Source organism: Glycine soja, chromosome 9, assembly GCF_004193775.1.
Source record: "Glycine soja cultivar W05 chromosome 9, ASM419377v2, whole genome shotgun sequence".
Taxonomy (NCBI): domain Eukaryota; kingdom Viridiplantae; phylum Streptophyta; class Magnoliopsida; order Fabales; family Fabaceae; genus Glycine; species Glycine soja.
Genome location: NC_041010.1, coordinates 7,634,033 through 7,706,121, shown reverse-complemented (window position 1 = coordinate 7,706,121; position 72,089 = coordinate 7,634,033). Strand labels below are relative to the sequence as shown.

General features: G+C 34.8%; 1 protein-coding gene and 1 pseudogene across 2 annotated transcripts; one reads left to right on the top strand and one right to left on the bottom strand.

Moving 5' to 3' along the window:
- The first annotated feature begins 33,623 nt into the window (after nucleotides 1-33,623).
- LOC114367734 (sucrose synthase-like) lies at nucleotides 33,624-39,814 on the top strand. Of its 2 annotated transcripts, none has more exons than XM_028324926.1 (14): nucleotides 33,624-33,751; nucleotides 34,592-34,707; nucleotides 34,816-34,942; nucleotides 35,178-35,329; nucleotides 35,526-35,718; nucleotides 36,090-36,425; nucleotides 36,529-36,624; nucleotides 36,748-36,921; nucleotides 37,026-37,142; nucleotides 37,255-37,421; nucleotides 37,527-37,751; nucleotides 37,965-38,528; nucleotides 38,806-38,944; nucleotides 39,461-39,814. In XM_028324926.1, the coding sequence occupies exons 2-14, from the start codon at nucleotides 34,610-34,612 to the stop codon at nucleotides 39,491-39,493; spliced, it is 2,421 nt and encodes an 806-aa protein (XP_028180727.1). In that variant the 5' UTR covers nucleotides 33,624-33,751; nucleotides 34,592-34,609; the 3' UTR covers nucleotides 39,494-39,814. The 2 variants fall into 2 exon arrangements, with proteins under 2 accessions (XP_028180727.1, XP_028180728.1); XM_028324927.1 differs by having other exon boundaries at nucleotides 33,641-33,751; nucleotides 34,569-34,707.
- A 14,500-nt stretch (nucleotides 39,815-54,314) lies between these two features.
- LOC114368108 lies at nucleotides 54,315-56,950 on the bottom strand (annotated as a pseudogene).
- Nucleotides 56,951-72,089: the final 15,139 nt, after the last annotated feature.

Genomic DNA, 72,089 nt, shown 5'->3' with positions numbered 1-72,089 from the left:
ACTAAATCAGTATCGAATTAGTAACATTCTAATACTGTTATATTAGTAGAAAAAGCTCTGACACGATAAAAAAAATGCATTATTTCACTCCATTTGTTGGATTGATAAAATGAGAAATAGATCGAATATAAATGAAAATCATCTAAATTTATTTCAAATTATGCCATTGTTATCTTTATTTATTTAATCCTGCCTAGGTTAGTTTTGTTATTCTTAGCCGGTCCCAAGCCCGGATAAAAGGAGAAGATTGTGTTAGGCTTTCGACAGCCAACGTAAAACTTTGTCGAATCTCTACGACATGGATCAATTACATAATAATGTGAATGCTAGGTCGTTGCCCGGAAGCAACGCGCTGTATAGCTCGAGTACAGTGTCAAAAGAGTAAGGGCCGCTGCATTGCCGCCCGGATGTAGTGAAAAGTAAGCAAGGGTTCCCACATTTTCGTGAACGGGTGTGGGTAAAGAAGCTAGTTCATGACAGGAGGATTCGCTTTGGTACATGGAATATAGGCACACTTACTGGAAAATCTATGGAAATAGTGGATGTTATGGTGAGGAGGAAGATCAATTTTATGTGCCTACAAGAAACTAAGTGGACAGGTGAAAAAGCGAAAGAATTAGACAACTCGGGATTTAAGCTGTGGTATACGGGAAAAATCAGATCAAGAAATGGGGTAGGGATTATTGTGGACAAGGAGTGGAAGAAGGATGTCGTGGATGTAAGAAGAGTAGGAGATCGTATCATAGCCTTAAAATTGGTAGTGGGACAGGACACCTTTAATGTTATTAGTGGGTACGCACCTCAGGTTGGGTTAGCATAACACTTTAAGGTAAAATTTTGGGAGGATCTAGAAGGGTTACTTCAGGATATACCCCAAGGAGAGAAAGTTTTCCTAGGAGGGGATCTCAATGGACATGTAGGTAGCGTGGCTAGAGGTTTTGAGGGGGTGCATGGGGGTTTTGGCCTAGGGGAGATGAATGGGGAGGGTAAATCCATCTTGGAGTTTTCGGAGGCTTTGGATCTTTCTATAGCCAATACATGGTTTAAGAAAAGAGAGGAACATCTTATCACTTACAAAAGTGGAGGGACATGTTCTCAGATAGATTTCTTCCTTATCAGGAAGTCTGATAGGAAGTATTGCTTGAACTGTAAAGTTATCCCGGGAGAGAGCTTGACTACCCAACATAGAGTTTTGGTTATGGATGTAAGAATTAGAGATAGGGCAAAGAGAAGAAGTACTATGGTAGCACCAAGGATCAAATGGTGGCACTTGAAGGGTGAGAAACAAGGAATCTTCCAACAAAAGATATGGGAGGGATGGTGTGGACAATCACAAGGAAGTGCAAATGATATGTGGAACAAGATGTCCCAAGAGATTATTAAAGTGGCTAAAGAGACGTTGGATGAATCTAGAGGTTTTGGACCTAGGGGTAAAGAATCGTGGTGGTGGAATGAAAGTGTTCAGAGCAAAGTTAGAGTAAAAAAGGAGTGTTTCAAGGAGTGGTCTAGGTGTAGAAATTCTGAAACTTGGGATAAGTATAAGATAGCTAGAAATGAAACCAAAAAGGCGGTGAGTGAGGTAAGAGCCCAAGCTTTTGACGGACTATACCAAGCTCTAGGAACCAGGGACGGAGAAAGATCTATATATAGGCTTGCTAAGGGTAGAGAGAGGAAGACTAGAGATTTGGATCAAGTAAAGTGTGTTAAGGATGAAGAAGGCAAAGTCTTAGTGCATGAAAAAGATATCAAGGAAAGGTGGAAGGCGTATTTCCACAACTTATCTAATGATGGATATGGATATGACTCTAGCAGTCTAGACACAAGAGAAGAGGACCGGAACTATAAGTACTATCGTCGAATTCAGAAACAGGAAGTAAAGGAAGCGTTGAAAAGAATGAGTAACGGTAAGGCGGTGGGGCCAGACAACATACCTATTGAAGTGTGGAAAACTCTTGGAGATAGAGGCCTTGAGTGGCTCACCAAACTCTTTAATGAAATTATGAGGTCAAAATGCATGCCGGAGGAATGGAGGAGAAGCACGTTAGTGCCAATCTATAAGAACAAGGGGGATATACAAAATTGTGCAAATTATAGGGGAATCAAGCTCATGAGTCATACCATGAAATTATGGGAAAGAGTGATCGAACGGAGATTAAGGAAGGAGACTCAAGTTACTGAGAATCAATTTGGTTTCATGCCGGGAAGGTCGACCATGGAAGCGATTTATTTATTACGGCGGGTGATGGAGCAATATCGCATGGACCAACAAGACTTGCACTTGATTTTTATTGACTTGGAGAAAGCGTATGATAGAGTGCCTAGAGAGATTTTGTGGAAAGCTCTAGAGAAGAAAGGGGTTAGGGTTGCATATATTCGAGCTATCCAAGATATGTATGATAGGGTATCGACTAGTGTTAGGACACAGGGTGGAGAGTCAGACGATTTTCCCATCACAATTGGTTTGCATCAAGGGTCAAACCTTAGCCCCTACCTTTTTACCTTAATTCTGGATGTCCTCACGGAACAAATCCAAGAGATAGCGTCGAGATGCATGCTTTTTGCAGATGACATAGTCCTCCTTGGAGAGTCGAGGGAGGAGTTGAATGAGAGGTTGGAAACTTGGAGACGAGCTCTAGAAACACATGACTTTCGCCTAAGCACAAGCAAATCGGAGTATATGGAATGTAAGTTCAACAAAAGAAGGAGGGTTTCTAACTCAGAGGTGAAAATAGGAGACCATATTATCCCTCAAGTCACAAGGTTTAAATATCTTGGGTCTGTAATACAGGATGATGGAGAAATTGAAGGGGATGTGAATCATCGCATTCAAGCAGGATGGATAAAATGGAGAAAAGCATCGGGGGTGTTATGTGATGCAAAGGTACCGATCAAGCTAAAGGGAAAGTTTTATCGGACTGCGGTAAGACCGGCGATTTTGTACGGAACAGAATGTTGGGCGGTCAAGAGCCAACATGAGAATAAAGTAGGTGTAGCAGAGATGAGGATGTTGCGGTGGATGTGTGGTAAGACTCGACAGGATAAAATTAAAAACGAAGCTATTAGAGAGAGGGTTGGAGTAGCGCCTATTGTAGAGAAGATGGTGGAAAATAGACTTAGGTGGTTTGGGCATGTAGAGAGAAGACCGGTAGACTCTGTAGTGAGGAGAGTAGACCAGATGGAGCGAAGGCAAACAATTCGAGGCAGAGGAAGACCCAAAAAGACTATAAGAGAGGTTATCAAAAAGGATCTCGAACTTAATGATTTGGATAGAAGTATGGTACTTGATAGAACATTATGGCGGAAGTTGATCCATGTAGCCGACCCCACCTAGTGGGATAAGGCGTTGTTGTTGTTGTTGTTGTTGATAGAATAACAAAATTATAGAACAATTATATCATGATTTTAAAAAATAATTATTTTTTATCAACAATAATTTCATTATAAAGCACACAAGAAGTGCTGGAAAATCAAATACACCACCAGGTTTTGTCTCTACACCTCACAACCCGAGAGTGCATCTGACCAAAAGAAAATCGATCACCAGCAAAGATAACTAGAACTGGACCAATGAATTAGGAAAAGAATCTTACTCTATACAAACTATAAAAAAGAATTATTAAATTATTATTCTGTCATTATCCTAATTATTGATAAATTGTTCAAACCATGCATCTCTTCTTCGTATTCTTAATTTCTTCCTACTACGTTTGTGGCACTTGTCACCTTGCTTGCACCCACTTATACCTGTTTATTTTAAACTTTCAGTCGCACACAAATCTAATTAATCATATATATGATTCGCGTGATGTATCCTTTCTATATTTTGTTAAGAATAGTTCCACATCGGGTAATTCATGAACATGATAAGTGCTTATATAGCTGGGTAGACCACCCCCTTATGAACCGGTTTTTAAGGGGACCTTTCGGATGCCTTGGCTGCACTATAAAATTTAATATGGTATCAGAGCCATATTCTGCTTCTATCCGGTGGGTGCCACCAGCCCTCGCTTTGTGGTGACGAGCCCTGGCTCGAGGAGGCGTGTTAAGAATAGTCCCACATCGGATAATTCATGAACTTCATAAGTGCAGCAAAGGTTCAATTGGTTGTAATACTATAAAATAGATTTTTAACATCAGTTATTAAAAACTTGTAACATCGGTTATTAAAAACTTCTAACATCGGTTATTAATCGATATTGAAATTACTAACATTAACATTGGTTGTTTAAAAATTGATGTTATTGTAGCAAAAAAATATCGATTTAAAAAAAATCGATGTTGTCATAAACAATAATATCAATTTTCCTAAAAATCGATGTTAGTAAGAAGAAAACAACATCAGTTATTCAGAAAAATCGATGTTGTTTTATGATTTATTTTTAAATATCGTATTTATTTTTTAATTAGCAACTTGTAGTAATTAATTCATACCACAACTTATCGTTCAAAGTTGTATAAAAACACATAAAATCAGTTATGCACCAAAAGTTATAAACAAAGTATATCAATATATCATGCACCAAGGGTAGTAATAAACATTTCTAAACAAAATAACATATTATAAACAAAAATTTACAAATTGATAATATATTAGAGTAGTAATGTACTTTAATTACAAACAAAACCAAAATAAATCAAAGTTAGAAGTTGCATCGGGGAATTCAAATATAATTTGAGTTCCAGGAAGTAAATTTTGTGTTTGTGCAAAAGTCCTTCATTCATTTTCAATTTTTGCGGTCTTTCTATGATGATTATAAACTAGTATACACTTCATCCCTTCCAAGTTCAGATGAATGAATCTTGCGGCTTTCATAAATGAGTACATGGTACTCGGCACATCCTAAAATGCAAAAAAATTCATATTAGATAACTATATGATATCAAAATTTGACACACAAAGATGAGTGTTTAATTACTCACCAAACTGTTATAAGTCACTTTGTACTCAATGAGGAGGATTTTAAAAGTGACTGAGTTAGGAACTTGGTGGTACAAAAAGTGTCGTTTAGGGAAAGCTTTTGGTTCAGATCTGCTTTTCAAGATGGTAAGGAGGAAAATAGTATGTTCATAGTGTGTCAAGGTGACCTGATGATTTCTAGTGAGTCCATGGAACTCTTTAAGTTTCGTTCATCCAACAAGTAGAACTGGGCTCACCAAATCTTGGTTATATGTGATAGAATGCATGTTGCCACTAGAATGTAACAGATGTCACGTAGGCTCTAGTTCATCCTTCCATCTTATAGCAAATGACCTACCCACTTCACCATAAAGCTGCATTTAACAAACAAATTAATATAAGTAAAAGTACTATTATATATGAAGCCATGTTTATTTTATAATAGTCTTGAAATAATTTCTAACCTGATCAATAACATGAACAGTGTTGAACATTTCATTTGATTCTTTGTTAATCTTTATCATTATGTTAGTCATTTCCTTCCAGGTTTGTTGATGTTCATCCATGATTTCTAAACTCCATTTACAATATAAACATGACATTAATATGCATGATACATTTGACATACCAATATGATACCAATATAATATTCCTATTTTGGGGGCCTTAGTCTATGGCAGAATTCTCACACCAGCACAAAGTCCCATTAACAAACACATACACATAGAACCATGCAAACCAGAAACAAAATTGTGCAACCAAAACCTATTTTCTAGCTGCGTGTACATGAAGCTACTACCATATACATGACTCAAAAGGCCATAACTATATACAATAGGATGCACTACCATAACTTAAAAACACATGTATAATTTAACTTCCATGATAATAACCGCAAACCAAGCAAAAATAAAAAACAAACAACAACACTACCATAGCTTACGAACACAAGCTTCATTAGAGAAACGCAATAACAACAACACTATCATTTACACCATTATCAATTTTAGAGAGCACATTTTCATACATAAAGCAAAGGCGTTGCAATGTCGTCACCACCTCACCTGTGTTTCGTCTTCTCGAAACCAAATAGGACTTATTTGTCACGAGGTATGGAGAAGACGAAACACGACTAAGATGGTGACGGCAGAATGTTAGAACGCGAGGAAGAGGAGGCACGAGGAGTTACTTGCTCACAGACTTACCTGTTGACGGAGCAAACATGGCGGAGAGGCGGAGAGGCGAAGAGGCACTAGGAGGTGAACAGACAACGATATATATATATATATATACACACACACACACCGTTGTTGCAAAATAAAAATCTAATGAATTTTTTTATCCGTAAAAAACTCCTAAATTAATTAATGAAGCACATAATTAAAGGTTTAAAATGTTTCAAATTTTTTTAAAAAATATCACAATTTTTAATTATTTCCTATAAAAAGAATTAGTCGCTTTTTATTAGTTTCTACATTTACTAAAAGTGATGATGTGATGTTAGCCTCAATCGGAAATGAAAACAAAAACATGTGTTTGAATTTGTTAATATATAAGGAATGAAAATGTATAAAAACTAAAATTCATAATAATTCTATGTACTAACAATTTATTTACTTTTAAGAGAAAAAAATTTAAATATTAATAATGTAAAATTATTTTATACCATCAATACATAAACATTAAATTCTAATTTTAAAATTAATTGTTTTTTAATTTGAAAAGAAGATGAATATTGATTCATGACACTTTCATTTTTTTTCTTAAAAATAATGCACAACAAACCCCGAAATTCGGGTGGATAAAGAAAGTGAGATAGAAGAAAGACTGAATTACCCTTGACATTTCATGAGATTTCTTAATTTTTAGCTGTGTTGTGGGTAAGGGAAATGGTCATCATCTTCTAGTGAAGATATAACCTCATTATCATCTCACAATTTTTATTTTTATTTTACTTTTTAACATTTACAATAATCTTCTTTATACGGGACATGATGTATTTTTAAACAATTATGGAAATAGGATAATTTAGGAGGTGTTAATGTATTTTTTCAAAAAATTAAGAATATTAATGTAGGAGAAGAAAAAAAAAATGAAAAAGTTTATGAAATCTTACGAAAATCTCAATGGGTGCATTGATGAGAGAGGAAAAAAATGTAAAAAAGACTAAATACTATCTTTTTGAAGCTTTACTTTTATTTAAAAACTTTCATAATTATTATAATTTTTTAAAAATGTATTTTAATTGTAAATAATTTAAAATAAATACTCAAACACACGAGCAATTAAACTTCTAATATTACAGGTAAAATTTATTCAGGATCATAATTTATTTCCCTTTTAACTATTAATTGTTGAAAAAATTCAATATATTTTTAGCCTTCAAATTTGAAATAAGTTTGTTTTTTTTCCTTTAAATTTAAAATTAATTTTTTTAGTACTTATAATTTGAAAAAGAAAAAAAAAATCTATTTTAGTTCTCTACCCAAATGTTCTCGATCTGTCTAAACGTTGCCGGGATTAATATTTTGAAAGAAAAACACACATGTAACAAGGTGTTTGATAATAAGAATAAAATTTAAAGTGTGTAATAGTGTAAATGACTTATACCTCTGGTGGTGTCAAATATAAAAAAATACATGTTTATTGGTTTTAAATATAAACAAAACTCAACTAATGTCTCTTATTTAATGATAATATTCCTTAAATATTCTTTATTTAATTGAGGTTATGTTTTTAATAAATCTTTTATTTTTAATATCAAGTTTCAATAAAGGATAATTTTAAAAAATAATATTTTTTAAATGAGAATTATGTTATTAAATTATATTTAACTAATTTTTTTAATAAGTGTAAAATAATTATTTTTTGGATGTTCTTAATCAATGTCCTATTGATTAAGAAACTAAAAAAATATTTAATGTAAAAATAATGGAAAGCATACAAAATTATGAACAATAGAATTTTAAGCATCTCAATAAATAAAATTATTTTTAGTTTCTTAACAATTGTCTTAAGAACACTCCTTAACATTTTTACTTTATTTGTTTGGCTTATATTTGTGGCTGAGGAGTAATTTGTTAGCTAAATATGGGAAATTTCTAATAACGTCTGAGCAAAAGGACTAAAATATTTTTTTTTCAAATTTGGGAGACAAAAAATAAACTTAATCCAAATTTGAGAAACTTAACATTTTAAAGCCTTTTTGAAAATTAGTTCTTGAAATTTTGCAAGAAAAAAATACTTGTAAAGAAAATAACAAGAAAGAGAGTTCCTCTTCATGCTTCAACCGGAAATTACATGCTTCTGTACTAGTGCAGAGAGATTTTTCGTCCATCTCCTTATCCATTAAGATAAGGAAGCTAACCAATGTTAAAACATAAAAGACATATTTTTCAATAATTTATCGGAACTGATCATTGTCGTACATATAATTTAATCAAATTAAGGTTCTTCTTTTGTTTTTACTTTTTATTGAAGAAATAAGGGTTCTTCTTCGAAAAGAGTGTTTATAACAAATTATAATTTATAATTGTTTAGAAAACAAATTATAATAGTTTTTTTCATTGGTTTGTATATACACTGAACTTCATGTACAAAAAGAAAATGAACTGATGTTTTTGACATTAATTAAGTAATTAGTGATTATAATCACTGCAACTAACATAATGTAAAAAAGAAATTGAACTAGTAGCTTCTTTTTATCATGAGCACAATTTCCTTTTTCTATATATATGGCTTGTAAAACCCGCCGCCGAATAATCTGGCATTCGTGAAATGGATTTTAGACTATTATTTTATATATCATATATGAATTGTAGTCAATCCAGAAATTAGCATTGTGACTTTTTTTTCAGAAGTTGTTCTTCATTTTTTTGTCTTCGTCGAACATTGTGTTCGTATTGTTCTCTTGCTTCTAGAATACTGGGTTCGTTGTTCGTTAATCGTTAATCACCTATTTAGTCTAGGTGCTAGTTTAGTATAATCCGTTATATAAATTTAAGAACATTTTTCTAATAGGTGTGAATTTGTCAAGAATCCAGCTTTTGAATTTTTCTTCGACAAGGGTCAATTTCTTAAGGATTTAACTTTTCTTACATATAAGCTTTTACAGATGTTGTATTTTGATCAAATAGATCTTCCTATGATTAAATAGGGAGTTCACATGGTATAAGCTAAACGGATGTGTTAGTAGTCATGACCGAATAATGAATGTCTATGTGGCAAGGGCCTACATAATATGTGTTGGTTAGAACCCTCTCGAGTTATTGTCCTTCATTATTGAAGGATACTCTAGTTGATCGGGGTCCAAAGCCGTTCAAGGTGTTAGATTGTTGGTTGCGGGATCAGAAGTCAAAGAATATGTCAAGAAAGAATGGGGGATATGAAGTGCAAGGATGAGATGCTTATGTACTAAAAATGAAGTTGAAGGGTTTGAAAGAGAAATTGAAGATTTGAAATAGAGATCATTTTTTGTGACTTACAAAAAAGATACAAAAAGACATTGTGGAGAACATGAGTAATCTTGATAAAAGGGACATGGAGGTGGGTAGAGTGTTCCGGATTTTGCTTTGAAAAAAAGAGTTATGAGAGTCTTTATGGATAATTGTAGTGCATATTGAGTCTTTGAATAGACAAAAATCAAGAGTAGGGTGGATTATGGATGGTGATTGTAACACTAAATACTTTCATTTAGTGGTAAAGTGGAGAGGGAGAAAAAAATCTATTAAAGGGCTACCTTTGGAAGGATGATGGGTGAAAGATCCTTGGAGGATTAAAGATGAAGTCAAGAAATTTTTTTCAAAAGAGATTTCAAGAAGAGGGGAGAGAAGTATTTCTTTAGATGGCATGCCTTTTGAAAGAATCACAAATGAGGAAAGCGGGAGATGGAAATGATGTTTGAAGAAAAGGAAGTTAAAGAAGTAGTTTGGGAGTGTGGAAGTGATAAGAGCTCGATCCTGGATTACTTTAATTTTAAATTTATTAAAGATTTTTGGCAAGTGTTTAAAGCAGATATTATGAGGTTTATGAGAGAGTTCAATTTTAATGGAGTTATATCAAGGGGTTACAATCTGTCTTTTATCACTTTAATAGCAAAGGTAGAAAATCCTCAAAGCCTTGGAGAGTTTAGACCTATATCTCTAGTGGGTTGAATGTACAAAATTGTGACCAAGGTGTTAGCAAATAGACTCAAACAAGTGCTACCAAGGATCATTGACAAAAGACAAAGCGCATTTTGGGAGATAGGAATCTTTTTCATAGTGATGTGGTGGCAAATGAGGTGGTGATTGAAGCTAGAAGTAAAAATCCAACCTAGCAAACAAAGAAACCAACAAAAGAAGAAGAAATCGAAGGCAGTTTAGGAGCGAATACGAGTGCACAAAAGATGCTCTGATAGCGGAGCATATGCAACAATGGTGCTAGGATTTCGAAGCGAATGTGACAGTGACACTTTGCTTTAAGAGTGAACACACGTAGCATGCGACGACAACACTCTAATTTAGGAACAAACCTGAGCACACAATGTAAATGTTCAAATATGTGACGACAAAACTTCTTTCCATCTTTGTTTATGAAGTGACGAGGTTAAGATAGAGAACCTTGTCGAAAGTGGAAAGGACATAAGGAGGTTAGGCACAAGGAAAAATCCAGGGCGCAAGCGGGGGGCCTTGGCCCCCTCTCTTAGGATCCTTTGTGTAAATATGAAGAAAAAATATAAAAAATAAAATTAAAAACTATTAATAAAAGAAAATATATAAATAGGTTTTTGAGTTGGTATTTGCCTAAAATTTTGTTGGTAGTAGTTGATCATCTCTAATTTTATCCATAAAATTAATAATGAATATTTTTAAAACTTATTATTTAGAAATAAAATACTAAAATAATTATGTAAAAAAAATTAGACCCTCCTTTAATATACTTCTGGATCCGCCCTTTTTAGGAGGTACTAAGAGAAGATGAGTATTAGGGTTTGAAAGAGAAATTGGAAAAAGACGGGCAAAAAAAATCCAAATTTCTAACTTCTCATTTAAAAACTAAAATATCTAATGGTGGAAAATAGATTTTCTACATTAGGAGACATGAAATCATGCCCCACCTTATCTAGATCAATGTTCAAATTAGGCATGGCAATGAGGCCCGAACCCTTAGGGCCCACCCAGACCCACCCCAATCTTGCTAGGAAAATCCAAGTTGACCAGGGTCGGGGTCGGATTCGAGTTTTTCCCGACATCCAAAGTCAAGTTCAAGGTCAGGGATGTGATTATTAATACCCAACCCGAACCTGCCCCCAAACCCGCCCCACTAATAATTAATTTTCAAAAATATCATTACATATATATAATACACTAAAACATGAAACTATTGAATTAGATTTTATGCTACTGTTGGATTGGATTTCATGTTGTCATGTATAATCTAAAAGTATGTTATGGTTGTTATTTAAAATTCTATTCTACATTCTATGAAAATTATAATTTTTATAAACATGTTGGGGGCGGGACGAGGATGGGGGTAAATCTACACCCCCGTTCAGTTTCGAAGGCGGGGGCGAGGTAAGTAAAACTCAGTTCCGACCCGCCCCGTTGCCATGCCTAATTCAAATATTCAAAATATTTAACCCAATTTCAAGTATATAGGGTGGCTTATAGGGTGGGGGACCGAAACAAATCTCCCGTCATGAGAAAACAAATCTAGTCTATATGATATAGGCTTTTTTTGGAGATACGTGTGAGATTATTGTAGGCATGCTTACACCGAAATAAATTTTAAAAAAAATATATAGAATGCACTAATCCAAAATAATATTAGAATGTCATTTTGTCTTCTCCGTCGTTCTGCTATCGACACCATTCACAGTTAGGTGCGACATCTTGTCTACGACACAAGCCATATTTTTAGGTGAGGCTCTTCCTCTTTGTGGCAGCATTGCTTCATCTGACTTCATATGGCTTTTAATGTTGGATCGAGAACCATTTTGGGCAAGGACTTGGCCAAAAGCCACCTCTCGGGTTTAAACTTTCTTAATTGCTATTCGTGAGCTTTATAAGCATTAAAAATAGGAGAAAAAGTAGCAATGTACCTCTAATTTATGGTTTCTTTTGCGAAATTTGTAAATAATTTATTCTTGTGTGAATTTATACAGTGAAAGCTCTATTTTTAATGACTAATGATGGATTTAATTGAGTTTTTAGGCTAAAGAAGAGAAGATTTTGAAATGCTACTGAAGGGCTCACTAAGTGAAGCTCATCCGCTTAGCGAGTAAGCCTGTCTACTAAGTGAGAACAAAACCCTAGAGAATGTTGAGCCAGAGAGCAGCATGCTTAGCGTGCAGCCAGCCCGCCCAACAAGGACGTTTTCTCTTCTCGCGCTTAGCGCGTACAAGCTCGCTTTGCACACAACCACTTACTCTCGCTCAGTGAGACATGCTCGCTGAGCGCGCCTTCGTAAGCTGAGAAGCCCAAAAGCCTTTAAAAACACTGAGAATAGAGGGAGGTGAGAGATAGACAGTGTGAGAAGGAAGGAAGAAGGCACCAAGGTTGAAGAGAAGACATTTTCTTCATACTTTTACCATTTTATTTCATTCCAACATCATTTCACCTTTGTATTAAGCCTTCCTTGCTAATGGAGGGCTAAACACTTCATTGTTGGGGAGTTTTTCTACTGAGCACTCTTAATGTAAAACTTCTAACTACCTATTTAATGTTATTGCTAGTGTTTTTTGCTTTTATCTGTGTTTATTTTACATATTTGTGGCTTGATCACCCATTTATATGCTTTGTTAGGTTTTAAGTATTGGAAAATGCTTAAAGTTCTTAAAACTTGGTAGAGCAACTAGAAGTCTGCATTTCTAGGAATAGTGTGCAGTAATCTAGTAAATGTTGCATCTTGTGCGTAGTGCAGGCCGCTTAGAATGAGTTTGTTGAGGAATCAAGAACAAAACTAAGAGGGTTAGGCTCTTTCATGTGAGGAATTACAGTTTTATTAATTTGACGGTGCAAGAACATTAGAGTAATATTGAATAGAAAAAAACCTATTTAGTTACAGCAAGAGAAAGTTCAGTAGAATACTCCCCGATGTTTTTATCTTTATATTTGTTCTGTTTGACAGTTTTGCATTTGTTTTGTTATGTGTTTAAGTCTAGAAAAATTAATTAAGTAATTTGAAACATGAATGAGTTTCTCTACTTTATTTTATTGAAATTGAAAATGCTTACAAACTGAATATACAATACCTAAGTACAACAAATTCCCTGTGGACACGATACTCGAACTTACCCTTTTAATTACTACTTGTGCAAATTGGTATACTTGTCCATTAAGCCAACAAGTTTTTGGCGTTGTTGCCAGAGAATTTCTTTTTACTTGGATTGCATATTGTAGTTTGGAAACATTTATTCTTTATTCATTGATTATTTTTCTTGTCAACTATTTTCAATTTGATTTAATCTCTTGTCTTGGTTAATTGCTCTGTAGTAGCTTGCTTCTTGTATGCGAGGTAAAACTTCAGCAGGGGACTTAGCTCCATTGGATTTGGAGATTGAAGTTACTTGTAGAAGAAACAAAGCAGCAAAGAAAAGGAGAGAGCTATAGGACAAGACAGCTAACCTCAGTAGCGAGAGAATTCTATCATCTGAATCTTCTTCATCATTCCCTACTGAGTTGAGAGAAACCAATGTTGGTGCATCTGAAGCAAACATAATGGCAGAGGATCAACCACAAAGGGTGACTCTTGAAGATTATTCCAGCTCTACTATGCCACAGTTTTTCACTAATATAGTGTTGCCAGAAGTTCAAGCGACAAATATTTCATACCCGGATTCCTTGATTCAGCTCATTCAAGGAAATCTCTTTCATGGTTTGCCAATTGAAGACCTCTATGCTCACCTATCCACATACATTGAGATATGCAACACTGTCAATATAGCAAGAGTTCTTGAAGATGCTACCAGACTAAATCTATTCTCATTTTCTCTAGCTGATGAAGCCAATAGGTGGCTGCAGACATTTAAAGGAAATAGTTTGAAGACTTAGGAAGAGGTGGTTGAGAAGTTCTTGAAGAAATATTTTCTTGAGTCGAAGACAGCCGAAGGAAAGGCAGCAATTTCCTCATTTCATTAATTCCCTAATGAATCCTTGAGTGAAGCCTTGGAGCGCTTCCATGGTTTGCTTCGGAAGACTCCAACTCATGGATTCACTGAGCCTATTCAGCTTAACATATTCATTGATGGTATGCGACTCCAATCTAAGCAGTTGTTAGATGCTTCAGCTTGAAGGAAGATAAAATTGAAGACTCCTGAGGAAGCAATGGAACTGATTGAGAACAAGGAAGCCAGTGACCATGCTATCTTGCGTGATAGAATGCACATTCCCACAAAAAGAAGTTTATTAGAGCTCAGCTCACAGGATGCTTTGCTGGCGCAGAATAAGCTGTTAGCTAAATAGCTCAAATCACTCACAGAGACTTTAAGCAAATTGCCAACACGGTTACAAGCAGCTCAACCTACTCATTCACCAGTAATGCAAATTGGAGGTTGCAATATATGTGGGGGAGCTCATGAATCTAGTGGTTGTATGACTCAAGATTATGGATCCAAAGAAGTTAATTATATGGCAAATTAGAATAGGCAGGGATTTCATCTAGGTGGTTTTGTAGGATATCAACATGGAGGAAACTTTCTCATAACCAAGGTCAAGGCTGGAGGTCACATCCTGGAAATCAGTTCAACAAAGACCAAGGAGATCTTTTTAATCGACCTTCCAACCAAGGGCCTAATCTGTACGAGCAGACCACCAAATTAGAAGATACACTGACTCAATTTATGCAGGTCTCAATGTCCAATCGTAAGATCACAGAGTCAGCAATCAAGAATTTGGAAATTCAAGTGGGACAGCTGGCTAAACAATTAGCAGAAAATTCCTCAGGAAGTTTTGGAGCAAATACTGAGAAAAATCCAAAGAAGGAGTGTAAAGTTGTAATCACTAAAAGTAATGAAGGAGAGCTAGGAGCATAGGAAAAACAAGAGGGAGAAGGAGAGCAAATGAGAGAAAAAGAAATAAGTGACAATGGGGAAGCAAAAAATGAAGAAACAAATAAAAAAAAAAAGAGAAATTGAAGGAGTGGAGAAAAGAGAGAATGGAGAAAAGAGGACCAAAATTGAGCTGGTTAGAGAAAGAAAGAGAGAGATAGTTCCCAACTCGGGTAAAGAGGCCCCATACCCTTTGGTACCATCTAAGAAGGACAAGGAGCGATACTTTGCTCGCTTCCTTGATATTTTCAAGAAGTTGGAGATCACAATTCCCTTTGGAGAAGCCTTGCAGAAAATGCCACTTTATACTTAGTTCTTGAAAGATCTCTTGACGAAAAAGGGAAAATATATAAACAATGAAAGTATAGTGGTGGAAGGGAATTGCAGTGTTGTTATTCAAAGAATCCTACCTCCAAAGTTCAAGGATCCAGGAAGTGTGACTATTCCATGTTCAATAGGGGATGTGCCAGTGGGGAAAGCACTGATTGATTTGGGAGCTAGCATTAACTTGATGTCACTCTCTATGTGCAGAAGAATTGGAAATTTGGAGATTGCACCCACAAGAATGACACTTCAGCTTGCTGACCGCTCAATCACTCGACCTTATGGCGTGGTGGAGGATGTGTTAATCAAGGTCTGCCAATTCACATTTCCTATAGATTTTGTCATAATGGACATTGAAGAAGATGCATACATTCCATTGATTTTAGGTCGTCCCTTCATGTTGACAGCCAAGTGCGTAGTTGATATGGGCAATGGTAACTTGGAAATGAGTGTTGATGATCAGAAGGTTACCTTTAACCTATTCAATGCAATCAAGCATCCTAATAACCACAGGGCATGTTTTAAAGTGGTAGCAATTGAGCATGAAGTTGCCATAGTGGTTCAAGGTATGACGTCTCAATCTCCATTAGAAAAAGCACTGACCAATGTCATTGATTGTCTCACAAAAGAGGAAGAGAAAGATCTGAGAAAGTGTCTAGAAGAGTTGGATGGTTTAAAAGTAAGACCATCAAAGGATTGTATATTTGAAGAGCTAAAGAAAGATCCTCCTGCAGAGAAAGCTAAGGTGGATTTGATGGTCCTTCCCGAGCATTTGAAGTATGTATTTTTGGAGGACAATGAAGCAAAACCAGTAGTGATCAGCAACTCACTGTCTTATGAGGAGGAATCTCGATTGGTGGAAGTCCAGAAAAGACATAGGGCTGCTATTGGATGGCATATATCAGACCTCAAGGGAATCAGCCCCTCATATTGTATGCACAAGATCATGATGGAAGCTGAGTACAAGTCAGTACGACAACCACAATGAAGACTCAATCCTTCGATGAAGGAAGAGATATGAAAGGTAGTTCTCAAGTTGCTGGAGGCAGGACTCATTTATCCTATTTTTGACAGTGCTTGGGTAAGCCCAATGCAAGTGGTTCCTAAGAAGGGTGGAATGACTGTGGTGAGAAATGAGAAGAACGATCTTATCCTAACAAGAACAATCACAGGCTGGCGCATGTGCATTAATTATAGGAAGCTAAACGATGCAACAAGGAAAGATCATTTCCCTCTCCCATTTATGGATCAGATGCTTGAACAGTTGGCTAGAAAATCATTCTATTGTTTCTTGGATGGCTATTCAGGGTATAATCAGATTGTTGTTGACCCCAATGATCAAGAAAAGACTTCATTCACTTTCCCATTTGGTGTATTTGCTTATAGAAGAATGCCCTTTAGGTTGTGCAACGCTCTAATTACATTTCAGAGATGCATGATGGTGATATTTGCTGATATGATAGAGAAATGTATTGCAGTATTCATGGATGACTTCTCATTGTTTGGATCATCATTTGATTACTGCCTAACTAACTTGGAGATGGTATTACAACGTTGTGAGGAGACAAATCTAGTGCTCAACTGGGAGAAATGCCATTTTATGGCCCAAGAAGGGATAGTCTTAGGGCACAAGATTTCTGTTAAGGGAATTGAGGTGGACAAGGCCAAAATTGATGTTATTGAGAAATTGCCTCCACCAGTCAATGTAAAAGGAGTAAGGAGCTTTTTAGGACATGCTAGATTCTATAGGCGGTTCATTAAGAACTTTTCAAAGATTGTCAAGCCACTGAGTAACTTACTCAACAAGGATGTTGTGTTTGTATTTGATGAAGAGTGCTTAAGGGCATTCGACACTCAAAAGGCCAAACTAGTATTCACTCTTGTGATTACAACACCAGACTGGAGTCAGGAATTTGAGCTAATGTGTGATGCAAGTGATTATGCAATTGGTGCAGTGCTGGGACAGAGGAAAGGCAGGGTATTTCATTCCATTTACTATGCGACCAAGGTCCTGAATGACACTCATTTGAATTATGCTACCACTAAGAAAGAAATGCTTGATATTGTTTATGCATTGGAGAAATTTTGATCATACTTGGTGGGATCAAAAGTCATTGTGTATATAGATCATGCAGCTATCAAGTATCTGCTAACAAAGGCAGACTCTAAGCCAAGACTAATCAGATGGATCTTGTTGCTTACAGAATTTGATCTGGTCAATAAAGATAAGAGGGGATCAAAAAATTTGGTAGCTGACCACCTATCAAGACTGGTTAATGAAGAAGTCACCCTGAAGAAGCTGGAAATCCGCGATGAGTTCCCGGATGAATCATTCAGGAATCCTTCCTAAGGATCTTAATTGGCAGTAGAGAAAGAAATTCTTGCATGATGCTTGTTTCTATGTTTGGGATGATCCGCATTTATTCATAATTGGAGCTGATAATTTGTTGAGAAGATGTGTGACCAAAGAGGAATCCAGAAGCATACTGTGGCATTGCCATAACTCTCCGTGTGGGGGTCACTACAGTGGCGACAAAACAACAGCAAAGGTGTTGTAATCTGGGTTTTTTGGCCTTCAATTTTCAAGGATGCACATGAGCACGTGACTCAGTGTGACCAATTCCAGAGGACAGGAAGCATATCAAGGAGAAATGAGATGCCCCTGCAGAATATCATCGAGGTAGAAGTTTTTTATTGCTGGAGTATTGATTTTGTTGGTCCACTTCCCTCTTTATATAGGAATGAGTACATCTTGGTGGTAGTTGATTATGTTTCTAAATGGGTTAAGGCCATGGCTACTCCAAAGAATGATGCAAAGACGGTTGTTAAATTTTTGAAGAAGAACATATTCTCGCGTTTTGGGGTACCGAGAGTCCTAATTAATGATGGTGGCTCTCATTTCTACAATATTCAACTTCAAAAGGTGTTGGCGCACTCCAGTGTAACACATAAGGTGGCCTCACCTTATCACCCATAAACAAATGGTCAAGTTGAGGTCTCTAACAGGGAGTTGAAGAAGATACTGGAGAAGACTGTGGCATCTACAAGGAAAGACTGGGCTATCAAGCTAGATGATACTTTATAGGCTTATCGGACTGCTTTCAAAACTCCCATAGGACTATCCCCATTCCAAATGGTCTATGGGAAAGTCTGTCATTTTCCAGTGGAAATGGAGTATAAGGCATACTGGGCCTTAAAGTTTCTGAATTTTGATGAAGTTCTGTTAGGGGAGAAGAGGAAGTTGTAGCTCTTGGAGCTAGAGGAGATAAGGTTGAATGCCTATGAGTCATCCAAGTTATACAAGCAGAAGGTAAAGGCCTATTATGATATAAAGCTATTGAAGAATAATTTTCAGTCAGGCCAGCAAGTCTTGCTCTTCAATTCAAGACTCAAGCTATTTCCAGAAAAATTGAAGTCCAAGTGGTCAGGGCCCTTTACCATCAAAGAAGTGAAGCCTTATGGAGCAGTGGAATTAATGGATCTTCAATCAAATACTCCAGAGAGAAGCTAGGTAGTGAATGGTCAAAGGTTGAAACTGTATCATGGTGGAAGCATTGAGAGGTTAACCACCATCCTGCATTTGCAAGACCCCTAGAGGTGGTATACGTCAAGCTAGTGACATTAAAGAAGCGCTTACTGGGAGGCAACCCAGCTTTCTTACCTTTCAACTTCTTTATTTTTGTGTTTTAATGTTCATCAGTTTAGATTTTGTTATAGTTGATACTGCTAGGAGAGAAGAGTGGAAGAGAGTGAACTTGAGGAATGGGGTTGACCATAAGTTGGCTTGAAATCTCATGGATAAGTTAAGTCTTAAAAAAAAAAAAATCATCCAACTTGCTCAGCATGACACCCACGCTAAGCAAGACATATGTTATCCGCTGGGCGAGTGATACCCTCGCTATGCTCACCAACCCCTCATCCAGTGGCAGAGGGTTCCTCACTGAGCAAGCCTACACGCTAAGCCTAAAACCTTCTTGGGTTGTGCATTTCATGAAATTGGGCTAAGCGAGTCATTCTCACTAAGCGCTCCACATGTCTCGCTAAGCGCACCAATGTGCTAAGCCCAAAACATTCTCTGTGTGAGCCTTAATGTCAATTGGGCTTAGCGAGGCACTCTTGCTAAGCCCAAAAACCTCTCTGTCAAGGCAATTGCACTAAGCGAGACCATCTCGCTAAGTGCCCCAACACCACTGCACCCACACTTAATCCGCTAAGTGCGCCATGGCTCGCTTAGCGAATGTTGCAAACCAATCACAGCTGCAAAACTTGCTAAGCGCGCACCTACACGTTAAGCCCAAAAACCTCACGGGTTAAAAATTTGGATAATTGGGCTGAGCGAGCATGTCTCGCTAAGCGCGTGGTTTTAAATTTTGAAAATTCAAACATCACAGAGCGCTCGCTTAGCGCGACACTCGCGCTTAGCGAGCAAATCGTAACTGCAAAAAGAAGACATAACTGCCTTAGGGCAGTTACTTCCTACTCTCACTATAACTGTGCTTCTTCTTCTTCTCTGCCTTCATCGTTTTCATTCCATTAGCATTGAATTTTTTTTCCTCCAGTGTCTACATTGCAAGTAAGTCCCTTCTCTTTTATTAATTTTTGTTTATGCAAAACCCTAGGGTAGAAGACACAGGTACTTTATTTTCTTACTTCAGTGTGTATGCTTTGATTACTGTTAGATTCATGTTTATTTTCTAATTTGTTAGGGGTATTTGCATTGTGTTATTAGGTTGTTTAGGCTTAGCCTCAAGCTTCTAAGCCTGTATAGTGACTTAAGGAGTTGAGGCTGTCAAGCCTTAATTTATGGGTTTGCGATGAACTCGCTAAGCGAGACTGTTCCACTAAGCAAGTTCATACATTTTTTTTTATGAATTTATGGGTTTTAGGATGCACTCACTAAGCGCTCCATGTTCTGCTAAGCAAGTTCATCAAGTTTGTTTGAGTTTCTGCAATTTGGGGATGAACTCACTAAGCCAGAGTCTTATGGCTTAGCGAGTCTATGATGATTAGTTACATTTTTATGGGATTGTAGGAACTCGCTAAGCCAACCATCCGCACTTAGTGAGCACACTTAGTTTAGTCTGAATCTTTGAGGCCTTTTTCATTCCATCAGTGGCTTAGCACGTCATACGCGCTAAGCCCAATTTCGCCTCTATAATAAAATTGGGCTAAGCGAGCCTGCCTCGCTAAGCCTAAAGCAATTTTAATTTCTGAATGTTTATTGATGCACTGAGCGAGCCATGCACGCTAAGTGCAAATACCTCTCTGTCAAAAATAAGGCTTAGCGAAGCGCAAATACCTCTCTGTCAAAAATAAGGCTTAGCGAGTCTCCCTCGCTAAGCCCATGTGTTATCTGTAGTTAGTCTCGCTAAGCGCCCACTAGCGTTAAGCCTAGTGTGGAAGCAATGTCTTTCAAGGTTATTTTGATGATGCCAAAGAATCAAGAGTCAAGAAAAATCCAAAGATTCAAGAATCAAGTTTCAAGAATCAAGATTCAAGATTCAAGAATCAAGTTTCAAGAATTAAGATTCAAGAATAATCAAGATCAAGGTTCAAGACTCAAGATTCAAGAAACAAGGGAAGACTCAATTAAGATAAGTACTAAAAAAGTTTTCCAAAACATTGAGTAGCACAAGAAGTTTTCACAAAATCATTACCAAAGAGTTTTACTCTCTGGTAATCGATTACCAGAAGGTAGTAATCGATTACCAGTGTTTTAAAACGTTAAGATTTCAAATTTCAAGAGTTACAACTTGTGTTTAACAGTTTTAAATCATTTTAAACTTGTGTAATCGATTACACAACACTTGTAATCGATTACCAGAGCTTCTAAACGTTTTCATTTTCAAAATTCAAAAATGAAGAGTCACATCTGTTGATGTGTAATCGATTACACCTTAATGGTAATCGATTACACCTTAATGGTAATCGATTATCAGCGACTGATTTCGAAAAATACATTTCCAAAAGTCATAATTCTTCAAGTGACTTTTTTCTGAAGATTTTTTCAAAAGTCCCAACTTTTTAAGTGACTATTTTTAAAGAAATTGCCAAGAGTCACAAGCTTTGACTTGAGTCATCAAGAGATTATAAATATGTGACCATGACATGAGTTTCATCAATTATTATCATCATCAATCATCTTTGAATCATCTATCTTTCAATCTTCTCTCAACATCTTTCAACAATATATCTTTCAACTCTTTCTACATAATTTTTTTATTCATTTCTCTTCATCTTTCTAAAAGTTTTTTTATCAACACTTTCTCTTCCAAGAAAAGTTCTTTGTTCAAAAACTTGTGCTATTCATCTTTTTCATTCTCTTCTCCCTTTACCAAAAGAACGAAGGACTAACCGCCTGAATTCTTTTGTGTCTCTCTTCTCCCTTACAAAAGATTCAAAGGACTAACCGCCTGAGAATTCTTTTGATTCTTCCCTTCCCCTTAAGTAAAAGATTTCAAAGGACTAATCGTCTGAGATATCTTTTGTTTCCCCTTACAAAGATTCAAAGGACTAACCGCCTGAGAATTCTTTGTCCCAACACATTGGAGGGTACATCCTTTGTGGTACAAGTAGAAGGTACATCTACTTGGGGATTGTTATACTGAGAACAAGAGAGGGTACATCTCTTGTGGATTAGTTCAAGTGGAGGGTACATCCAATTGGTTTTTCAAAGAGAACAAGGGAGGGTACATCCCTTGTGGATCTTTGGCTTGTAAAGGATTTTACAAGGTCGAAAGAAATCTCAAGAACCGTAGGTTGCTTGGGGACTGGATGTAGGCATGGTTTGTGGCCGAACCAATATAAATCTAGTGTTTGTCTTCTTCTTCCCTACACTCTTTAATTTCCGCTGTGTACTTTTAATTATCGCTTTTACTTTTGGTTAAGTTTCTATTTCTGTTCTTTACTTTCTTAACTTAGTAGTAAAAGCCTATTTGAATCTAGTAACATTAAGAAGGATAGATTTTTAATTAGTCAAGACACGTTCATAATTAATTCAACCCCCCCTCCCCCGCTTCTTAATTATTCCAAGGTCACTTGATCCAACACCTAGGTCTTTTCCAGTTCATTATCGTGCTAAGCGCGCCCTGCGCGCTAAGCGCAATTCCTTCTCTGTTTAGAATAAGGCTTAGGGAGTTACACTCGCTTAACCATTGATGTCTTCCGACTAAGCACTCTCATGGCGCTAAGCCACTGTTGCTGTTATTCTGTTGTCGTGCTAAGCGCACCATGCATGTGCCTCTTAGTTATTTCTGTAAGGTGCGCTAAGCGAGGTCATCTCGCTTAGCGCCCACCCTATGTTCCCAGTTATTTTGTTAAGTTAATTTTCAATAAAATTCCTGACTAACTTCAAACCTTATGATACATCTAGATTTGTGTTTAAAATCGCTTGGGAGCGATATAAGACCAACGTTCATCACAGGAACATCTTCCCTGAGCAGAATGTGGAATTGGCTTATTCACATTATGACGAATTCCTTTGGGAATTAGAATGCCGCCAGTGGCATAAGAACCTTACAAGGCAGATGGAGATTCATATTGACCTAGCTTTGGTCAAGGAGTTCTACTCCAACTTGTATGACCCAGAAGACCGTTCCTCTAGGAAGTGCAAGGTGCGGGGGAAGACTATTAAGTTTAATGCCACCATGCTAAACACCTTTCTAGAGACCCCAGTGGTACTTGAGCCAGGGGAGAGATACTCAGCATACTCCCGCTACTGCCACACTCACCCTGACCATCAGGCTATTGCAGCCAAATTATGTTTACCAGGGCGGGGGTTTGTACTTAATGCTGAGGGAGCTCCGTGGAAGCTGCTGAGCAAGGACCTGACCACTCTCGCTCAGACCTGGAGTGTCCTTTCTTACTCCAACCTTGCTCTTACTTCTCATACCTTTGACCTTAACATGGACAGAGCAAGGTTGGTATATGGCTTGGTCATGCAGATGGGCATGGACGTGGGCTCCATCATTTCAGGCCAGATTTCCCAGATCGCCCAGTCCAACTCCTCTAGGTTGGGCTTTCCAACCCTTATCATCGCATTATGTTTAGCCAGGGGAGTTATATTTGATTCTCTAACCTTTGAGTCTCTAAGCCTGGCCATTAATTTGGCATATATTAGGAAAAACTACTGGAACCCTGAGGATCCTTCTATTACATTTCTAGGGTCCCGCAAGGCCAAGGCCCAGGCTCCTTCTGATGCACCAGTTCCAGCTCCTACACCTGTAGCACCCATTCCAGCTCGTGCCTATGGTGTGGAGTATTCATCATGGCATTTGCCTGGTGATGCAGAGTATGCAGAATCTATCTCAACAACAGCTGATTATGAGCATGAAGGAGTATCTGGCACTGGTAGCTTGGCCCGGAGTCCAACCTTCCTTTTTGGGGGGAGGTGAGGCTCCTGAGGCCCAGGATACACATGCCTAGGCTGCTGAGGGCACTCCGGAGGTTGAGGAGGCTATTGAGGACACTCCAAAGGCTAAGGAAGCTTCAGGCGCAACTGAGGCAGACGTGGATGATGATTATGTAGCAGACATCACTGCAGCATTGGGGACTTGGGATCCATGGCCCACACCAGCTCAGGATTGAGGATTGACAGGATTCCATCTAATTATCTTGCTTTTCAGACGACTTTATTTATTTATTTAGTTATTTGACTGCCTTTTGGATTTCGGCAGTGGTTTAATCTAGCATTTTCATTATTTTCTTCAGTAAATGGTGTTTGTCTTGATATCTTGTTTGAACTTAATTGATTACATGACATGAGTGACTTGTGCTGTGAAATCATAAACCTCGAACAAGCTTGCTTAATGTAGAAGAGATAAGAGTGTGGAAATTAGGGGCGTGAGTGAAAATGTTAGCTTGCATGATAGGGAAATAGTGAAGGTGAAACTAATTGTTGTAACCCGGTGAGTTGTGTGAACCTTAACTGTGAGAGAACGACTAGCATCAAGTACTGATTTTTGCATGAATCTTTGAATACTGAATGAATGCATGATTTGGAAATGATGAAGGCCATGTTGAATTGATTTCAGCCACTTAGCCAAACAACTTCCCTATGTTAATGAATGATTGAATCCCTTGCACCCTTTTTGAGCCTAAATGTGAATGAATGAGTCATTGAACCTTGAGCCAAATGCAAATGCTATCCTTGTACACCCTATCTTAGGTTATAGGAGAGCATTGTTATGGATAAAGACAAATTTGTTCCAAATTTGGGGGAGTGTTTTGGGTAAATTATGTTTCAGGGATATAAGTAACAAATACACAGAGAATCAGAATTACATTCTTTTGCAATGCCTATTATTTGTTTTGCTAAAAAAAAAAGAAGAGAAGAGAGAAAAACAATAAGAATGAAAAAAAAAAACTATGTGTTGTTAATTTTGGCATGTCAATAAAGGTTGGGATGTCAAAGAAAATGTGGTTAATGGGGTGAATGCTCTCCTAGAACCTAAGTTTTGCATCCTAGAAAAACCATGAATTGTTCTTAGCCTAGCCTCAATACAAGCCAAATAAAGTTCTTCAGATCCACATTGTGTGTACATAGGTGTATGAAATGAGATGAAATGCAAAAGTTGGGAATTGTGTTAGTTGTTTATATAAAGAAATTACTTGAAACACTTGTGCAGTAATCTAGTAAATGCTTAAAATGAGTAGAGCAGCTTAAAGTCCTTAGAATTTGGTAGAGCAGCTAGAAGTATGCATTTCTAGGAATAGTGTGCAGTAATCTAGTAAATGTTGCATATTGTGCGTAGTGCAGCCCGCTTATAATGAGTTTGTTGAGGAATCAAGAATAAAAATAAAAGGGTTAGGCTCTTTCATATGAGGAATTACAGTTTGAGTAATTTGACGGTGCAAGAACATTAGAGTAATATTGAATAGAGAAAAACCTATTTAGTTATAGCAAGAGAAAGTTCAATAGAATACTCCCTGACATTTTTATCTTTATATTTGTTATGTTTGACAATTTTGCGTTTGTTTTGTTATGCATTTAAGTCTAGAAAAATTAACTAAAGAATTTGAAATATGAATGAGTTTTTCTACTTTTACTAAAATTGAAAATGCTTACAAACTAAATATACAATACATAAGTATAACAAATTCCTTCTGGACACAATACTCGAACTTACCATTTTAATTATTACTTATGCAAATTGGTATACTTGCCAATTAAACCAACAAACTTCATGCAATCTATTCCCCGTATCGTTTTCAACTCTCCAATATATCGAATACCTGACCATCCACCTCGTCGGAACATCTTAGATTTTAACCCATATTGTTAAAATAGAGTCCACAGCAAGGTTCTTACTCTTTGCGGCAACTTTGTTGCTACTATCACACGCCCCCCACATGTCTTCCGCGATGTCATGTCCTCCTTGCTGCAAGAAGTGATTATGAACTTGAAAAGGGAGCTTGGGTTCAAAAGTATTTTTGATCCCAACATCAACATGAACTTGAATGGGTTTTGGGTTCCAAGCTTGGGATGAAAAAATGAATGCTTATGAATTTGAAAGAGTTGTTGTGCTCGGACATGAGGCACTCACCCACGCAGGAAGAAAGCATTTTTTTTTTGGATTGATATGTTTTATTTTTTTTATAATTTTTTCTGATGTATGCATGTCTACTATAATCCCACACATATCTCCAAAAAAAAATACCATATCCTACGGACCAGATTTATTTCTCATGGTAGGGGATTTGCTTCGATTTCCCACCCTAGAAGCCGCTCAAGTCATATATGTAACTCGTTTATTTTGGTGTTAATATAAGGGGACCAGGCAGAACAACAGAAGTTGGCCAACACAGTTCCAAAAGAACACGTGGGAGTGAGAAATCAAAAACCGTAGCCGTGCGAAACAGACACAATTGAGCGTTGGGAGAGACAGGTTGGACTGGACCCTGCTCGTTCGTATATTTCAATGTCGTAAACTACTAAACTAAACTAGGGACTTCATCTTCAACGGCTTATCCAAAACCACTGACCACATCATTCACTGTCGCATCTCGTACACGTTTTCCTTGTTTCACATGTAAATGTACTACTACTCCCACCCTTCTAGTTCTTGGTCAAGCAAAATTGTCCTAACTCCTAATAACTTTTTTTAAATTATTTAACCTAACCCACATCAAATTAAATTATCAGTTCATTCACTTTTTTATTGCTTGAAAACGTTAGAGCCATATATTTTGCCCTCTTTTTTCCAACCCTTTCCACAGCGAAGAAACGCATGCTTTGTGACCTTGTGTGCTAACGTGATTAACCGGAAAATTCTGATCAAATACCGCGTTCCCCTTCACTATGTTGTCACAAACTCACAATATTCCATTTTCTCCCTATACCAACCCCATATTCTGTTCTGTCAAAAAGAAAAAACCCATATTCTGGTTTACAAAAATTAGGGAATCCTAATAGAACAAATGAGACTTTGACCATAATTTTTTTAGAGGTTGACCATGATTTATTGTTACATATTGACATATATTGTTACGTGTATAAAAACTTCTAGAGGCGAAAATAGAATAGACTAAAAAAAGAAGTTTCCATAGGGAAAATTCAATTTACTTTTTCAATGATATTTTGATGATTTTATTTTGTACATGCCATTGTTTACGTCTTTTAATGAATTTATTAATAGGTATATTGTATTGTTTCATTTTAATTCTCACTTTTGAATAAGGTTTTATTTTTATTTATCTGTTATTTTAAAATTTTAAAATAATATTAATTATTATTTTTAATTGAACCCTTATTTTAGAAAAAGATAAGATTAATTATTATTTAATTAAGAAAGGAGATAATTATGAGGAGAATAAATAAAATTATTATGGACATACTATAAAATTAAGAAATAATTCTTACATATTAATTATATTTTCAATCTTTGAACAAAAAATTAAAGTAATGGAGATATCATCATTTATTTTATGGAAGAGATAGCATCATTTATTGATTATATTTTACATATTTTAAAAAATTAAATACTGTAACTCCACCAGTATACTTGATTTGCACATAAGATTTTGTTGGTGAATATATAAAACGTGCGATTGATTTGTACAAAAACAAAATGATTGTTTCATTTATGTGATACTTGGTAAATGTCTAACTAATAATTACAAATAATGTTTTTCGTTTTTATACGTTACTTAAGATGTATGAGTGATTACCTAAACCATTATTTCTAGAGAATTGAACTTCTTATGCCATCAACACCTTTCATTTCTTTCGTGACTAATTTTTTTTAACATATATTGGAATGAAGTAGTCATGTCAGTATGAATGGTAAAAAAATTTACATCCACGGGTAAAATTTGCAATGAATTAATATGGATGTGGATATCTCGGTTGCCTGTTAGTTAGCAGGGGTGGGGACAAATACACTAGTGTCTACACCTGTAGGTACCCGTTACCCATAAAATAATCAAAGTGTTATCCAAAAGTAATTCTTTTAAATTAGAGGTATTTTTTATCCTTATCATTTATTTTTTTAAAATATAATGATTAAGATGAATTACTTGTTACAGCATTAATCTTAAGAAAATAAATATTGAGAATGAAGAATAATTCTAAAAAAGTTATTCTTAAAGTAAATAGACCTTTTCATATATATATATATATATATATATATGCACCAAACATGTTTTAAATAGTCTAATTCTCATTGAGTTGTTGAGCATTATATGTTTTTCTTTCTTTTGTTATTTTTTTTCATTTTTCTTTTAGCTTTTTAATATTCATGGATACCCATGGGTATTCATAAGTTTACAAAAAATTGTGGGTAATTGTATATGCAGATACCCGCAGGTTCACATGACAGACAGAAGCAAATATTTTAGCTCGTGAGATCGGTAGCAATTAAGCAATACTTGCGCTTGTTATCATTCTCACCTATAAGAAACAGTAAATAATTTTTATTGGGGACCATAAGAGCATATTAGATGAATATTTTTCTCGGACAAAATTTATTATATATTCAAGTGTCAATTAGGATTTGAATCTTAGACTATTTAATTATGAAACTCAAGTTATTAACATTTGTGTCAACGGTTAATTATGAGTAATGTTAATTATAGAGATTTTTTTCTCTTACGAATTTCATTTATTTTATTATTATTATATTGATTTTACCTAATAATCAATTAAAGTTGATCGTTATTGAAGAGATAGGAGTAGGATGTTTTAGTGAGAGATATGAGTAATTAATTAGATATTTATCAAATTATATTTAATTAATATAATATAGCTGATAAATAAAATCAATTAATTTGAGTAAAAGTAAAAGAAACAGTAGTGATTGTGATTTCAAAACATGATTAATTATAGTTAAGTAATAAAAAAAATTAACAATAAATTAGTTGTCATGTCTGTGTTTGTAAGAAAAATTCTTTCAAATATTATAGCAGAAAAGAAAATGTAATAAAAATACATTTACATAGTTCAAGTGACAAATAATTGACATATAAATGAAACATAATTGTTTGTGTCTCTCACTTTTTTTATACAATAACTCATTCTTTAATAAATTTTTTCTTCGAATCAGATTCCTAATAGTAGAAATTTTTTATTCAAAATTTGTTATCTGCTTATGTGATCGTTAACCGGTCACACTGACATGTCACGTGTGGTATCATGTGTAATCTTTGTTTGAATATAATTAAACGTAGGATTTTTTTTATAAAAAAGTTAAAAATGATGTCGTGTGGTTCCTCCAACCCCTTTCTTCCACTTTTCCTCTTCTTCACTAACCAACAATCATGTCTCAACTCCTCCTCCTTGTGCTTCTCTTCAAGGTAACCTCCCCCATTTTTTTCTAATGCAAAACATTTCCCTCTCTCTCTTTCTCTCTTTCTCTTCTTCTTTCAGATTTAGTCCCCTTTTCTCCTCGTTCGCATAAATAAATATAAACACCACGAGCGCTCCTCCACCGTTTGTGGCGGCAATGTGGACCCCATTCATGACATCGCAGTGATACGAGTTGGAGCACCAAGCCCTCATCTTCATGTACCTCAAGGCGAGTCTCTCGGTTCTCCTTGACCTCCTTCTCCCCATTTGCAAGAGCTTCCAATTGATGTCATTTCACCCATCGAGTAAGGAATTTAAAAATAACATTCTTTTTGCTCTATTTTGTGAAAGTTTGAGTTTTTGAGTTATGGGTATTTTTTTCAGTGGGGTATTATGGGAAGAAGATAAACCTTGAACCGGGTCGATGCAAGAGAACCGATGGGAAAAAGTGGAGGTGTTCGAGGGATGCACACCCTGACTTCAAGAATTGCAACCGCTATATGATACGACGTCGCTACTGTACAAGAAAGCCTACAGAATTATCTAAACTCACTCTTCTTCTTCTTCTAGTGGTGTGGTTATGTTGCTAATGTTTCTGCATTTGGTGCAAAAACCCTTCACACACTTCCTTTGCACACTAATGGTGTAAGGGAGGGCAAGTGAGGGTGGGGGAACTCGTGGAAGAGAGTGTGGTAGTGGTGGAGGATGGGGACAGTTAGGCCGAGGAAGAAGGAAGAAGGAAGAAGGAAGAAGGAGGTAGAGAGAAAAACCAAGGTTTTTCGAGGGAAGGGAAACAACGCTCAAACGACGCCGTTTTGAATTTTAACAATTTTTTAAAAAAATTCTTACATATAATCTCACTTAACAACGAGTACATGGGACAACACATGTTACATGTCAACGTGTCCAGTTAACGGTCACGTAAACAGTTAACGAATCCCAACTAATGACAGAGACCTCGAATCAAACTTTTAAAATATTAAACATCCAATTTAAAAGAAAAATTTATTAGGGATCAAATTCTAAAAACGAGTATATATCATATATAAAAATATATTTAAGTCTTTATTTATTTATTACATATTACTTTCTATTATAGTACACCTCATTTTATAGTGTGTAGGTTAAATGTTCCTTTTCTAACGTATGTTTCAAAAGCATTTTTTTACCACCAAATCTAGTATTTAATCAATTAGCGTAAGATTGAATAGGAGGAATGAGCTACGATAAATCTTTTAGTATTTTTTTGCAATTCTTATCAATAAAAAATAATTTAATAATAATTTATTTTTATAATGAGGTGATTAGAAATCAAATGTCATGTTGGTACTTGCTAGTTATCCACGTCAGATAGACAGGGACGCCTCGGCCACTTCGATTACACGTTTACGGGAGCAAATGGGTTTATCAGTATGTGGGACCCGTCTATGACATGTCAAATGTTAGGACCAACAAAATATGTACCATTTGCACCCAAACAAATGGATCTTGTTTGCTCCTCAGCAGTCAGCACCATTTTTGCATTAATTATAATAATTAATTATTTAATTTCATCTGAACTTTCATGCATTTAGCCATTTACGTTTAAATATTATTGCTTATTATGCAGGGAATTAGTAAATAAATATGAGCAAAAATAGGTGCACTGTGTATTGCTTTAAGAAAAATAACTTCAATGGAATCCTACAAACATGAGAATGAAAGAAATGTCTTAAACCTGTCTTGGTTTGGTAATATGAGTAATTGTTGAAGAATAATATTTTTTTCAGAATTTTCCTCAAATTAGTTAAGTATATTTTTTTATTCATAAAATTTAAATTTTAAAACTTTAATTAAAAACATCAATTTGAGTGATACTCAGTTTGATATGCTTAAGTACATCTAGTATTAGTACTACATTATCGTACTCCAATATTATTATTTTGTTTGCCACGTCAATGTTTGTTTTATTCCAGTGGAGGATCATTTAATTTAATTGTAAGAGGGTCCCTCCCGACATAATGAATTCGTCTCTTTACCCACCAATTCACCATGGCATCTGCCTGTGCCTCTTTGACTTTCTGCTAATAACTTCACCAACCAAAATGTATAAATAAAATACTTTCGTGATGTTTAAGATTTTTTTTACACAGAATAAAAAAAATTAAATAAATTATTTAGTAAAATTTTACTCAAAAATCTTTATTTTTTTTTATAAATTTATTACTTGTAGTTACTACTATTTGATAATCAATGTGGTAGTTGATTATTTTTTTTAGATAAGTTCACATGACTATTTGAAAATATATATAATTTAAATTATATATAATTACTAAATAAAATTATTTTAGAATTTTTTTACAAGTAATTATAGTTTCAACTTTTTAAAAATAATTTAAGTATAATTTGCTAAACTTAAATGCACATTAATAAATATACCTAAATCATTTGCTAAAATATAAATTTTTTGTTAATATTAAAATCATTAAAAAATTTGAAAATATTTTATATATGTCAAAATTAATTTTAATGAAATCAGCAAAAATAAATTCATTTTTAATGGTATACTCAGAAAGTCAATTTTAATGATTAGATGTTTTATTTTAATAAATGACTTTTGAGATTAAATTAAATTTTATTAACTTCAATGATCAGATCTGCAACTACACACCGTGCCATTTTTTATATTTATTTATGAAGCTCGCCATGCAGTTTCTTTTGAAACTGGATCCATCACACACACACACACACAACTTGATCTCTCTCCCTAAATAAAACCTTTGTATTGCCTAATGTAACAACTGTTTCTGGTTGAAGTGGACGACAATATTTAAACTTTAAAATAAAATAAAATAAATCCATGAAAAAAGGTTCAAAACATGGCACTAAGTCAGATACTACAGGCACCGCATAAGAAACCTTGGCTGACGACAATACATTGTACTATAATACAGTATCGTAATTATTACTTATCAACCAAAAAGAGAACTTATTAATATTATCAAATCAAATAATAAAATTAAACGGCTGAACTTGAAAAAAAAACCCGGATAAATTAAATTAAAAAAAAGTAAAAGAGAGATCCAGAGAGAGTAAAAAAAGTGGTTTGTCTAATAGAAAAAAAAGAATGTGGTTTGTGAAAACAACAACGAAACCACTACAGGTTAGCTGTAATAATAATGAAGGTTCTTTCACGGAAACAGAGGCAATAATTTTACCTTTCAATCTCAAATTCGAACAATGTATTGGTGGATGAGGAAGTAAAGTGACTCCGAATCCCTTCTATTTTACCCTTTTCTTATTTTTCTTCTTCTTCTGGTAACATGTATGACTAACTCTTCTTCATTGGGAGTTTACAAATTTTGGCTTGTGTACTATAGTGTTTTATTAGATAAATTAATATCTTGAATTTTTCAGCTGTACAATATCTACCTTCGTTGTTACTTGTATATATATCCGATCTAGAATTTTCTTGTACAAGAAGAAGCAACAATTTTGCTTACATGTGAATGTATAAGTGTATAACCAAACTATCTAGAATTTTTTCACCACCCATCAATTCAATATATGCATTGATTTTATTTTTGACTTTGCATTTATTATTACATTTATGTGCTATACACAAATATTTCTTAGATATTCTCATTTATTAAATATATATCCGAGTTTATGATGAAAAGTGACTACTTTTTTCCACATAAAAAAAACATGAAAAGTGAATACTTAAATCTAGGTGCCAAAAAGAAAACATTTTTGAGTTAAATCCGCAATCAACTATAGAATGTAGGATAAAACGTTGCTATAGCATGTTGACATGTCCTAAAATGATTGTCCCTTTTATTTTACGTTGTGTAGATAGTAAATTTCAAGTAACCATATAACTATTTTTTTAAAAATTAATATATTTAAAAGAGAGCTTCTTCCAATACTTATCGGATAAATATAAAAATTATATTTACTGTAACTAACTAATAAATCAACAAGAAAGTTCAATTTTACATTTTATTTATTTAATTAATCACATTTTAAGGGATAATTCATACAGATGTCCGATTAAAAGGTAAAAGATAAAATAACTCCTTCTAACATTCAGTAAAATTTATGTTTAAATGAGGCTGAGTCAAATGGTTAGACATTGTGATTTGGCTCCCGCAGACGTTTCATTTCTTTGTAACGCATTACTGACTCTTTAATTAAGGACAGATCCACGTCAGGTGTTCAAGGAAAATTTCGTTGCTTGACTATAACATTTACAATCTACTGTATCTGACTGTCTAGAAACAAACTGATTTTTGAAGATTATCAATTTTCTGTAATAGAATTTATTAGTAAGATTAAATTTCTTATACATTTTTTTTTAAAAAAACTCCTTTTACTAACATTAGATTTTATTTATTTCTGAGTCAATTATTTATAAAAACCGTAGCTAAACGCACAAGACTAATTTATCGTATTCCAAAATATAGAAACTACGTGTAGAATATGATTTCTACGTGGTGCATTGCATTTGCACATTTACATATTCGTCCTTGGTGGAGAGAGAGAAAGTTTTTGGACTTTGTTGAATTTGGTGAAAATAATGGTTTTCGTCTTTTTTCTTTCTTTTTCTCTTGTACGTTTTCTCTTGTTCTGTTTCGCGCTCCTTGCCTATAAATTAACACCTCCTCCACTTCATTCTTCATTCATTCATTTCATTTTCCCCTTCACCCCTTCCTTTTTTGCGTTCATTCTGTTTTCATAGGTATTCTTTTTACTTCCTCTGTTCTTTCCTCTGTTTTCTGTTCTGTTTTTTTTTTTTCCCTCTGTTCCTTTGTTATTAGTTACTATCATTCTGTTCATTTCTCGTTCCCTTATTACTTTGCCACATTAGCTTCTGCTCTGCAACACTAAGATCTAGCACAATCTCTGTGTTGCAACCATTGGATCAGAGTCTGAGACATGATCCTGGGTTTCTAGTTCTTAGTTTTGAATTCTAGTTCGGTTTTGGGGTGCTGTCTTTGTTAGTTTTTGGCTCATTTTCATTGGAATTACCATTCTGCACTTCATACTTGGTTTCTGGAACTGGGAAGACCGTTCTGAGGTTTTGTGGGAATGCCCTTTTTTAAATTAAATTGAATTAAATTATAAACAAATGAAAACAAAATAAAGATAAGAATACAAAAAAATATTTTTGATTTTGTCTGCCGACTGGCCTTGAACTTAGATCTTCTTTGTTGGTTTCTCATTTTTATGGTTATGTTTTGGATGCATGCTGTTTCTGGGGTTTAAGAGGTTTTTGATCCTGCAATGATCAATTTAAAAATTTTAAATTGAAGTTCAAGCATTTGTTAGTGATTGTAGTTCAAATAAGGTACATGATTTGTGATCAATGTTTATTTTTTTGGACCTGTGGTTGGTGAGAGGGGGTACTTACTGGTAGGTCTTGGAATCCAATACTGTCTTCTAGAAAGATTAAAAAAATTCCACATTGTTTTGGTTTTGGTTTTTGACTTTTGGTGACTAAGCCTTATCCTTTTTATGGTGACTTGTTGCATACAGTTCTAATCAGTTTTTCTTAGGCTTCTTTTTTCTCTTGTTGCAGTGACGAACTTCTGAAGAAATGGCAAATCATCCTTTGACACACTCTCACTCTTTCCGCGAGAGGTTTGATGAAACTCTCACTGGTCACAGGAACGAAATTTTGGCCCTTCTGTCAAGGTAAAAAAAAGAAAAAAGAAAAAAAAGCTTTTCCTTCTCCATTAATAATTAACTTTCTTATAAGGATTTAATAAAATTATACTAACAATCTTGTTATAATAATAACAGGCTTGAAGCCAAGGGCAAGGGAATCCTGCAACATCACCAAGTGGTTGCAGAGTTTGAAGAAATCCCTGAGGAGAGCAGAAAGAAACTCCAAGATGGTGTCTTTGGAGAAGTTTTGAGATCCACACAGGTAACTTTTTTTGCCTTTTGTTTCTTCTTTATGTGGGGTCAAGGTTTTAAATATCTCGTTTGTTGATATATCGACAAATCGCGGTCCCAATTGTGGTCACGGACAGTTAAAATTTTTTGATGTTGCAGTCTAAATTGCGGTCGGAACCTTTGGGCTGTTATATTCAAAGACGTTTTTTGTTATAAGTTTTAGACTTTGTGTTTCATTTTGTTGTTTTTCTTTTTGTTCTGTGTAGGAAGCCATAGTGCTGCCACCATTTGTAGCTCTTGCTGTTCGACCAAGGCCTGGTGTATGGGAATATCTGCGTGTGAATGTGCACATGCTTGTTGTTGATGAGCTTCGTCCTGCTGAGTATCTGCGTTTCAAGGAGGAGCTTGTTGAGGGAAGGTAAGGTTCAGAGTTTTTCATTTTTATTTGTTAAATGTTAGTTGTTAGTTTTTCTTAACAGGAAGAATCGAATCGAACCCACGATCTTTTTTCTTTTTCTTCTTTCTTAACTATCCAACCAACTTTATATGGACAAATGTTATGCATGTCAAGATAATTTAACATGTTTTTTTTTTTCTCACTTTTGATGATGCAGTTCAAACGGCAACTTTGTGCTTGAGTTGGACTTTGAACCGTTTAATGCATCCTTCCCTCGCCCAACTCTGAACAAGTCCATTGGAAATGGCGTCGAGTTCCTCAACCGCCACCTTTCGGCCAAGCTCTTCCATGACAAGGAGAGCATGCAGCCACTGCTTGAGTTCCTCAGGCTTCACAGTTATAAGGGAAAGGTATATACTTTTTTTTTTCTTTCCCTTTTTGAAGTGTATGCTTGGGACTTGGGAGTTATCAATTGTCCAATTTAGTATCTATAGACATTGTGCACTACATGAATTTAATTCACATGGTACTAGTACTACTACCCATATTTATTGCCAATTAATAGTTTTTGCTTTAGAATTCACATTCTTCTCATTGTTTAATGACTTGAATATCCAATGGTGTTTTCTCATCAATGTTTTGGCTTGGACTATGGACCATGTGCAAATCTAATAAGTCTGCAACTTTTCTATATAAAGATGATATGCAATGATAATTCCTTTTGCAATTTTGTTTTGACAAGTTGCTTTGATTGTAATGAATAATGGTTTGTTTGTTCCAGACCATGATGTTGAATGACAAAGTTCAAAGCCTGGATTCTCTCCAACATGTTTTGAGAAAAGCAGAAGAGTATCTGATTTCAGTTGCTCCTGAAACACCCTACTCGGAATTCGAAAACAGATTCCGGGAGATTGGTCTGGAGAGGGGGTGGGGTGACACTGCCGAGCGTGTCCTCGAGATGATCCAGCTTCTCCTGGACCTTCTTGAAGCGCCTGACCCTTGCACCCTCGAGACATTCCTTGGAAGAGTCCCTATGGTCTTCAATGTTGTTATCCTTTCTCCCCATGGTTACTTTGCCCAAGATAATGTCTTGGGATACCCTGACACTGGTGGACAGGTTAGTTGAGTTGAGATAAACATTTCTAATAATTTTCACACTATTTTTGGTACCTATCAAGGTTGAGTGAGACATGGTTTAAATTGTTGATTGTATAATTCAGGTTGTTTACATCTTGGATCAAGTTCGTGCCTTGGAGAATGAGATGCTCAACCGCATCAAGAAACAAGGCCTTGATATCACCCCTCGTATTCTCATTGTATGTCCTAGTGTACTTTTTTTTTTATCAGCAAATATTAGTTGTTAATATGTTAATTTTGCTAGAATAGTATAACTAATGGATATTTCTCTAACTTGAGCCTGTGAATTGTGTTAAATGCAGATCACTCGTCTTCTCCCTGATGCGGTAGGAACTACCTGTGGCCAACGTCTAGAGAGGGTATATGATACTGAATATTGTGACATTCTCAGAGTTCCTTTCAGAACAGAAAAGGGAATTGTTCGCAAATGGATCTCAAGATTCGAAGTCTGGCCATACCTAGAGACTTACACTGAGGTGAATTTTAGCTTTTACTCAAAACTTTGACACGGTTCAAGCATTTTTCATGTTTTCACTTTGAATCAACTTCCAATCTAACTATAATTTCTTGTCAATATTAGGATGTCGCCCTGGAACTTGCCAAGGAGTTGCAAGCCAAGCCAGATCTGATTGTTGGAAACTACAGTGATGGAAACATTGTTGCCTCTTTGTTAGCACATAAATTAGGAGTAACTCAGGTTTGTCTATAAAGACACCTACTTACTAGTTAATGTTGTCACAACCTTTTTTGAACACTATAGTCTGGAACCTGATTAAGCTTCTTCTCTTAATTTAATGACAAAAATGCAGTGTACCATTGCTCATGCTCTAGAAAAGACCAAGTACCCTGAGTCTGACATTTACTGGAAAAAATTTGAAGAGAAATATCATTTCTCATGCCAATTTACTGCTGATCTTTTTGCAATGAACCACACAGACTTTATCATCACCAGCACCTTCCAAGAGATTGCTGGAAGGTGAGCTACTTTTTCACTTTATTCACTATGTTTTAAATCCACTTTTCTATTCAGTGATTAGCTTACTGAAATTAATTCTTGCATCTGTGTTATTTCTTCTTACAGCAAGGACACTGTTGGACAGTATGAGAGTCACACTGCCTTCACCCTTCCAGGACTTTACCGTGTTGTTCACGGTATTGATCCATTTGATCCAAAGTTCAACATTGTCTCTCCCGGTGCAGACATGGGCATATACTTCCCATACACTGAAACTGAGCGTAGGTTAACAGAATTCCACTCTGACATCGAAGAGCTTCTTTACAGCTCAGTGGAGAATGAGGAACACATGTAAGTTTCTCTCCCTTGTATCTTCAACCCCCCACAATTTTTTCATAATAGAACATTTGTTCAAGGAAGATGTTTTTTAGTACAAAAAATCTTTAGTTAGGAACATGAAATTTCTCTAGTAAAACAGCTTCAACTGTATGCACGGACAATTAAGAGTTTTATACTGATAGTGCATAGAAATTAAACGTTTTCTCTGTATCATGATTGTAACAGATGCGTATTGAAGGACCGCAACAAACCAATAATCTTCACCATGGCAAGGCTTGACCGTGTGAAGAACATCACGGGGCTTGTCGAGTGGTACGGGAAGAACGCACGCCTCCGCGAGTTGGTGAACCTGGTGGTGGTGGCTGGAGACAGGAGGAAGGAGTCGAAGGACTTGGAAGAGAAGGCCGAGATGAAGAAGATGTATGGCCTCATCGAGACCTACAAGTTGAACGGCCAATTCAGATGGATATCCTCTCAGATGAACCGTGTGAGGAACGGAGAGCTCTACCGTGTCATCTGTGACACAAGGGGTGCCTTTGTGCAGCCTGCAGTTTATGAGGCCTTTGGGTTGACTGTGGTTGAGGCCATGACTTGTGGGTTGCCAACGTTTGCCACATGCAATGGTGGTCCTGCTGAGATCATTGTGCATGGAAAATCTGGTTACCACATTGATCCTTACCATGGTGACCATGCTGCTGAGATCCTTGTTGAGTTCTTTGAGAAGAGCAAGGCTGATCCATCTCACTGGGACAAAATCTCCCAGGGTGGACTCAAGCGTATTCATGAGAAGTATGCACATTGCACTAAACAATACTACTCACATTTTGTCACCAAAATTTTAGTAAAATATGTTTACAGGCTCTTGTGAAACTTGATTTTAGGCCCTAAATTTGACATTTGATCAATTCGGTTCATGGGTTTTACAAAAGTAGTAATTTTTGTTTCTCTCACAATGAAAAAGTCTAAACATATTTTACCTCCACAATTTTCACTATACCATGTCACAATATATGTTAGTTTGAGTATTGTATAATTGAGGTTTCTTTTTTTAATTTTTGGTCTACAGGTACACATGGCAAATTTACTCGGACAGGCTCTTGACACTCACTGGTGTGTATGGCTTCTGGAAGCACGTGACCAATCTTGAACGCCGTGAGAGCAAACGTTACCTCGAGATGTTCTATGCTCTCAAGTACCGCAAATTGGTATATTTCTTTCATTATTACACTATTCAATGGCTTCATTTATGAATTAAATTTGATGTTTTGAGCTACTTAAGTAGGATGCAGATGCAGTGCACTCTTTGTCAAAGAAATGCATGGTCTTTGTTATCATTTTTTTTTTAAATTCAATTTGGACTATATAAGAAATTTGAGCTAAAGGTGCTATATAAGAAATTGGACTTTTCTTTATATATGATGCAATAAAACTTAAGCATTTAGATTTTATTTGGATGAACGGAAAGAAAACGGGGAAGGAAGAAATTGAAATTTGAATAGGAAATAAAATTGAGTTTTTTAAAAGTCAAATTTTCTATTTACTTTTCAACTAACTTTCAAATTTTCCAGTTTTTTCTTCCAGTTTTTTTCTCTGTCAAACGTTGGAATTTTAATAAGAGAATAGTACCAAAAATATCACTGCAACTTTTTCCCAATTTTCTTACCCCTTAATTTCCTTTAAATGTCAAGTTACTAATGTATTACTCATTCTTGTGACCTCAGGCTGAGTCTGTGCCCCTTGCTATTGAAGAGTAAATTCATGTTTGAAGAGAACATCAATGGAGAAACCGGCTTTTGGTCGTTTGAAGTCTTATGGAGCTTTCATAAATAACGCCATTGATTTTGATTGTGATCAGCTTTTGGATTTAAAGAGTCTAAAAAAAAGTGTCGTTTGTTTTTATATTTTGCTTAGGTTTTGGGTAAAAAAAGTAAAAAAAGAAAGTCTTTTTTTTTAAAATTCTTTTTGTTGTTGCAATATTGTGTATGATTGGAAATCTTTAAATTCGGGTTTTCCACCCCATCAATTCAATTTAAAGATATGCCTTCTTCCATTCAATTTCGGTGTTTACTGGTCCACATTTCCCCTCCAACTTTATCATTTATAGATCCTTTTATATCTTTATCTATTCGAGCAATGTGCATAAAAAAATAATCTATTTGAGCTATGCTATATAACATGGGCTTGGATCAGTAACATTCTTAGTGGCAATTGAAAAAGGGTTGTTGCTTTCTGTTCCCCAAAAATTCCTTCCTACACCTTTCCAGAATACTTTTTAAATTTCTGAACTGTTCAATTCGGAAGCTATTACTTTTTTTACACGTGTAATTAATTTGGAATGTAATTTTACATTCCAGATTGACCCCAAAAGTCAAAAAGGGTGAAGTAACTTTTTGGTGTAGGAAACAATAGTCATGAAAAAGAAGTCCTTGTCAGCTAGATTTCATGTTTTTGGGCTATGTATGTATATTACACGTCTTGTGATTATGACATTGAGATTTGTTTCGGCCATTGAGAGTTTATTTTGTTCTCCGGGTATATACACCTTTTTAAGGTGCTTGGTACAACCTTATTCTGATGGAAACAACAGAGCCAGCTAGCTCTAACTATTCTTGGTACTACTTCTCACTTCGGTCAAAGAATGCTGCTGAGAATTGCTACTTCTCCTTTTTGCTAGCTTCATTCTTATCAAACACACATACAGTGGGAGAAGCATCTTGTGACCTTTTTTTTTTATATAGCAAATTGGGTCTATCTATAGGAAAAGCTAGACGAATATTTTTATTAAAAAAAAAATACTCTATGAAACAGATAAAGAAAAAATAAAAGCAAAACTAACACTTCTTTAGCGGTGATTCTTGTGAATAATTGAAAATAGCTCCTGCTGCTTCGGCTAGCCTTCCAATACTTGGCTTATTTGAGGCCCTTAACAGTGATGTCCAACTATTAGGAGAATAGTAGTGGGCCCGTGTGAGCATTAATTCCTTGACGGCTTCTACTGTGTGCGAGTGAGAATAGGCCATGTATGGTGGAAAACATTTTAGAGTCGTACGATTAGAATAAAGGATTAGATAGGTGAGGGTCCATCAAAGATAGAAAATAACATATAATTTTTAAAAAAATGCAAATATAAATTTAAAAATACAGTCTTCTCTAACAACTACCACCTTCTCAGCCACCATCTTCTCATATCACCACCTTCTTCAACGATGACAACTCACCATCTTCGTCTAAGTATTGTTGTTGTCATTGTTACTACTTGTTCTTAGTTCACTCTCTTGTTGACCTCTTTCTTTCTAGTTTTGCCTCCCTCTTGGTCGACAACTATTGTGCGACCATGACATCACCATGTGTGACCACAACATCTCCTTGCATTGTCGCCTATCTTTCTAAATTTTCCTTTTTCATTTCTTCTCTCTCCTTACTCCATCTTTGCGTCTTTCCTTTTTCTTGTTTCAATTTTTGACATCGCCACTCACTCACACCTATGTATGGAGTACTTTCCTTGAATTCATGGACCTCCCTCGCTAACACCCAACTTTTCATAAAATAAATTAAAAAGAGTTTTATTTTAAATAAATAGAGTTTTAGAAAAATAATGAAGTTTTTGAAATTAAATAAATAAAGAGAAATAATTTTATTAATTAAAATACTAACGCAAAATAAATAAATGTGTTTTTAGAAAATAAAAAGGATGTTTTATTTATTTATTTAATAGAGAGTAAAATAGAACTCTCTTTTTATGAAATAATAAAATAAAGAAAAATAGAGTAAATAATAGACTCAGAGTATCATAGTTATAAATAGAGATATATTAAGTCAATTTTTATATTTACGATACGTTTCTATGCTTTTTCTTCTTCCCAAATTCGTTCTCCCAAAACTCTATCTTTTCCCCCTCATACACTCAAACTTATCCCAGTAAAACAAAATTTCCAGATTTGGTAACCATTGGATTGTTGTGACATTAGGGCACTAGTTTTGGAATTCATTTTCGCACATTTCCACCATTGGGATTTATGAAATAATGCCTGTAGAGAGATAAATGTCCCTCACACAGAGATAGTGAAATTGTGACTTCAATCCCTTCTCCTTCTCTCTAATGCTTGGAAACCCTAGCAGAGCAACCAGAGAAAAAGCTTGAGAAATCTTAGGGAACAACTAGAGATGCTGCTATTGGTGCTAGAATATACACGTGAGCCTGCTTAGAGGTAAGGGATACGTTTATCACAATTGGAGTTAGAGTGAACATGTGTAAGGATCTTTAGAGAATCAAATTGGGGTTAATTTTGAGGTGTTTTATGCATTTTATTTTTTCCTATACAATGATAAATACGATTTGCTCATGTTTGACAAGTCAATTGATGTCCTGATGCAAATTAGATGGTTTAATTGAGTGTTGACTTTGAATGTTAGAAACCCAGAAATTTGGAAATTCTTGATTCTTGCATATTTTCTTGAAATTAATTAAGTGGTTTTGTTCCCCATGATGTAATCACATATTCTGTGCTATTGGTTTTGAATTTGGGTGTGTTTTGATGTCTGAATTTTAAATCTTTTGCTTCATGAAATGGAGGTTTTTCGCAAAGCACGACCACGATTGGTGAGAGCACGCCCGTGCTTAATGAAAATCAATTATTTTAGCCTAAAAATGACTTAGAAAATGGTTTAATAAGGATTTGTGGTCTTCATGAAAGTTGTAGCCCTGAATTTTAGTTAACAAATGTCGTTGGTTTGACCCAATTTGGAGTTTTATAGCCTCATAGAGAGTTAAACTATTAAGAAAAGGTCGAGCTGTCAGGATTAAGCAATGATCCAATGTTTACCTTAGGTTTAGACATAGTTAATGGTCAAACCAGATTTTGTGATCAACATAAGAGTTGTAGATAGTTGTCTTAGCTTTAAAAAAAGATAATTATGAACTTAATAGGAGTAGTATATCCCCTATAATTGTAATTTTACTCTACAAAGGTCGTAGTAACTTAGGAGAAAATGTAAGGATATACTAGTTTACTATACATGTATGTGTGGTTGCTATTAGCTGAATGAATAAATGAATGATTATATGCCTTAAATGTTGGAAGATTGCTATTGTATGATACACACACACACATAATATATATATATATATATATATATATATATATATATATATATATATATATATATATATATATATATATGATTCATGAGGCGTAATGACAACATTTTGGGATTATGAAATTGTGATTGAGATTTAGTATAAGTGGCATGTTGAGCATGTGTTAATTTGTGAGATACATGTGAACATGTGATGGTGGATTGTGACATGATGAGATGTTAAATTGTGGACATGGAATATGGTTGTCAATAAGTGTTTGATTAATACTTGATGTGATATTACTTGTGTTGTGAATTGTGAAATATACAATAACTCGACTGGTGTTTACCTTGAGAAATGTGTTTACGTGCGAGGTATTAAAAGGAAAGTGTAGGGTTCCAAGTTAGGAACCTAAGATTTTAAATTGTAGCGCAATGTGTTAAACATATTTGAAAATAAGTGTGAGGTCATGGGTATTGTATAATTCATGATTAGTGTCTGCGCGCAAAAGTTGTTTTAGGGGTTGGACTTGAATCAGGAAGGTGAGACCCTAACAGATTTTTCGGAGTTTAGGCCTTGGAGGGTAAATAAACTCAATTTGAGTGCTCCTTTATGCCAATGTTGATCCCATATGATTGGAGCATTCTCGCAAAACAGAGTGACCCTGACTAGTCACCTTATGATTTTACTTAGTGAAAGTGACTTGACATACCCATTGTGTGGCGTGTCTTGTTATGTACTCCTAGCACATAATAGGTGAGGATCCATCAAAGATAGAAAATAACATAATTTAAAAAAAATTACAAATATAAACTTAAAAGTACAGTCTTCTCCAACAACTACCACCTTCTCCGACATTAGCCACCATCTTTTCTAATCACAACCTTCTTCGACGATGACACCTACCCACCATCTTCACTAAAGTATTGTCGTCATCATGGTTACTCCTTGTTCTTAGTTCAACCACTTGTCGACCTCCTTCATTCTAGTTTCGCCTCCCTCTTCGTCAACAACTATTGTGCTACCATGACACCACCATGCGTGACCACAACATCTCCTTGTGTTGCCACATATATTTCCAAATTCTCCCTTTATATTTTACCCTTTTCTTCTCTCTCCTCACTCCATCTTTGCGTCTTTCCTCTTCCTTGTTTTAGTTTTCAACATCGTCACTCACTCACACCTACGTATGGAATGCTTTCCTTGAATTCATGGACCTTCCTTCCCGGGGACGACGTCGAATGCATAGGAAAGGCGGTGGGCTTCTTCGATTCTAGTGAAGTGTGCAAAATACATGAGAAACACAATTAGGATGGGAACGTGAATGAAATAAACCACAAAACTTAGATTTTTTTTTTACCTTTTGATCATTCTTATGTTTTTTGCTTTGTTGATCGATTTGGTGGTTTGTTGCTTCAGAAGGGTTGCTATCACCATGCTTGTCGATGACTTACAAGAGAAAAGGCGACAGAGTGAGGAGAGAAGGTAAAAGACAGTTGTAGAAGCCCATTGGGAAGTGGAAAGAGAAGTGAACACAATACTTTTCCCATTCAGTGCACCGTCCCCTATCTTACCGTTCATTTTAATCGCACGACTTAAAAACATTTTCCCACAGTGCATGACATATCTGACTTACACATATTAGCCTATGTCTAGTTCCTTACCCTTTTTTGCCATCCATTTTTGAAAGGATGTAAAAGGCCAAACCATTTTATATTATTCCGTTGAATTCGTTGTAGTGCTTGAGAAGCGAAGTATGTACCTATTTGTATTCTGTAGTCAAATGAGTAATGACAACAAAAACAAAAAGGTCCAAAGAACATCTAATTTGGATGTGGTCTCTTTTGGGCAACCAATTATTTAGATTGAATAAAAATAGCAAGAAATGAAAATGCTTTTACTTTATACACCCCTTGTTTTGCTTTTTGCACCTTCAAGAAGTCTTCAACAGACCAAGATACCACTTTTACTAGGCACCCCTATTCTAGAATGACTATTCTGGAAAATTATTGTATTATGGAATGTTTATTTCGAAATAGGTCTATACATTACTTATCCTCCTCCGGAATAACTATTCCAGAATATGATTTTTTGTATTCCAGAATAGGATAAGTAATTCAGAGATCTATTCTAGAATAGGTATTATGAAATAGGAAAAATCATATTTTGGAATATGATACTCTTCTGCTGTAGACATTACCTTCTTTTCTTCCTCTCCCACATTAACGACACACACAAAAACCTTCACTAGAGATGTCACAACTCCCTCCGCCGTCTCAGTCATGCTATTCTTTCCATGCCTGCGCTCGCCCCGCCTCCAATCTCTTTGCTCCAATCTCAACAACAATTAAATAAGTTTGATAAAAACCCGCTCCACCAACATCTTCGCTCGTAACCCCAAGCCTACGCCATCATTGACAACGGCAGGAGCACCATCATGCACTTGAATGTATTTAAATATAGGTTGGGGAGGGCGTTGGAGTTCATGAAGGAGGGGTTGGAATTAATGTCGGTGAACCCAGGGTTGTTGGTATTCATGGAGGACCTAGAGGGTGTAAGTGTAGCTAGTCCGTCGAGGTTGAGGTCGTGGCATCAGTAACGAGCGATAAAGGGGGAGTTGTCGTCGTTGAGCAGAACATGCAAGGTATGTGATGAGGGTGCTTGGCGCCACAGGAAAGAAGAAGTGTTATGGTTAAAGGTATTTTTGACTTTTTAAGTGTTTTTGGAGGTTCGGGAAGCAACATATAGATGCCTATTATCCATGCCCAAAAAAATGTGAGTAATGATATTTCTTCTTACAGATCTTCATATTTCTTTTAAAAAATAGTATTTAATAAGAAACAAATATATTTAGGCTTAAATATGAATTCATCTCTTGCAACATGGTGGTTTTTGCTAATGGTGTGATTAAGTGTTTCAATTAAAGCTACTTGAGAAACTAAGTTTAGTTTATGCTAGGATGATTGATTTGGTAGAATGTAATAAGCTAATCATGTGTTTATGAGTTGTGGTCAGGCCTTAATGAGGAGAACGAGTGTATGTATAAGTCTAGATTATGCCTTAGTGAGAGGGAAAACCTAAAATCCCTAAAACTTTCCCTTCCCTAAGTCTTTCTATTTAAAAAATTGAACCTCCACTAGCCATCCTTTTTCATTTTATCTTGCTTAAAACTTTCTTAAGGCGGGAAGTAAAATCCCACACTCTCAAAATTGAACCTCCATACATTTTTACACACTAGAGCTTGGAGGGAATCCATTGCATTGGTGAGTTTCTCTACTTTCATTATTCCATCTCCTTCCTACATTCTCCTATACTCTTTAGTTAAACCATGATGGAGTTCCATTAAAATTTTAGTGGGATTGACTTTGATTTGTGTTTCTCTTTGGGTTTTACTATGTGTTAGTGTAGTGGTGGGGGAAAAGCTTAGCCTTTGGACCTAAAGCTTTCTTCTTTCTTGTCCTCAAGCCAAACTTGAAACCACCTAAGGGAATCAAAGTTATATCATATATTCTATTGTTTTTGTGATATTATCATACATTTTAATTGTTTTTGTGATATTAATTTGATTTTAGATGTTTGTGAATGATTGATAGATATAAACATGCACTCTTGGATAATTTTTATGTGTGTATATTAATTATTAATTTCATTTTTAGTCTTTTTATTTGTTTGTTTTGTTTTTTTCATTTTTAGTCTCTTTGATGTCTTGATAATTGATATGACATTGATTATGTGATATTATGTTAATGTGGCACATGATGTCATTATTTTTTTTTGTTGATGTGACACATTCTAACTTTATGATGAAGTTTTATTTTTAATATTTTTTTTATGAACCTTGACGACAAGAAAAAAGCAAAATGTTTAAAAAGGTTGGGGACTATTGGACAAGTGGCCTCATAAATTTTAAAAAGGGGGGGGGGTTGAATTAAGATTTCGTTGACTATTCCTAATTGAAAATTTTCCTTACTTAGATATTCCCTAGATTCAATTATTTCTTTAATTATAAGTTACTTAAATAATAAATAAGGAGAAGTAAACTTAAAGAAATATAAACACAATAGAAAGTAAAAGAGATTAAGGAAAGAGAGAATGCAAAACCGGATTTATACTGGTTCGACCACAACCCGTGCCTGCGTCCAGTTCCCAAGCAACCCGCTTGAGATTTCCACTATCCTTGTATCCTTTACAAGCAATGAACCACAAAGGACTTCCCTCCTTTGTGTTTAGTGATTACAACCAAGAAGTTATTCCCACTTCTTGCAATGAACCCCAAGGAACGTTGGCTCCTTGTGTCTAGTGATAACAACCAAGAAGTTATACCCACTTCTTGCAATGAACCCAAAAGACGTTGGTATTTTGTGTCCAATGATCAACCAAGAAGCAAATCCCGCTTCTTGCAATGAACCCAAGGAACGTTGGTCCCTTGTGTTTAGTGTTTGCAACCAATAAGACCTTCTCTTGAAAACAGTCACTAAGAGTAGGTCTCTTGAAAAACTTTTTGTAAGAATGGAGGAGAGGAAGAAAATAGAATAGCACAAGTTTTTGCCCAATGAACTTTTCTTGACAAAGCAAGTGTTGAACAAAAACTTTTAAAAAAATGTTAAGAATTATCATCTTGAAATTCGTGCCATGGTCACATATTTATAGCCATTTGATGGCTCTTGAAGAAATCATGTTAAAAGTTGTGACTTTTGGCAATTTCTTCAAAACCAGTCACTTTAGAAAGTTGTGACTCTTGGCAATTTCTTCAAAAACCAGTCACTTTAAAAGTTGTGACACTTGACAATTTTTTCAAAACCAGTCACTTTAAAAGTTGACTCTTGGCAATTTTTCAAAACCAGTCACTGGTAATCGATTACCATAATAGTGTAATCGATTATACAATTTATTTTATCAAAGGTTGTGACTCTTCATGTTGAGGTTTGAAATCCAACGTTCAGAATCACTGGTAATCGATTACAAATATTATGTAATCGATTACACTATTTTGAAAATATTTTATCAAAAGTTATGACTCTTAAAATTTGAAATCCAACATTCAAAAACATTGGCAATCGATTAGATGCACATGGTAATCGATTACTACTTAGTAAATCAGTTATAAAACTGTTTTGGGCTTCTCGTAATCAATTACTGCCTTATGGTAATCGATTACCAGAGAGTAAAAACTCTGGTAAAAGATATTTCTTTAAAAAATTATTTTGGACAAATTTGTGTTGTTCAATCTTTTCTTTGAAAAATTCTTTTTAACTTACCTTGATGCTTTTCTTGAGATTCTTGCATATCTTGAGTCTTCTCTTGAATCTTCTTGATTCTTTAATTTTGTTTGAATGAATCTTTAATAATCTTTGGCATCATCAAAATAATCTTGGAAGCTTTGCTTCACCAGGGACTAGAACTAAGAATTCTTTTATCAAAGACTTCAAATGAAAAGGCACTAAATAAATTTTATTATTTCCATTTTTTTATTAAATAAATTTTATTATTTATATTTTATTTTCCCTTCATATTTTTCTTCTTTATTTAAAAAATAAATAAATTAATTTTACAAAAATAATATTGTAATCCTTTCTACAACTCACTTAGCGAGATAAACTTAAATCATTGTTGATTTTTCTTACTACTTGAATTTTTTTTCTCACCCCAAACATTTTTTTCTAGTTTTTTCCTTGATGAGGAATAACTTTTTTTAAGAATTTTTGTAAAAAATAGTTTGGTTTTATACAGTCTAATTTAGTGTGATTTTTAAATAATTAACTTCACTTCAATTAAGTTTTTTAAACACCTCTAAATTTTTGGTACACATATATGTTTTTGTTAAAGCTAACAAAGTAAAATTCATAATTCAGTTCTTTTTTCAAAAATCAGATTTAATATTTTATACACTAATTGAGATCCTAAAAACATACGAATTGATATTTCAATTTTTCTAATTCTCTCAAGTTGAAGACATAGTGTCACTAGTTTAATGAAAAGAACTCAAACTATTTTTTTTTGTGCTAACCATGATATTGATACAAAGTTACTCTCGAAAGTAATGGTAAATCTTTGTGAGAAACTCTGAGCACACACAAGGTAGATATTAAACTCCCAACTTTATTTATTTCAAATCCAAGGACCAACCAGAATTTGAACCCTTGATCACTTGGTTAAAAGACACACATCACTATCATTTATATCAAATATCGTTGATAATTTTGATTTTATGTACGAATGTACCGTGAATATTTTTCTTTTGTTGGATAGAATCATCGTGAGAAATTATCTTTTTAGAGAATCAATTCTGTTAATTCTCTTAAATTTAAAGGGGATAATGAAGGTAGGATTTCTTCTAAGACATATTGTACATGAAACAAACCCCAAGCATGTAATTATCAATCAGTAAGAAAAAATAGAAGCATGTATCAAATTTTAATTTAAGAAATGCCTCAAGATTTATTTTTTACTCCCTTTAATGTGAAAATTGAAATATATTGTAATAGCATGAGCCTCTAATTAACAACCAACTTTTCTCCCTCCCCACTCTCCCACCTAAAGAAAAAACATTTTGATTTGTAAATAACCGACTTCTTTCAAAACTACTATTATAACTTACTTTTGCTGATAGTCATACTCGATTTTTTCTCTCCCTAGTGAGATGCTTTCTCTCCCTTGAGAGCTTTAACCTACTCCTGTGAACCCGAACAACATTGTTGCATGTACCCTTCCCTTTACCCATCAGCTATAACCTTATGGAGACACCCAATATAGAAAACCTACAGATTGTTGACGAGGATATTGGACTGGAAATCAATTTTGACACTCCCATTAAGGCCAAAGCAGACTTCTCAATATGTCTGGTGGGTAGTTTTCTAACAGACAAAAACATCTGAAACCAAATAATGAAGGAACATATGTCTGTAGTATGGAAACCATTTCAGGTGATGACCATCACTAACCTTGTTGCTGGTAGATTTCTTTTCCAATTCTACCATAATGTTGATTACCAAAGAGTGCTGAAAGGAGGACCGTGAAGCTTCGACAAAAATGTCCTAATCCTGGGAGCTATCGAAGAAGGAGAAGATTTGTCTGCCATTCCTTTTTTTATGTTCCTTTTTGGACGCAAATCCACCACCTGCCGGTAGGATTCATGTCACAAAAAGTGGGTGAAAGTTTAGGAAAATACATGGGCCAGTTTTTAGAATATGATGAGAACAACATGAATTTTCTGAGATCGTTTATGCGTCAAATAAATCAAGATGAAGTATGAAAGGCTTGGTCCTTTCTACTATTTCTGTGGAATTCATGGCCACACTGAAGAACATTGACGTAAATTATGGTTCTTAGATCATGACGATGGACACCGTGGCTGGTCATCGGAATTACGCACTAAAAATCGTCCAAACAGAAGGTCAGGAGGATCCCTGTACTTGCACGACGCCAATAACCCCACTGCTTGGCAATTACCGGTGAGAGGCAGACAAGGAAACGATGATAATAAATGCGAAGACAATGACATTAATGTCAATCATGAGGCTGATTCTACATGTTATGAATTTATGGCAACAGTTTTCAGAAATTCAAATTTAATTTCCCCAATCAATTCTAGACCAGAATCTTCTACCATCAACCATGGTTATCAAACTCTCGAGTTAACTCGCTAACTCTTACGAGTTTACGAGTCCACTTGTCCTCTGCGAGTTGACTCTTGGGTAAACTCTTTTTTTAATAAACTCTGGATAAAATCTATAAACTCTAAGTAAACTCGGTAGACTCTCGAATTTACCACCGAGTCAACAAGTTAGCAAGTTAAAAAAATTAGATCAAAATGTAAGTCACTTTTTATTGTTTTCTGTGTGGTTAGCATTCAATATACCTTCATTTAGCGTGTTATTCTCAAGTACAAAATTCTCACCTTTAATAATATCAAACCATTGTTCTCTAATAACATCAAACCCTCTATGAGAATGATCTACCACTACTATAACCTCTACAAGTTATTGTCTAGTAGTGATGTATTATTATTACTAGACTTGATTATTTAAATATTCTAAATTTTATAATTTACCATTTTGCTTTATTATATTGTTCAAATGTTTAATTAGTATATTATTTATAGATATTTTGTTATTATTTTTATAACTCGTAGACTTTTACAAGTCTACGAGTTGAGCTTACGAGTCGAGTCTATGAAACTCTCACGAGTCTATATCTTGTGAGGCTTTATCACTTCTCATACTAATCAGTAATTAAAATGGTGCAAAAAGGGTTAAGAAATAGGAGAAAATAATGGCACATCAAGGGTACCCTACAAATTGAGAACACCTTACCCTATGAGTTAAGGGTACCTTAGTAGTATAGGATTTTAGCCTTGTATTTTAGGGCATTATGAGTAGTCTTTGTAGTAGGGACTTTTTTGTATTTTTATGTATTTTGGTATGGGCATGAGCTTAGCTTTTAGAGGGGTGTGTGTAGCTAAGCATTTTTATGTATTTTGGCATCGGAGTGAGCTTAGCAATTAGAAGGGTGTGTAGCTATGCTCTAGCTTCTCAAGGAAGCTTCTCATGGAGGTGAACTTAGCTATTAGAGGGGGTGTGTGGCTAAACTCTAGCTTCACAAGGAAGCTTCTCAAAGAAGCTTTCATTTAGTTAGTGACCTAGGCTATAAATAGGAGCATGTGTAACACTTGTGATGTGCCATCATTTTCTTCTATTTTCTAAACCCTTTTTGCACCATTTTAATTATTGATTGGTCTTAATTGTCAATTAATTAGGCAGTTTTATTATTTGGGCTCATTTAGCTAATTTGATGTTTTTAAATCTAATTTCAGGAATTAATGAAACATTGGGCTTAATCCGGATTTTGGTTGTGGACTTGAAGAGGGCAAATAAAGCAGCGCTTACCTTAGTTAATTTTTAATTAGGAAATTTCGCAATTTTATGTTGTTCAGTGTTTATTTCGTTTTGGGCCAGAGTATTGTAATAGGGCCCAGTGACTTTGAGTGACTCTTTTTAAATAGATGCCTTGGGATTCGTGCAGGGCATTCTATTCTGCTAGGCTATTTTCATTATTCAGAGCTTTGGTTTTAGGTTTTCACGTTTTTCTATTCCCTTGTTACAGTTTTCGTTCTTAATGCAAATTTCCGTTTTCTACTTCTAATTACGAGTTCATTCTTGCTTCTTCTTCTACTTTCATTTACGTTTCTGTTCATTTACGTTTCTGTTCATTTACGTTCTTGTTCATTTACGTTTCTGCTTCATGTTTCATTTGCGTTTTCTGTTTGAATCCATGGAAGGCTAGATTTTCTGGTGTTGTTTCCTTTTGAGGACGAAGCTCAACTCTCTTTGAGGTTTCGTTTGTAATGTGGTTTCCTGGCAGTTTTCCCTTCACCAGTTATCCCAATTTCGTGAGTATTAATCAGTGTACGCTTCGTGTTCGATTAATTGCCTCTGAGCCTAACTTGCGTTCATGCTTAGTGGACGAAGGGCTAACTGGTGTATGCGGTGCCTAATCACGTATTGAAAACCCTAAGTTGATTTTCGCTTAGTAAATTGAAATAGGGTTGGATTAAGTGGTTGATTGTTAGGGACGAATTCTCCATAACCCAGGATAAGAGAGTGGCTTCTGAATCAGAGGAAACAACCCGTTTTTAATATTAGTAGTTTCGTATTCCATTTTATTTGTTCTGCTCTTTAATTACCAAACAACCAAACCCCCCCCCCCCCCATCGTTACTGTTATTGCAAGTATATTATGAACATTTGGCTTGTCACTGCTCGTTGGGAAACGACCTAGGATCACTTCCTAGTTACTGCATTTTCATGTTTATTTGATTCAGGTACGGCCTCGATCAACTTGTCATAACTTTGATGAACGAGAGTCTTATGAGACACACTTCAAAGTTCAACTTCTCTCCCTTTTTTTCTCCTTCAATTTTGTGCCCCCCTTTCTCTCTCATTCTTTTCCTCCATTGAAGCTTCCTCTCTAAGTTTCTTATCCAAGGCACTCTCTTGGTGGTGAAGCTCCTCCTTCCATGGCTTATTCCCTAGTGGATGACGCCTCCTCTCATCTTTTCTCCCTTATCTTTCGCTGCGTCTCCATGATTGAAAATCACCATTGAAGGACCTCATTGAAGCTCAAAGATCCAGCCTCCATAAAAGCTTCTCAAGCAAGCTTCCATCAATTATGAAGCACATACGACGTTGGTTATTAACCATCATCTAGCGAACATCGTAGAATGTCGAAGCATCTACGACGATGGTTCCCTACCTGTCTAAGAATGTATCACATTCTAAGATGGTTTTGTCAAAAAGTCATCTTAGAATGTGCAATATTCTAAGATGGTTTTCGAAACTCGACCATCTTGGAATGTGACACATTATAAGATGGTTTTGGCACGAAACCGTCTTAGAATGTGTCACATTTCAAGATAGTCGTGTTTCAAAAACCGTCATAGAATGTGGCATATTCTAAGACAGTTTTTCAACAGAATTGTCTTACATTCTAAGACAATATCTGAAACACGACCATCTTGGAATGTTGCACATTTGAAGACGGTTCTGTCAAAAAACTGTCTTAGAATGAGCCACATTCTAAGATGGTTTTTCACAGAATTGTCTTAGAAATTGTTTTTTTTTTATAAAAAAAATCATTTGTTTTAATTGCCACCTATATTACAAATTTAGACCAATATATTTACATTAGTTTCCTTGTAATAATTTCTAAAATGTTCAGACTTTTTTGTCATGTGTAACAAAAGAAAGCCCTATAAATACAAGCTAGAGCTAAAAGTGACATCAACATGACATTTGAACACAACATAATACCACTTTCCTTATTTGGTCCTCCAAGGAAGGCAAAAATAAAAATAAATAGAGTACATACACCACAACCTGGCAAGAGTGAATTTATCAATACAACTAATGAAGAAGTAACATGCTTCACCCCTTGGGTATCCATAGACTTGTAAGCTTTTAAAATAGTCACAATACCCTCAAATACTGAGTCTTGTACATCCCAAAACACTCAACTGCATAATTTTGTCATAAAAATTACTTAGTAGTAAAATATGGACACAAAATAAAATATGAATCTATGTTGAGCACTAAAGTATTCAATGCTCAGAGAAGTTAATGCAATAAAAGTAGACACAAGCCAGGAATTATGAATTAGACTAACAATAAATCAAATGATACATGAAATAATAATAACAAACATTGTCAAAATTACTTTAACGATGAAAGATCTGTAAAATTCATAAGAATTATTTAACCTGAATGGCATCAACGCAGTCAAAGAAGCTTGCATGAAGAATTCTAGTTAATAGTTGAAGAGTTAATTATATTTTTAATACAAGTTGAAGAATTAATTTGCCCCAACTAGATGAGTGATTAATTTTTATTTCATGAATACCCTTCAAATAGATTGCAAAAAACAAAAGAAGAAAAAGATCTTTATCAAAATCATGATAGAGACAGGTTGCTAACGACAAGTAATAATACTATACCCCTCTTCGCCTTATGTGTTCATGTATCCCTTGTTCTCAACACCAAAGATATTCATTCTTTGAAGAGACCCAATAATTAAATCTATTGCGGTTACCTGGGCTTCGGAGTCCTAAAACCATTATAAATAGAGACAGATTAGTAAAGGCCATTTCTTAGTCATGTTAAGAAAATGTTAAAGTGAACCATTTTTATTAATAATTACCACAATTTCTTCTTCACATAATACAAATGGCTGAGTGAAAAATTCATAAGCAACAAGCTCAAGGTCACAATCATTAGCAACCTGATATTAATAATAAAAGTGAGACCAAAAAATCACTTAAACAGTTGTGAGAAATGAGAGATTTGTCATAACGAAGATAAAAGGTCTCAACAATGTCAGGAAAATGTTAAAATTCATGGTTGTATGACTATAGCCAAGTCCAATGTGAGCATAGCCCTTAAAAACCATTCCTAATTCAGAATAAACCTTCATTTTAATGGGGGGATGGGGAGGGGGGGAATGCCCTTTAAATATGTTTGGGTGAGAGAGTAAATTTGTAGGCTACAACTTCATTTGAAAATCTCCCGTTATGGGTCTTCTCAGAGTTGTTTGGAAGTATAGGGAGAAAGAAAGGAAAAACCAATTAGATCATTTAAGTTTATAGAGTGAAGCATACCTCAGCACATTGCAAATATAGTCTCAAGGCCAATTTAGGAGATGATACAGAAGAAAGAGCTTCAATTATTTGTAACAAAATAACTATGGTTTGTCCATCACAAGATAGTAACAATATGGTGCATAGAGCATTGTATAAATATCATAAATGACTTGATAATTTATATATGCTACATAGTAATCAGACAAAACTATTCCTTGATAGTTTAATAAAAAATATTTTAGAGTTGTACAATTGTCCTAATGAAGAGAGACAATTATTCTCCTCGAGACCTCCACTCCACTAAGATTATAAATTTTTAAATCACCTCATTTAAAAGCTAAAATATTGTTTTTGGTGTTGTAGGAGCTTCTTCTCCCACTATATTTCCATCCTGCCCTTGCAATTGTCTAATCAACTGCAGCAAAATATGATTCAAGAAGGCTAAAAAGAAAGAGTTGTTCATTCCAACATATCATTCTCAAGTCTCAATAAGTAAACCCCTAATTACAGTTTCGTACAATTTAAGTAAATATTTTCAGACCTTGTTGCCCCAGCTATCAAGTATTCAATTGGAAGTAGGAAACTCTTTGGATTTTTATAAATTTAATGGGTAATAATATGCATCACCATTAAAGCCACCACAAGGTTGAAAAGTAATATGAGGCTTAACCATTAAATCATAAATATAAGACCTCAAGATCTAAAGTTTAAGTTACTGCCATTGTACAATTATTGTAAGCATTTGTTGTTTCTTATATATACTTAGTCTCAAATCTCTGGTGTACATGGTTCATAGGATCCTAGTATAACCATGAGTGGCTTTTTATTATGGAATATAGACCTGACAAGACCAGGCAAGTCCATTCATATAATTTTCAGACAACCATCATATAGAATTCAACTCAAGAAACATGTTAATGATAGTGGAGATAAAGCATTGAAAGAATATCATCGTCAAGGAAGAAAGATACCCTTAGTGCAGAAAATATCAGGGAAGGAACTGTAAAAGGTAAGCTCCTTGGTCCTCCACTCATAATATGCTTCTTTACGGTACATATTATCTGAAGGTGAATGAGTCGTGTTATATGAATCACTTAATAGAGAAACACCGATGCAATTCAATTTGACTATGAACATAATTATCGTTATCTTAAACATTTCCTCTGGTTCATCATTATGAAGCATGCGTATGAGGCGAGCGACACAATTTTGCTCCTCATTGAAATCTTCTTCATCAACCTGTGTACAAGATGGAAAAATATTTAAACTGGTATGATCTTGAGCAAATATTATATTTATGTAGGGAAAAATAATATATTATTTATTGCTTTGACATATAAAGAAATGTTGAATATATCAATTCAAAAATAATAGGCCACATAGAACAATTGTTTCCTTATAAACAAAATCCCAAGATAATAACAATACTCAGGCATACATCATCCAGAGTTGTTCCATCCAAGTCCATTATAAGCCCTTTGATTAGTTCAAATAAAACTGCAACCTACAAAGGCATATTGAACACTATTACATAGAGATAAAGTTCTGTTAAACCATAAGCAAAGTAACATACCTTATCGAAAGTAGAGATGCAAGTGTTATTCTTCGTAATGCTTTGGATAATAACCATGGCCATAACTTTATTTGCTTCATGATCAAGATGATACATTACACGAGGCTAATTGGTAAGTGTCAAGGTAGTCACAATATCATTGCATTTATCAAGTGGAGCACTTAAAGGTGAAACAACTTACTTTGTTGCTCTATTGTCATCAAGCTTTGGTTTTCCAGAAAGCTTCTTGACACATGATCCCTGCACAAATTCTAGAAATCATGCAACTTAGCTAAAATGCAATTCCCGTCCATACCACATCTTATAAAAACATTGTGATGTTTGAAATTAACATACCAGTACTTGGTCCACATAATCAAGTCAATCCGGATGAACACAAAGAGTAAATGTAAGAAGAGAAACATGCAAAGCTATTGCTCCCACGATACGCATGTTGTCAACTTGTGCTTCTATCACTTGCAACCAAAGGCAGGTTATATGGTCTTGAATTACAACTCCATAATCCATACAATAAGGTATAACTAGTATTTAGTAGGCACAAAGAAGGGATAATGGGATATCACTCCTTTCTTTCTCTGTACTTTTCTTCCCATCAAATCAAATGACTATAATCAATATTTGATTTTTCTCATAAAAAGTTGAAAAGGACTTTTCCTTTTACATAGAAGATCAACTACCAAGTAAAGGTCGTCGGATCCACAAAGAAATTTTTAAAATATGCACACAAAAATATCAATATGACCTTGTTATATAGCCTCAAATTTATAAGTTACACCTAGCAGCTCAACACAAGCATGAAGATCAACCTTTAATTCAAAATACTTTTAGCAGTGAACTTCCAACTTGTACAACTTTTGACATATGAATTCATAAAAAGAAAATTTAAACAAGGAAAAGAAAGGCTAGTACAGAAATCCATACTAAAAGAATGGATAGAGGTATCACTAAATGTACTAAATTATCAAAGGGAAAATATTTATCATGAAAGGGTAATAACCTTTTGACAACATCATCACATTTAGTTTGTTCATTCTTCATAACTTTATCAAGACATCCTTTTCTGTAGTTCTCCCAAAATAAGTATGAGTAAAAGTTGTAAAATGAAGGAAATATGGCTTACCTTGCCAATTGTTGTGATTAATTTGGTAATTGCTTCCACTTGCAGAAATTCAGGAAATACCCGAGGCAAAATGATATCAACAACACATGGAAGCTTAATTTTTTACAAAAGGTGCATAAGACTTCCTTCAGTACTAGAAGTAGCATAATTTGACAACCTGTCCATTAACTGTGATAACACTAGTCATTCATAGAGGATAAAACAATATCATGAAACAAAAAATAGTATTAAATTGACAGCAAAAAACAAAAGGAGGAGAAAGTGTCATACGATGCTTTGTTCTTTGACAAGGGATATAAAGTTTTGGTCCTTGGACTTCAAAATGATAATATCCCTTAGAAGATTATGGATTCTCAAAGTTTTCACCCTTCCATCAGATGTTATATCTATTACCTGTAGCAAGTTTTTGTTCAGGAGCTCCTTGAGGTAATCATCTGCAACATCTTTCTTTGTTTTCCATTCTTTGGCTTTAATGAATCCTTCTGCTATCCACAAGTGAATCAATCTCATGCGCTGAATCAGATAGTCCTTAGGAAAGATGCTCAAGTACAAGAAACAATATTTCAAATGTTAAGGTAAACCATTGAAATTGAGGTTGAGTATTGTTTTGAAATTATCAAGTTTTCCATTTCCATGAATTTTAGCTCCAAGAATACGGAAAATCATGTCCCATTCATCGATCCTGTGCTTGTCTTTTGTAGCTAGGACATCACTGATTGCAACAAATTCAAGGGGAAGAGCCCCACATTTTCTTAAGATGCATTTACATATGTCAATCAAATGTGAGGGGCATGAATGACCCTGAAAAGTGTTCCTAAGAAATAGATCCAAGGCCTCATCTTCTTTCAAGGGATGCAAGTTATACACCTTATAATTGGATTCTATGCTGGAAGTAAAGGCTAAATCAGATTTTCGTGCGGTGATCATGATCTTGCTGCCACAGTTATTGGCTTTAAACAAGGAATCCAATTGACCAAAAAAAGAAAAAATAACAACAATGGTAATGGCTTTAAACAAAGGTGCTTTTGGGAAGGTTTAACAGCAGTTAGTGCTTTAAACAAGGAAGGTTTAACAGATTTGGAGATGCTGGAGTGTTGTCCAACTGGCAATATAAGGCTATACATTGCAATGTAGCTACTTGAAGTTCGAGTTCAAACTAGCACTGCACAACAAGGCTCAATGTTGATGGATTGGAAAGTGCACCAATTCGTCCCAAGTAGTAAAGTTAAAATGGAAGTCCGAGTATCGTATCCATATGGACTTTGTTTGTACTTTGGTGGATGAATATTTGATTAGTAAAACAAGTTAAAGAAAATTTATTCGAAAAGATTATGAGAAAAACAATACTTTAAATTGACATAAAATTAAATCAAACAAGAGGAGAAATTAAACAAGAATTTAAATTAATTAATTAAAGACAAAAACATGAGAAAATCCAATATTATTGTAGAAGAAAATTCAGAATATGAGAATGTTGGGAACTTAGTCTACCAGAGCTACCCTTTGATGTAATGTTAATGATTTTTCTATATTTATAATTATTTCAATTTACACCTGCATCTACTAGTATACTCTAACTTTGGTCCCCCGCATGAAAGAGCCTAATTTATCTATTTTCTCTCTAAAATCCCTTTACAGAGCTAAAATAGTAAATTGCATTAAGAATAGAGATGTATAACAGGTTAAACAAATATCAACCTATCCCTAGTGATGACTTTATTTAGATATCATTTTCCAGTTCTATTAAAAAATCATGTTTTCCAATGTTACCCCTAAAACTAACCATGCAAATGGGCGATCAAGCCACAAGCAATAATATTAAGCACAAGAAAGGATAATGCAAATGTAATATTATTAAATAGATATGAAGAGAAATTACATCAAAAGTAGTTGGCTGTCAAGTTGCCAACAAAGGGGGTTTAGCCTTTCATTGTCATGGAGGTTTTACAATTGCAAGAGGGGAATATTTAGTAAAGGGGAAAAAACAAGAAAGGGAATGAAGGGAAGGAATGGTTCCCAATGTTTGCTTCTCCTTCTTCTAGCCTTTGCCTTCTATAAGGAATTGTATTCTCCTAGAATTTTTGTATCTTTTCCTTCTTTTCTCTTTTTCTTTTATAGGTGCAGATTAGCAAGATTCTAAATTAGTCTCGTTTTCCTTAATTAGTCTGTTTTCCTTAATTAGTTCTGTTTTCTTTAATTAGTCTCCTTTCCTTAATTAGTCTCATTTTCTTAATTAGCATCATTTCCTTAATTAGCTTCATTTCCTTAATTAGTCCTACTTTCCTTAATTATCCTTTCTTTCTTAGGCTTTATTTTACTCACTTAAGCATCATAAATTTATCACTTTTAATATTCTCTGCACAAAAACTTAAATGATGTTAATATAACAATTATTTGCTCAAAAAGGAAGAATTAAGATAGAAAAATTACAAATTCCTATATAATTTAACCCCAAAATATACTCATAATTAGCAGTTATCACTTACTATGACCATGAATTGCAACTCAAGCATCACATCAATCCAAGAGAAGCAAGTGAGCTTCAATCAGCCTTATCGGTAGACATATTCACAGTCACTATAAATGCCACAGAAATCCAAAATAACGATTGTCTAATGTCGGCATATCTTTTATTCTAACATTAAACACCAAAACATTGAATTAACATTTTTCCAATAATATATCCCTATTATTAGTTAACTGGGCATAGCTTTACACAATATCAAAGGCAAGACCTGACATCTATATAGTAAGCAAAATAGCATGTTAAAATTCCAACCGCAAATGGATTGAATGGGATTTTTATAAATCAAACTCATCAAACATTTTATATTACAGGAATTGGTAGTTGAATAGTCGTTACCATGAAAAAGGCAAAATTTGTCCACTCTCTTATTGAAATTTGAAATTTTGACGCACCAACCACATTGTAATAAACATAAAAAATTCATTAGTTTAACATTTCACCAAAAAATATAACAACTATAAATAATTACACTAAATTATGGAATGTAGATGCCCTACCTGATTTTTGTTCTTGTGAGATGTGTTGTCAATAGGACTACCATAATGCGGATAACAATGAGCTACAAGATGCATAGTGTGCCACAACAAAAACACTTATCCTATTGGGATAAGTACACATCGCAACTACAAAGCATTGTGCAAGGACTTCGGTGCACACAAATATTAATAAACAAATATATATTACTACTAAATTAAATGTCAACTGACCATAATTTTTATAATGTATACAATCAAAACGTTAGGTTCGAAAAAAAAATCTTCCTATGTCATCTAAATTTGTCTAAATTCCATATTTTTAACTTGTAGAAAATATGCTGCCCATTTCTTGCAAAGTGTTGTCATGGCCTCACCATCTAACGCTGTTCCATCAAAAAACCACTACAAAATTGTAAATATGAAATTAGTGACATACATTAAACATTGAATTAGAATTTCATACCAAAGTAACAATTAAAACTTGTTACAGTATACATACCATGTTCCATTCATTCTTCAAATCGCCATGGACTATGCACCACATCCAATGCATGACATAATATCCATACTCATAGCCTCCAGTTTGAACATGACTCTAAATGCAATATCAAATACATTTATGAAAGCTAGTACTTTCAAAGTAACACATGGCACTAATTCGAAATACCTATTGATGAAATAACGGCATACCTTTGGTTCAATCCACCGAGGTGCAGTTGATCTAGCTTACCTTCCAAACTAGTGGTTAATGTCTTCATTGCACTAGTTTCCAAAATAACGTTAACGTATATAAGATAAAAATTATTGTGTTAATATACTACAATTGGTATACATTAATTTACTTATAATTTGAAAAATAACCTGTTAACTGCAACCTTGATGTTAACATTAGGCTTCTTAAGCAAAGAACAAAACCAAACAACAATATTGTCCTATAGACACAGAACAATAAGATGCCAATGTGCCCTGAAGTCGAAAAACTATAATTAGGTACTTATAATGCAAACTTTTTTTCGCAATAATGACATGAATTTCACTTACTGATTCAAGTAAGGTCCTAAGTACACTTGTCGATGTGATTCCTTTGACCCATGTTTCAATGTATTATTGACATTCTTGACGTCTGTCCTTTGCATGGTGTATAGACTGAGGCTCAAGAAAACCATACACTGAACCATAACCTAAGCTTGTACTCTAATAATTCATAAACCTATTTCAAACATTTGACATGAATATTGTTAGGCATATATTGTAACAAATATTAATTATGAGTTAGTAAATAAGACCTTTTAAACCGAATTTACTTACATCATCCACAGTTGCAGTATAGATATGTTCAAATATTTGTCACCTAAAATTATTTAAGTTACATCTGCATGTGTGATGAAAAAACCATCTTTTACTTTAGGTATCCCAAATTTTGTCCCATCCCACGGCAACTCAATTGGCTTTTGGTAAACATCAAACAAATTCTTAACCAATTCTCCCAAAGGATCAATTCCAGCCATTGCATTGGCCATTTTAGCATGTCCAACCGATTTCAGCGCACGCTTCTATGAATCCTACATGGTTAATGAAAATAAAAATTACGCTAATTTCACTTAACAATGTCACTGAAATTTATACATTCAGAGGGAAGAGAAAAAACCTCATTAGATACAGGTTTTACAAGATGTGTTGGCCACACCCACGAATATGCCAACGACCTGCCTCACAAACTGAATCTCTGACGTCGGAAAAGGGACCTAAGCGTCATCATCGTAAACTATGACAACACTCACCTTAACCACATCATCTGCATAAGGGACATTGTGTATGGTGGACAAACTATCATACACTTTTCCCAACTCTACTAGCCGAGTACACTGGTCACCAACTACATACAAGCCCATAGTATCCACATGAACATTAGAAAGCTCTTTACCTAATGGATTTGTGTTAGCTTCAACACAACTCCCTTTGGTGCTCACACATGCAACTAATACTTGTATATCCGATGCCTCAATAGGGGGTGAGTGTTATGATGTAAATTTGGGATAACTCTATTTTTATTGCTTCTTTCAGCTCTTGTTTAATTATCTCTAAACTGCATTTGTTTTCATCTTCTACTTTCCTCCTCCATGCCCCCTGAAGGTTCTTTTTTTCCTCTTCTACTTCTTTCCTCCACTCTTCCTTGAGGTTACCCATGATATCAGCCAATTACTGTTGGGTGATTGATGTTGAGGAAGTGTTGGACCCACGTAAGGCCTATTCAAAGTACTGGTTGATTGTGACACTTGTCCCTGCGACATGTACACGACTTGGATGCTCCGATCGGCTAATAGCAGTGTTCAATATGTCATCACGATCATGCAGAACAAAGCTACCCTACATCATTTGTTCTTCTAAAGAGTCCTGTGAACAAGACAATATATATTTACATTTGAATCTACGTTCTTATGAAACAATAAATTAAGTCGGGTTTTGAACCACCGACACATGAACTCACAATTTTGTCTGATATTTGTTGTGTTGATGTAGAGGTCATCTGCCCATATCGCTTTGTGCGAGCCATCTTTCACATGACATGTCTTGAAACGGGGGATGGAGGGTCCACGGTCTTTGATGAATTTTTAGTAAACTCAGCTTGGTGTTCTTGTGTCTTCCTTTTCTCGTCCATAAGTTTTTTTCAAGAAGATCATAACCCCCACGAGATAGTAAGTGGGGGCAGTCATTGTATTTTTGAATTTCATGCATCTTTTCCATATTCCCTTACAAAAATCATTAACAATTTTCACAAATTAGTTAATGAAAAAATCATATTGAATTCAATTTTAAATACAAAACTACTTAAATAAACCTGCCAATTAGGGTTTTACCGGATTTTTGCAAATTTGGCCCAAGTTGTTGGATCAAGACCATATTTAACAGAAGGATCATCTTTTTGTTGACCCTCATTGTCAGCATAAACATATTTTGTCATGAGGGAAGACTTAAATTGCCTCCATCTAGTGGCGACCGTTGACATCAAAACTTTCCCTCCAAATCAAAATTGTCATCTAACAGTTAGTGAATGATCATATTTTGAAGTTAATTAAAGAAAATCGAATACATATGTGTACTTAAATGCACTTACCAAAATGTCATCCCATATTAGGTTCTTTAGAGATTCTGGGACAACATTCCAATTGGAGTGGACAATAGGATTTTTTTCTTGCCCCAAATAACTATGGAACTTTTCTTTGTGGGGGCTTGATTGTCTCCCAGTCATAGGATTGACGTTACCAGTTGGTCGTGGCTGATCCAAGCTTCTGACAGTCAACTTTCTTAGCCTGGTGGATTGTCTAGTCCTCCTAAATGTAGCATCCTAATGAATATTTGAATATGGAGGGGACCTTGGGGGTGTTGCCATGAGTCTACGCAAATAAAACAAATTGAATTAGGACATAATGAGTTATATAAACAACATATAAGCATTAAGTTGTAAATATCCGAATAAATAAATGTATTATGCGAGACATTACTTTGTTCTTACGCAGTTAAGTGGGAATATTCTCCCATAAACCTTCATCATGATCATTACGATTTGCATGTACATCATCCTCCTCATCTGCAACATTTATCAAAGACATTTGTTGGGAGAAAGCCGACATCTCACTGACATCAAGTGTTGAACCATCAATATGGTGACCGATACAAGTTGTTCTCCCTTGTAGAACCACTGATCATCTTGACTTGCACGGATCTTGAACATAAAACACCTATCTAGCTTACACTGCCATTATGAATGGGTCATCCTTGTAACCAACCTTTTGAAGGTCTACTAAAGTAAATCCCATTTTGTCGTGACACACTCCAATATTTCCATTTACCCACTTACACTTGAAAATAGACACTCTAAATTCACCGTAATCAAGCTCCCAAATATCTTCAATGACTTCATAGTAAGGCATGGACATATGAATCAGATTGTTATCTGAAGCACTACAAAAATGGTCTGAATGACCATCAACACTCACCCAACTGTTCTGCACGCTACTCTTATCATCCTGTGACTTTGTGTAGAAGGAATAATGATTGATATCATATCCCTTCCAAGTTGGAACGTTGAGATTTGGACCAACAACTAACAATCTTAATGTGTTCGAAGCACTGTCATCTATGAAGATTATTTGTCTAAACCAGTTGATGAAAGTTCTATTGTGTTCTTGCAATAACCTTATTATGTTTATTTTCGGGTAAGTATCTATGACATGTTGTTTTTGAGCATCTATGTATGAGATCATCTCTGTTGTTGTTTTTAATACGTACAAATGAGTTTGTGACAGTTACTGGTGATCCATGGTTACAACATTGAATCCTCGTGTACTCCTACCTTGAATCGTGGAGTCATGACGACTTTGAGGAAGCCCAACTAGTGTAGCGGTATTTATATACTCTGAACAAAACTCAATTGTTTCTTCAGCTACATATCTTTCAACAATGCTTGCTTCTGGTCGATATTGATTCTTTGTATATGCTTTCAACACTTTCATGTAACGCTCAACCGGATACATCCAACATAAAAAGATAGGTCCACACAATCGAATCTCCCGTACAAGATGAACAATTAAGTGAATCATGATGTCAAAAAATGATGGCAGAAAATACATCTCCAATTCACAAAGGATAATGGAAGCCTCATTCTCCAAATCATCCAATTGTTGAGGGTTAATAACCTTTCTACAAATAGCATTAAAGAAAAAACACAAGTGAGTTATGGCAAGCCTAACTTTTTCTAGCAAGATACCACAAATGGCCACTGGCAATATCTGTTGCATTAACACGTGACAATCATGAGATTTCAAGCCTACCAATTTCAAATCATTAACTAACACAAGGCTCTTGATATTTGAAGATTATCCTTGTAGGACTTTCAGATTTTTGAGACAACGACAAAAAAAAAATTCTCCTTCATTGACATTGTGTGACATGTTGGGGGCAAATACGTTTGTCGAGACCTTGTGATTGCAGATGCAAATGCTCTCGTATACTCATGTCAACCAAATCTTGACGACATTTCAAACCATCTTTTGTCTTGCCTTTAATGTTAAGAATGGTGCCAAATAAACTATCATACACATTTTTCTCCACATGCATAACGTCCACACAATGTCGTGTGGAAGCAATGACTTTCAAGATTATTTTGATGATGCCAAAGAATCAAGAGTTAAGCAAATTCCAAAGATTCAAGAATCAAGTTTCAAGAATCAAGATTTAAAGATTCAAGAATCAAGTTTCAAGAATCAAGATTCAAGAACAATCAAGATCAAGATTCAAGACTCAAGATTCAAGAATCAAGAGAAGACTCAATTAAGATAAGTACTAAAAAAGTTTTTCAAAACATTGAGTAGCACAAGAATTTTTCACAAAATCTTTTACTAAAGAGTTTTACTCTCTGGTAATCGATTACCAGTAGCCAGCATTGTTTTCAAAACTGATTTACAAAGTTGTAATCGATTACCATAATCATGTAATTGATTACCAATATTTTAAAACGTTAGATTTCAAATTTCAAGAGTCACAACTAGTGATAAAACATTTTTAAATCATTTTAAACTTGTGTAATCGATTACACAATACTTGTAATCGATTACCAGAGTTTCTAAACATTTTAATTTTCAAAATTTAAACATGAAGAGTCACATTTGACTGATTTCAAAAAATAAATTTCCAAAAGTCACAATTCTTAAAGTGACTTGTTTCTGAAGATTTTTTCAAAAGTCATAACTTTTTAAGTGACTAGTTTTCAAAAGAGTCACAATTTTTAAAAGGTGACTAGTTTTAAAGAAATTTCCAAGAGTCACAAACTTTAACTTGAGTCATCAAGTGATTATAAATATGTGACCATGGCATAAATTTAATAACAAGTTTCATAACAAGTTGTTACAGAACTTTCTAACTCATTTTTCTTCATCTTTCAACAAATTCTTTACAGAAATTTTTGATTCATTTCTCAACTTCTTTCTAAAGAGTTTTTGTTCAATACTTTCTCTTTCAAGAAAAGTTCATTGTTCAAAAACTTGTGTTATTCTTCTTCTTCATTCACTTCTCCCTTTTCCAAAAGAATAGAAGGACTAACCGCCTGAATTCTTTTGTGTTTCTCTTCTCTCTTTCCAAGAGAATTCAAAGGACTAACTACCTGAGAATTCTTTTGATTCTTCCCTTCCCCTTAAGCAAAAGATTTTAAAGGACTAACCGCTTGAGATATCTTTTGTTTCCCTTTACAAAGATTCAAAGGACTAACCGCCTGAGAATTCTTTGGCTTAACACATTGGAGGGTACATCCTTTGTGGCACAAGTAGAGGGTACATCTACTTGGGTTGTTATACTGAGAACAAGAGAGGGTACATCTCTTGTGGATCAGTTCAAGTGGAGGGTACATCCACTTGGTTGTTCAAAGAGAACAAGGGAAGGTACATCCCTTGTGGATCTTTGTCTTGTAAAGGATTTTACAAGGTTGAAAGAAATCTCAAGAACCGCAGGTTGCTTGGGGATTGGATGTAGGCACAGATTATGGCCGAACTAGTATAAATCTTGTGTTTGTCTTCTTCTTCCCTACACTCTTTATCTTTCCGCTGTGTACTTTTTATTTCCACTTTACTTGTGTCTAAGTTATTGTTTCTGTTCTTTACTTTCACATAACTTAGTAGTAAAGCCTAATTGAATCTAGTAACATTAAGAAGGATAAATTTTTAATTAGTCAAGACACGTTCATAATTAATTCAACCCCCCCTTCTTAATTATTCCGAGGCCACTTGATCCAACATGTCGTACATCTAGACCACACCAGTAAGGAAGATCAAACAATATTGACCTTTTCTTTCAAATGTTCTTCTTAGAGGCATCCTTCTTTAGTGTCTTACCAAAGATAGTTACAATGTCTTTCACCCGATCATAAACTTCATGTCTAGATAAGGGTTTCGGCGCACTTTCAATCTCATAGGTTCCATTAAGTGCTTTCTTCAATCGCCGATACGGGTGATAAGGTGTCAAAAATCTTTGGTGCCTTGTATATACTATCTTCTTTCCATGTTTCAGTTGGATGTAAATCATCTTTTTCTCACAGATAGGACATGCCTGGTGTCCATTTAGACTATATCCGCTTAAATTTTCATAAGCTGGAAAGTCATTAATGGTGTAAAATATCATTGCACGTAACCTGAAAGTTTGTTGAACATTCCCATCATACACATCAATCTCGTCTACCCACAATTTTCTCAAGTCTTCAATCAATGGAGTAAGATAGACATCAGTACCATTTCTTAGTTGTCTTGGACCTACTATCATCATACACAACATAATGTATTTTCGCTTCATGCATAACTAAGGAGGAAGGTTGTGAATCATTAGCAAAACAAGCCATGAACTGTGGTTGGTGCTCAAGTTACCAAAAGGATTCATTTTGTCTGAAGCAAGATCAAGCCTTAGGTTTCTTGGATCCTTTCCAAATTTTGGATACAAGCAATCAATTGTCTTCCATTATGGAGAATCAGCGGGATGCTGCAGCAACCTATTAATTATTTTGTCATCTGTAAGACATCTAAGGTTTTTTGCATCATCTGCACTAGCAAACAATCTCTTAAACCTTGGTATTATTGGAAGATACCAACAAACCTTTACTGGACGACTGTTGTTTGTGGTTGCATCATCACTACATTCGTCATCGTTCACTTTGTAGTGTGATATCCCACATGTCTGGCACTTGCACATTTCCACAAACTGATTTCTGTATAGAATATAATCATTATGGCATACATGAATTTTCTGGTACTCCACACCCATAGGACATAATATCTTATTTGCCTCGTAATGACTCTTCGGTAACATGTTATCGTTAGAAAGCATATTTTTCAATAACACAAGCAACATACTGAAGCTTTTGTCACTCCATCCAAATCTGGCCTTCAAGTTCACCAAAGCCTAGCACCACCGATAACCAAGTGAAGGTTGTGCATCCCAAATACAATGGCTTCTTGGAGTCTGTTTGTAATTTTTCATAATAAGGTGCATGAGCTTGCCAAAAACCCTATTGGCCAAGATTGTGTATCATGTCTTCCATACGATCTCTGGTTTGTACATCAACCGCCTCTATGTGAAGGGTTGTTGACATGTATGGCAATTCACCATCCCATATCCAATTTGTATAAGTCAGACTAAACCCCTCACATATAAGATGTGATCTAATGTCATTCAATGAATGGAGTCTCCCATTCACACATTTAACACATGGACATAAATAATTTACAGCAAGTATTGGTGCATTTTATTGCACAAATTGCAAGAAATCTTCAACCCCCTTCTGATAGTCGTGACTTATGCGTGGTGTTTTAATCCAACTTCAATCCATGTTTTGTGTTCTGTGATACTAGTTATGTTATCCATATGCATGAAAATCTCACTTTTTCCATATAAAGGTGAGGTCTTATCCCATTCAGGAACTCCGTTTTTTACTTAATTCATATGTATAAGTTAAGTACGTTATGGTAAATTTGGTGAAATTTCAGTAACATTTCGCATTGATCTCCAAGTACACAAAATGAAAGCGGTGACATGAATTGACCACGATCAAGTATGCACTCAGAGAACAAAGCAATATGCACTAAACCGAAATTTCATCAAATATAACACAACATACTTAACCTATAAATATGAATTAAGTATAGAAAAATGAGTGTTCTCAAACTGTCCGAACGGACAATTCAAGATTCAATACCATGATTAATCCAAACTTTTCGTATTAATCAGTGTATTGAATCTCAAACATGAAACTAAGGTTTACTAAGTATGCAAATAATTTTAATATTAAAGAATAGTCATATATGAACAAAAATCTAATATCCAATTAAGTGTCAGAATGAGATGCATACCTCGAAAGATACGTGTAACAATAACTATGAGTGTGGTGATGACAACAAAAATTGTTTGAGTTTATCTTCAGTCAAGCAACAACAACATAAAAGCGCCTTAACTTCCTATGCCACTGAAGTAGTAGTACCTACAACCAACAAGAGGTGATATGTGTAGGTGAGAAAGTTAACTTGTGCATTTTAAATAGAGTTTCAATGTACCTCTTCATGTTATATTGTGTATTCTTATCCTTGTTGGCATTTTCCACCTTCTTTAATCAGTTAATAGAATGTAATGCATATATATTCATAAAAGAAAACAATATTAGCATTGATGCACTTTGTCAAACAAAAAGGAACGGATTAAGTGATAATAATTCAGTTTTTCCTGTCCGATCCAAAATATCTTTCATGCATTACTATCAAATATAGGAATCTATATGTATGTAATTGTGAGACAAACATAATAATACACGCCATTGATGCCAATGTGATCCTTCAAACAAAAGGATTCTTCCCATGTATAAACTCATCTAAATTTGTGTCTGGCCAATGTGTTACCGGTTCCCGCGTTTTCCATTATCTTGGTGTTCTCCAACTATTTAGATGACCTATCATTTCTCAAGTTCATTTCATTATTTAAGCAAACATAAGTTGTACAAAATTTATTTAACTGAGTACCCTAAGTTGATTGTCATCTCTTCATGATATGCGTCTCTCTATTCATTCTCCAATTTAGAAAATGGAAAGCCTCTCGATTTATCTAAAGAGAACCTATTCACCAAAAAAGTGTAAAGAGAACCTGATTCTTTTTGTTGCCCTCACTCTGTACATTATTTAGTTAGGTCCTTTCTAAGGCATTCATGTTATGAGTTAACTATAAGAAGAGAGCTCAAGTCAAAAGACTGAGAGGAGGGTTTCATGACTTAAGTACTACATTAACACTATATTTGGTAAAAGAGAAAGATATGGGATTGATGAAAATAGGAAAAGATAGAAATAGAGACGAAATAAGATGAATTTTTCAGTTATTTGATTTCAAAGAAATACGAGTCAAATTGAGAAGAAATAATATTGAAATTTCTTCTCAACGTGTTTGCTTTAGTGTAGAAAGAAAAGAAAGAAATGACTAGAAAAATCATAAGACCATGTTACCCCTCTCTCACCCCTGTGAGATTTACAGGGTGAATATAGACAACAAACCTTATTATAATTTACACTCTCTCGTCACCTATAAAACATTTCATTCTAAGGTTTTTTACTTTGTACATTGTTCTAATTAATCCAGTGATAGTCCTTTTTCCCCTTACATTCACAGCTCCACTCATGTATCAGTATTTTGTACATTGCATATTAAACCAACCCATATAAAAGTAGTCCTTTTTGTAGTCCAACTCTCAATAAAAATAATCACTTGTATGACTTAATCACAAAAGAAGAGTCCAAGCTAAAAGACTAACCATCATCTGACAGAGTTTCATGGCATAAATATGATGTTAAACCTTTTTATTTTACTCGACATGGGACTTGAAAGATTCACATCGAAAATGACTATTGGATGTAGGTGAAGGTTTGTCTTATTTAGCATTGGATCATGGAACAGTCATGGAAGTGCACTCTAACAAGACCTGCTGCTAGGGTGGGATCATCTTGCAGAGCCCTGTTGATAGTGTTCTTAACAACAAGTTCAGCAATAGGGCAACTCAAGAAGTAGTAATTCTTGCTCAAGCCACTTGCTCCGAAATTGAAACCGCTCACTACTATCATTTCCATAACAAAAAACATAGTAAGCAAATTAGCCATGATCACAATCTTCAAACACTTCAAAGGTGGTTTGCACAACATGTTAATGAAACAAAGAGCCTATATATACTGTATGTGGTGAAAGGATTGAGGTTAGCTTGTAATGTGGCCCAACAGGAGAATAAAGAAAAAGAACCTTTATATAGTTGGAAAAAGCTGGCACACTTGTTAGAAGAATTCCAGTGATTTAATTAATCTCCTATTCATGGCCTACTCTCTTACAATATTTTTTTTTTTAATTCTCGGAACACTGCAAAAAATTATTAAATAAAAATATAAATACTTAATATATATATATATATATATTAAAAATAAAATTTCAAAGTATAATCATAGAGATTAGATTTTTAATCATGTGAATGGAAATACTCTATTGACAGAGACAAAATTAACTTCTACAAATTAAAAGAATAATTATTAGGAAGATGCTCGAGAAGAATTTTGAGCATTAATATATATGGACCACGTAACATGCCTGCTAATCAATCATGATTGGAAAACATAAATCTAGCTGCAACTGGTATGATTAGACCTCTAACATATGACAAATTCTATAAAAAAAAAATTACATGTTAAGTTCTAGAAGATTCATAGTAGTTATTAGATAAATCTCAAAATTTCTTGTGCAAAAAGAAGCCACATGTTTCATTCCAGAGGCATCACTAGATTAGTATGGCACTAACACCTAACCCACATGCTATGATTCAATACACAGTGAAATAGAAAGTGACTTTGCTAGCAGAATCATCCTAATCCACCAGTCAAAGATAATTGATTG

Bases quoted from the DNA above. Each gene is read 5' to 3' on its own strand.
- LOC114367734 (XM_028324926.1), top strand. From the start codon at position 34,610: ATGGCAAATCATCCTTTGACACACTCTCACTCTTTCCGCGAGAGGTTT. The intron at 34,943-35,177 runs GTAACTTTTTTT...TGTTCTGTGTAG, and splicing joins AAGTTTTGAGATCCACACAG to GAAGCCATAGTGCTGCCACC. The intron at 36,426-36,528 runs GTTAGTTGAGTT...TGTATAATTCAG, and splicing joins ACCCTGACACTGGTGGACAG to GTTGTTTACATCTTGGATCA.